Source organism: Numida meleagris, chromosome 6, assembly GCF_002078875.1.
Source record: "Numida meleagris isolate 19003 breed g44 Domestic line chromosome 6, NumMel1.0, whole genome shotgun sequence".
Classification (NCBI taxonomy): Eukaryota; Metazoa; Chordata; class Aves; order Galliformes; family Numididae; genus Numida; species Numida meleagris.
In genome coordinates this window covers 45,233,699-45,305,445 of record NC_034414.1, presented here as the reverse complement: position 1 = coordinate 45,305,445, position 71,747 = coordinate 45,233,699, and the positions used below count along the sequence as shown (strand labels likewise).

The following is a 71,747-nucleotide window of genomic DNA, read 5'->3' as shown; positions in this document are numbered from 1 at the left end:
TAGTGTGGGCCACAGGTGCTTTGCTTGGATCTCCCCAGGTCTTGGGGTGTGTGAAGAAGAGATGCCCATGTACAAATCATTCACTTCACCGTGCTCCCCTTACACAATCTCATTACTGAAATGAGAAGTATATAGAAATATTTGGTAATAAATGCATACAGTTATCTTGCAAAGATAAATAGTCAGTGCAATCTCATGGTCTTTGGCCAAAGTGTTTCTAAAGTGGATGGCTGAAGGTATTTTCAGGAGAATAATCTCAGCAGCGTTAAATCCAACAGTTTAGAATGTGGGTGCCTGATTTCAGTCTCCTAAGTTTTTTATGTACATGTAATACGTTCTTTCATTGATACAAAGCCTTCACTTGTTAAAAATTGAAGGGATTACATTATATCTGCTGAGGAGATTATGAGTAATTAAACTTTATGTAGATTCTTTCATCAAATATCAACCAACATTACAATGTTTGTACATATGTGAGGAAGCTTGGCAATGTGGAACAGCCTCTTGGTCACATTCAGTGGATGTTGCCAAGGATTAACAGGACCTCTGAGTAGAAGGATTGCTGTGTATTTGTTTCCTATTTCTTCTAACTTTTTTTGTGTGTGTGACTACTTCTGCTAACTCTTGATGGTTTACACTAACAATTCAATTTTAGTGAAAATGGAATTTTAAAATAAAATTACTTTTTGAGTAGCTTGGAATAGAGTCTCACTTCATTTAGGAAAAATTTCAGGATGATCAAATAAGATACTACAGATCACTTCTGCAGTAGTTTCTGCTAAATTGCATCATTCTGGATTTGAAAGTATTTCACAGCTAATGCTCCAAAATAACATTCTGACTAAGGGAAAAAATTTTTCCTCATTTGACATATGGCAATGATGAATGTAAACAAAACAGAATATTAATGTTTTGCTGCTTATTAAATGTAGAAAATCTCATCTAAACTGGCATCTGCCTGTAAGCTTGCTCAGTTGTAGAGTTTGATTGGTATTTGTTCACTTCGCACTGACATTCTGTTGTGGGCAGGCAAGAATGCTCTTGTCATTCCAATGACATACAATGTCAAATGATTTGCCAGGATCTTATACAGTGTCATTCAAAATCTCCTGGATCTCAGTGGGAGCTTGACTGGGCCATTGTTCCTAAACCCATCGAAGATGTCCATGCCATTGCTCCTGAGCTTTTCTGTGAACAGGGAACTGTGCAGTAGCTGTTAAGATGAATTTCTAACTGAGTATTTCTAGCTAGTTAAGATTTACTGTTCTAAATTAATTTACCATCATTTTTTTGTTGACTTGTGTTTGTTTAAGCTGTGATATTAACCAAAAATTAGTTTGCAAATTTATTAGGTCTGGTCAGACTTGCAACCATTCACCCTAGTGTTGTACCTGTAAAATTCATCTTACCATTATCGTAAGGTTACCGTGTTGGTCTCTGTTTCTGTACAGATTTATATGCCCATTCTCTGGGATTCACCTAAGATAGGAGAAAGAATTCTATTAGGAACTCAGAAAAATACTAAGCCTTCCACTCACGTGCAAGGTATGTTTTTCAACCTTGGTTTTGTTAATGTAAGTACTGAAGAAACTGAGTTCACACATATCAATTGTTTTCTCACACATACATAATTTAATAAAAATCAAAATTAAAACAGTTAACAGGCATCTGCCCGTGGAAAAAGGACGTGAGAACACAGAGGTTTGAGATACAGTGCACACCTGGGAGGCTGATATTATGATAAGAACTGGTATACAATAAGTTAGACATATGAGAACTCAAAATTATGTATTTAAGTGCATGCAACACCTGTGCATCTGAAACAAATTCATAATTAATCTTTATTGATATAATATTTCCAGTTATACGTTTCAGCTACCTAAACTGGGGTTGAATTTGTTGTGCTCCTTTTCAAGTCAATTGTATTCTGCTGGTATAACAGAAAAGAGTTTTTTACCCTCTCTATAAAATTCTGTTCGTATAGTCAACGTTTCTTTGGGAGACCATTTTCCACAAAATTAATGCTTCTAAATACCATTGGCAGCTGTGAAAAGCTGAGCCTGTATCCTTATACAAATGCTCTATAAGCTTCACTAAGATTGCACATAAGTGGGTGGAATTCCATTGAAATAAAAGCTAGAACAGAATTGAATTTGACCACATTTATACAAGATGTAAAAATAAAAGTTGCTTTAATCTTAACATCCAGGTTTCCAGGCCTAGTAGCTCTTAAATGGGAATACACATTCCTGTAGATTAGTATTTATTTTCTGAAAGAAGGGAGGGGGAAAAAGAAACTCTCTACATTTTGAATGTATGATAATCACATACAATTATGGATCTCCTCTGAGCATTAGGAGTTAAAAGGCCATCTGTGTAATTGTATAACAGTAGTTGTTCCTTATGTTTAGAGTCCATTGTCTTGTAAAGTTTTAGATGGTGATATAAAACTGTTTTAGCCAGTGGTTAGAACTAAATTATTTACACATTGTAATTAAATTAGTGAGTACTTTTCTACATAGCTATGTAAATTGGCACCCTTAAGGCCCAATAAAGTGAAGAGTTTCGTGTTCCAAAGGTAGGGCAGTTTAAGTTGGGAACCTTAAAGATCCTATCTTAAAAGGATTTCCACAGATGGGAATTATAAAGCTGCTCCAATACATATGCTCAACTAATGCATCTAGCAGATTAAACATTATAAGATAATTATTGTAAACCAAAGTACTTTTCCCTACTCCTACTATTTGAAATGTAAAGGGAATTAAGCAAAAGAACAAAACTTTTCTGCACAGTCTTAAAAAACATCCTTTCTTCATAGCCCTAAGAAGAGTTTGAGAGAAACATTAGAGTATGTGAAAACAGGATTTTCCTTCTCAGGTTTTGTAACTGCCATTTTCATAGTAAGGTAAACATTGGATGATTCATGACATAAACAGAAGTTACTCATTCCATTTGTTCTATTGTTTATGTTTTGTTATTGTTTGCGTTTTTGTGGGTAAACGCCAAATTATATTAGCTATTTTTTTAAGAACCAAATGCAGAAGACGGAATATTCATAAATGTAAGTTTGATGAGTATTTCGTATTTTTATGTAACACCATCAAACATAATATTTCCTAGGTCATGCTTCTTCTCTGCTGGTTACATTTATATGAACTAGATTCCCTGACAATGATCAGTGATTCCAGTTAATGTATCTGCCAAATATAAGGGATATATCTGTATATATAATAATATATATAATAATAACAAACATATTTAGAACTATCCTGCATGTATGGGAGCAGCCATTCTAATGACAGGAAAAGTTCAGTTTCTAATTTCAGTAGATACAGATTACTCAAAATTTTAAATGACAATAGAACAAACAGTAAAACAATTCTTAGTCAAATTCACCTTAATAGGAATGGCTTGAGTTTACATTTAATTTTTCAAGAATATGCTGGAAAACTGCATGGCCCAAAATCTGGTTTACCTTATAAATTCAAATTTCTGCTGTAACTAATAGATAAAAGCTGAGCAGTTGGTGCTCTTAGCTGCAGATTTTGAAGTGGCATGCGAAACGCCGAGAAACAAATATATTGCAGAACTTAAGTCCTGGAGAAAGTTTGAAAATTAGTTTAACTCCAGCACCTACCTTTCTCATTTCAGCTTGTTCTGTTTAACATATAAAAACAAAACAAAACAAAAACCTGTAACTTCAAAATTACTTGGGATTACTTTTTTACATAATGGAATTGACTAAGTGAGCTCTCTGTTTTGTTTTTTCGAGCTTTCCTTTGTCCATGAGCAATTCATTTACATCTGAATATTCCCATGGGGCAAACTGGAACATGAACTTTGCAATAAAAATCCTAGCTAAATTTCATGAGCAATTGTGCTCAAAAGTAGGATTATTTCAGAAAACTTCCATTTTGCATAGATATATGACTAAACAGTTACAGAATCAGGATCCAGTATTGTAAAGCAGTAAGCAAAAGTGTTCTATTGCATTTTGCTTGTTTGGAATACTTTGTAGGCAAACAAATACAAATATATATTGCACAGGTAGATGGATATGTAAAATCCAGATACTTCTGATGGTCATGTCTCCCTTCTTTAAACCCAAATAATAATGCTGTAGTAGCTCTACGTTAAAACTTTTTATTTGGGTGAGGTAGAAAGGCTGTCATAGGCCTTCATACTACAACTAGAGGTAAACAATTCAACAACTGCAAATACAGAGTTCAAGGGCTGTAGAATCATAGTTTCCACTACAGATTTCCAGCAAAAGTAAACATGCCCTGAAGTCGATAAATCCATCTTAATTTGCATGAGATACGAATTTCTTCTACCCTTCATTTCTCTGATGCATATGAAACACAGTTTAGCAAATTCCTCGTAATAAGCAGCTATGAGATCAAACTCACTCGACTGAAGGATGTAGAATTCTGCCATCCAACAGAGAACCAGATTCTCATCCACCACAGTATGGAGCGAGCCTCAGGTGAGAAATATTATACATATGTCTAAATTACAGATATCAGAAGCCAACATCCTTGACAGGTGATACTTTTCATTTGTTTAACTACTTATAGGAAGCTGTGGAATCATCACACTCCCTTGGACAGCTATTTTATGTTGTTTGTGCCCATATCACTAACAAACCCACCTGAAAATGAAATGACTTCTCCAACTGCCCAATCATCATTTTTAGGGGGAAGAAAAATTAAGTTTTACAACAATCTTGAAGAGAAATTTTATTTCTACAGCCAGTTCTGAGAAACTGTACAAATGAATTCCAATCTCTGCAACCTACTGCTGGAGTGCCAACAGACTGCCTCTCCTCTAGGAACGTGGCATAGCACTACCTAGGAAATCCTCTGCTGAAGGTTTCTATTTTTTTACAGTCTTTCAGAGAAGAGAATTTTTTAAATGATAGGAATATGTGATGCCTCCAGAATACAGCCTCTTTCTTCCATGATAAGGTTTTTCTTTGATCCCTCCCCTTAATTCAGTTCTTTGTATAGAACTTTGGGTTCTTGCATTTGGGGGCACTGGCACACATGAAGTCTGGACTCCTAAAATGTCTGATCCTCAGAGCATGTGCAAGCCTCCACACTGAAGGACCTCAGCTCATCGCTGAAATTCCAGAAACGGTACCGAAAAGAGAAAACCTGTTTTTCTTTGTAAGCCAGGAAAATCGAGCTGTGTCATGGGGCCTGCTATGCTTCCCAGTGTTTTTGTGAGGAAAATCACATCAGATACCCAGTTAAACCTCTGTTCTCCCTGCCTTATTCTGAGGCTGTCAGCTTCTGTGAAATAAGCCTAAAATCCGGGTCTGTCCCAGGCACCTTGTGCACACACCTTTCCTGGCAAGCAGCACTGGCCTCCCCCACTGGGTGGCTATTTGTTATTATCTGTGTTGTAGGAGAAGTATGCAGGATGCTAATGAAGCACTTATATTTAGTAAGCGCACTGTTATGTGCTGGCTGTGAGCTGGCAGCAGCGTTGTTACAAAGCACAAGCCAAACGCAAAGGTGCACCACACTGAGGATGGGAATTTATGCTATGTAGAAGGGAAGTACATGAAATGAGTTTATTTTGGTTAGCCCTCAGTTTGGTTCTGGGGCTGCCAATACTGACATCATTTTTCCAAGCAGGGAGCAGCACCTAAGACTTCGCATGGCTATCCGTGGGGTGGGCCTATGTGTGGGCTGCTGCAGCGCTCAGCACTCAGATCATTTCACTTTGGCATCCATTTGGCTTCTGCTGTCTCTATCTCCATATTCTATTTTAGGTGCTCGCACAGTACCAATCTCCTTAACTAATATGCAACCAAAACAAGGTATTCTGCATCAAACAAGAAGAAAAGCAGAAGACTCAAAATAGACTATTTTGTTATTATTATTATGGGGTTAAAATCATTTAAACATAGGTACCTTCCTACTCCTCCTCCCACTTTCCTCAGCACGTCTCACTGCGTTCTCTCCTTGGGGACATACCGCTGGCCAACAGGTTTCGGCAAAAATGAACTATCACATCTGTTTTGTGATGGTTCCACGGTGCCAAGCATTCATCCTGCTTTATTCCCACAAAACTTATCATTACAATGCTGGGAGGGCTAGTGTGGGGGGGAAAAGCACGCTAGCTGGCCCGGCGGCAGCACCCCACACCCTACCCGCTCCCACAGCGCCCGCCTGGCAGCTGGAGCGGCGCCGGAGCCGAGCAACCGCTCCCTACGCCCTCACTGGCGGCACGACCTATATCCCCTCGCGGAAGGTTACCATCCTCTAGCACGGCGGCTCCCGACGGAAGCGGTGCTGAGACATCTGAGGCAGCACTTTGTCAAGGCAGGCCTGATTGGCTAACGGGGCTCTGCAATGCTTAGCTGGTAAGAGTCAAGTCCTCTGATTGGTCGCGCTGTACCTGCAATGCGTCAAGTGAAGATGCTGGGGTGCGTGTACTAGAGGGCTTCAGGGGGAGCGGCGGCTGCGGCCCGGGGCTTGGAGCGGCCCCAGAAATGCCCCCGTCCGCAGAGCGCTGCGAACCCCGCAGTGTTCTCGGTCTTCCTGGCAGTGTGGTAGCACTCGTGCTAGGTTTCCCTCCTGTTCAGCAGTAGCGTTCGCTTGGCTCACATGAGCCAGAATTGGCAGGAAGAAGCTTTTCCTCAGTCAGTTATCTCTTCAGGGCTGGGTTTCTGTATCAAAACCAAGCAGAAAGACAAAGCCTCCTTTCTCACTGCTGCTCTGTCACGTGGGGTATGAGGGGCACAAACCAGGGCAGCACAAATGTGCTTGTTGTGCCCTTTCGCTGTTGGCATGAGCAGCGTTCCTTGGATGCTGCTGGGAGCGACAGTTTGAGGGATGGTTGGAGGAGGACGTGCACGATGAAGCGATGAGCGATCTCTGAAACATCTTGCTGAAATGCTGCAAATTTCTTCAACGCAAGGAGATGCTTCAGTGAAATAAGCCGCAAAATGCTGAGCTGTGCAAAGCTTGTGGCGCTGGCCTGCTGCCCCTCGCAGTGGGCACATGGCCTTGTCTGGGGCCCTTGGGCCCCTCGCAGCAGAGCTGCAGGCCAGGGGGCACACTGCCACTGCTTGGGTGGGTGTTCTGCCCGTGTCAGACTGAAAGAAGCATCCATACCCCAAAACAGAGCAAACAAACAGCAAAATTTTCTCTGCACAAACTGGAGGCTTATGCAACCACTTGGAAAATGATGGGTGTTCCAAACCAGCAAAAGATTCCTGGCACAGCTGCAGAGCTAGGTACAAAACCGTCGTACTGTAGAAGTGGGTTACAGATGCTCTCAATACTATCTACATTCTTCAGGTTTTGCTGCTGGATTGTTTTGTTGCTCTCTTTCAAAATCCCCTTCTTGAAGAGTGAGTCAGTGAGAAGGCTGTGAATATGTCAGGGGGCAGTGTTTTAGGTGAGGTTTCATTGCTAAGTACTTATTAAAGACCATGTTTACATAGGAAAATTGGCAAATTTGAATATGAACATAATGGCCTGATTTCTTGAGTCTACTGAAAGTTTTCTTCCTAACTACAGTTTTCAGAATAACATTCCCAGCATGATATGGGAAGACTTTGGGGTTAAAGTTCATGTTAATTTGTTGCCTTTATTCCATTTGCTCACTAGGAAGTAGAACACTTTTTATTTTAAAATTGTCATAATTTCCTTTTCACAGCCTTGCAGAGTGCAAACTGCTTTCCTGCTGGAATGAACACTTCTTGCCGACTTTTTTTCCAAAGGAATTCTTTCAAAGTATTAAAAACAATCGAGGCACTTTCACTTGTAGTCCTAGCCAAGTGGAACAAGTGGAATAAAACCTTTATGAGAAAATTATATGCCTATGTAATTATAATTATTACATTTATGTGCGAGGGCTTGCTAAAGTGAAACATAAAAGTGAGATTACTAGCTCATTCCATTTCTTACTTGGGCATTTAAAGTATGCTGGCATTTTTTAAAGATTCATTTTTGAAAATCTTATGTCTAAAACAGTTTGAGGTCATAACAAATGGAGGGGAAATGGGTATACTGCACTGGCAGTGTGGTGACATACCCTTTTCCAGAACAACCTCAAACATTTTTTATTAGTCAAAAACTAAGTATGTGGAATTAATTTATGATAATGACCATACACATTATAGAACTGCATTACTATCAGAGAATCTGAAAAATGTTTTTAAAAGTGACATAATCATTTAATGGGGAATAAATATACCTATTTCAGGGTTGATATTTGAGTTGTTGTTGCCTAGAATAGTCTCTTGTGAATGAGACAATTTAAAAGATAAACTCACGCTTTAATGTGTTCAGGACAGTAATTACACACTAAGAATTAGTTTACTTTGTGCGCAGACTGCTAGAATGAATCAACGGGAACAAGTAACAATTAGGTGTTTATTAGAAAGAGTTACACTGATCAAGTTCAGGTAATTTCGAATCAGCCAACTCTGGGTGATGGTGGCATATTTTTGGAATGTGTGGGCCATGTCCAAAGCCATTTCTAACTATGGGAAAGGCAATACACAGTAATAACCAAAATTCATTGTAGTTCTAAATATATCACGTTCAAAACAGTCTGAATACAAAACAAACACCATTCATTTAGAGCAACCATTTTAAAAGCATTGTATTTACAGCAATGTCATTACTCTAACATCTGTTAAATATATGCAGGTCTGCCATCTTATGGAGCCTGAATGGTACTACCAAATAACAGAATGTGAAATACATGTTCAAATTAGGAGATTAATTTGAATTTTCTCATTTTCAGGTAATGTGTTCTGTCTTCTAAAACTTGCACCATTCTGACTTATTTCTACGTGATATGCTTATTTATTGCTTTTGTGTATGTATGCAAGTGTACACATATGAACATACAGTGAAATAAAGTCTCTGCAGTCGTAAGTTTGGGCTTGGAAAAGCTGAGAGGTGCTAAAGCAGAAGCTGTTTGTTTACACTGTATGACAGCCTTGAATGATGTCTTCATACACTTATTTTATTTTCCCTCAGGACCATTGTCTCATTCAGCGTTCAGGTTAGAGGATACAGTTTAGTAAATAGCTACTAGAATTTTGCTCTAGCCTCATTGCTTGGAGTGTGACTGTGCAGCAATCTAGTCAAGCTCAATTCTGAAGTCAAAATTATTAGTTGCTTTATGGACTTTTCTGTAGCTGTTATAATTAGAGTATTAGTATGAATAGTTTTGAACTTCATACAGGCCAAGGCAGACAATCATCATGGAAATTTTCAGCTCAAGTGATTAAAATTTGGCAAAGCTATTAAAGTTGCTAAAATGATGCTTGTTTGTTTTTATTTTCTATTTCAATAAAAGAAGATGTCATAAACTTGGTAAGTGACTTTTAAGAAAGCCAAGAACAAATGATTCCTGTGTTATAATTAGTACATCAAGTATGTATTATTACACATCATTTTCTCTTTAACTGGTGCAAATTTAGTTTGAAAAGGATTCCTCAGGAAGATCTTATTTTGCTTTTGAAAAGTTTGAGGTGAGTTTGAAAAGTGATTGCTCGAAGTTAGTGTGATACCATCAGGTATCATAGTTGAGCACTTAAGATAAGCAAATTGCCCAGCACTCACTAAAGTTTTCCAGAGGTTTTCTGGTTGCTGGAAAAAAATGGTACAATTTGGAAACTAAAAACTTAGAAGACATCTGATTTTACTTTGAACCTGTTGTACCTGTACTAGGAAGTATTCTCCATTATTTTTCCTGCATTCAGTCTTATTTGCAAATGTTTACATTGATCCTGATACTTTTGCTAGGAACAGACACTGAGAACAAACTGCTATTTAGATTACTGTCAAATGAATTTGATGATGTGAAATACTCCCTACTACCACAACAGGAGTCTTGGCATAATTACGTGTAAGAACAAACGGAGTCTTCACCTTTTCAATACATAATTCGGGAATGTAATTCCAGTCTCTGCATGCTCCCTGTCACAATGCTGGGCATTCCCAGTCACCAGGAAGTAATATGTTGTTTGAAGCCATCTTATGCCCATTGTTTTCTCCAAATTTCATTTTACTTGTTGCTTAGTTTTCATATTCTGTGTTTGGCTGAGCCACATATGTGCTTCCCTTCTGCCTTGTTTGCTTGGCTAGCTCAGGAAGAAGTTTCTCTCTTACCTGAGTTATCTCAGGGAAGGGTGTTTGTACAACTTAATGACCCACTGGCTCTCTTGTATCTCTAAAACAAAGGTTTAAAGATATCTGTAAAGGGATCTTCAAAGGCCTTTAGAATGAATGAAGTTCTGTCAGACTAGTTTCAACTTTTGCTGATCATCAGTTCATCGTTATGATACACCATTTTTACTAGTCTTCATCTGAATGTGTTCCTGTTTTGGACAGACGTTGGATAACTGTTGTATTTTGTATGGGAAAGATGTGTGGTTGGTGGAAGTTGACTCAATGTTATTGATAAATAAAACAGTGCAACATAAGATTTTGTTCTGTCATGTGATTGGTTACTTGGTCAAAAACACGTCACATTACAGCAGCAAATGTTGCTAGGTCCAACATTTACATAATATTCCAAGTGAATGGCGTTGAAGGTGGATAAACTCAGACACTCAAAATCATCTCTGTATACTCTATCTTGTTACTGTAGATGCGCTGCGGGGTGCAGATACTAGAGGAGTGTTTCACATTGCATAACTGCAGCTCTAGGCACGTAGTAGGTCAGATCCATCCTCAGCTTAATAGCCAGTGGCTGTAATGTTTACTAATTTTGTAACTGGCATGAGTACTGCAATGCAAATAATCTACTCCTACTGCAGGTTGTCCACATATTTTCATTACAGACTAGAAATGACAACAAATTGGCACAAAGATATCATCTTTGTATGAGTGGCCCTAATCTGTCCACTTCCTAGGTAATGAGATATTAACTCCTCTGTAGCTGCATTATAATAAGAGTTCTCCATAGTTTTAAGACATCCTCCTTTGAATTTGTCACAACTCCTTCCAGGCAGTAAGGAGGGCAGGTGGGAGTATTACAGAGGCATCCCAATTTGCTCTATGCTCTCTGATAGTTTTATTTTCTTTATTTGTCCCATCACTTGTCACTCGGTGACATATATACAAAGCACATTACTGCAGAGCGGTTGCCTGTGCTATCACTAAGGCTTACCAATTAAAATTGGTTTTAAAATAGGAACAGATGCATATAACTTAATATCCTTTTTTTTTTTTTTTTTTTTTTGAGTTAATGGCTTGATAGTTACCAGTCCTTTGTATACAACTAACAGTACTTTCTCAAATGCATTTTAGCTGGGACCCTAGCCAGAATTTAGAGTAATATAGGTTATCTCTTTTACCTTGCACATCTTGTTCCCATAAGCCTGCTTATGCCATTTCTACGCCTATTTCTGTCACATATTGAAGCTCCAACCCTAAATTTTAACTTGCCTCTCTCATCTCCAAAGCAAGAGGCCAGCTCCTTTCCCTCATCTAATTCCACCCCATCCATGTCATATGTCCTGCCTTATCTTTCACCCAATGTCTTGGAAAAGCTGACTTTTGTGAGGCTGCTGTGACAGGGCAGTGATACTGAAGAGGCAAGAGGAGCTGGCCTGATCAGAAGCAAGTCACTTCCTATCTTGGCGAGTGTTCATCGCTAATATCACACTGCGCCAGGTGTCAAGTAGCTTATCCCTGGGTTAGACTTGTTGCGTCAGAATAATTGCTCTGTACCAGCAAATACGGGAGACACAGGAAGGCATTGCAGTAGCAGTGGTTAGTGACTGCTTGGAACTACTTTTGTGGAGGTGATTGCTCCACAGTTCCAGTGAGTATGTATCTGCCAATTGTATCACTCCTTGCAAGTTGAAGAGATTTAAAAAGTAAAACTAGTGTTTAACTGTGTTTAACGCAGTTAACAGAATTATTGATCGTGTCTGAATCTGCGAGCACTCAATGTTTAAACCCACACTATGTTCCCCTGCTTAAATTGATCAGAAGCCGGTCCCAAACAGGACTGACAGCAGAATGTGGATCAAGTTTGCATGCAAAGATGTATTTAAAAACAACAAGAACAACAACAAACCGAGTAATAACGCTTCTGGAATTATTAACAACTGCAGCTTTGGGTAGTTTGTTATTCACGTACATTTTTAGAATTTATTTGGTTCTTGACCTCAGTGGGTTTCTATAGCAGTATGCTTCACCATGTAATTACTCAATTAGACAAACAGTAATCAAGTACGTTACTTCTACAAAAATGTACAGGATTTTATGTACTGTTACAAAGGAGACAACGTTTCAGCTTTTTAATGTTTTGTCTGAAAACTCAACACAAAGTAAACAGCCTTCAGCTGACTGCATCTTTTAGCATAAGAAATCATATTGGAATTCCAATGTTAACTTGAAGCATCAATATGTCTTGAGCTGTTTGCTTAGTTAGTGTCTTACTCAAACATATTGTTTTGTGGATTTTCTAATAATCCAAAACAGCTTTTACTTGTTATTTTCAGCTTTCCTAATTCTGTGTATTTTTTTTACCTATATATTTTCACCTATATTTATATATTTTTACTTATATGTTCACCATGACTGAACATATAAATGAGTATTATTTAGTCCAGGATTTGTTTTACTCCTGCTTAACAGTAGAAGCCTGCACAGATGGCTGCAAAACAGAACCATCAAACATAGCCAGATTTGTACATTTGTGCTGATTTCTTGCTTAAGGGAACTCAGTTCAAAATGCTATACTGCCAAATCCATCCCTGCAGTAATTCTCTTGGCTTCAGTGGATGGCCACATGGGATTGCCTGGGATATCTAGCTAAGCCAAGAGATTCTGTGCAATTCAGAGAGGATTTGTTTGACAATACAAGAAAATGAAGTCTAAAGAACATGCTACCGTGTTGGGTGTTATATGGTTCAGCCATTTTGTTGAAAGCCACTGAGAGCCACTTTCTGTTCAGATGACACAAGGAGCAATTAAAATTTACCTTTAATATACCAGGCAAGAGAAAACTGGGTCTCATATAGATACAGACAATAGGAGAGTCAGACAGTTGAAATGGTTTTCTGAGGACATAGAAATAATTTCAGAACTGAGGAAGTGATCTGAAAGCAGCTGTAATTCTGTCTGTGTGGCATCAGAAATGCTGGAAGGAAGACTTTTTGAATACAGCTGCCTACAGAAAGTCTGGGAAGTAGAGGTAAACTAATTGCTCCTACTCATCGAAATTCCTTTGTGCTCCATAAAACAGGATGCTATGTCCATTCTTCCTAAGTAAAGGGGATTGTACCAAATTGCATCAATTTATTTTCCTAGTGGCACTAACCTTAAAGATGCGTATAACTGGCTGACTCAGGGCCAGAAACTGTTGATATTAGTAGAGAATATAATACCACACAAGATTGCACCAAAGAAACAGCAGTAGCTTATTTGGCTTTGTTGGTATTGCTTCTATAAGGCAGACAAAATGCATGTGAAAATCGAAGCTAACTGTGTTAATAGAATTATGCATCTCATCTGAGTTTTTGAAAGGAATTAAAATCATTAGTTTTGATTTTTTTATATGCTGTTAAAGGCAATGTGATAGCTATTACGTTACAGTGAAAATACTTCTTTTCACTTGGAAGTTGGGTTGCTTTTCTGTGGCAATTTGTCATGCTTTTAAAATGATCCCAAAAGGTAAACTCAATTATGGTGCAGTATAAATAATATGGAATAACCAGCTTCAAAGCTACTGTCTAACACTAAAAGATGCTTCCACACTGTGAACTGATTGTTTCATCATAGTTTGCAGGAAACTACTGTACTTACAAACTCTGAATAAGCACTATAACAGACAACAAGAGGAGTAACCTTGTAGCTTCAGCTGGACCCTCTGTGTCATTGAGCTCAGTGGGGTTGGAGCTGAGCCACAAAGGGAATGCTTCTGAACATCCTACTTGTAATTGCAGTGTTTCCTGTTTTCTTTTGCAAGTAATACTCTATAGTGTAAATGCCTCACTGGTGGTGTCACCTATGACATTTTGGCCTTTTCATTCTGCTCCCATACTTAACTCCAGAAACTGGCTGGGCTTCTTGTTGCTGATGTTTCAGTGCTATCTTCTTCCTTCCCTGCAGGAGAGCTTGTTGGGTCGGATATCCAAACTGGATCCCTGTGTGTGTATCATGTTCGTCTGACCTGCAAGGCCACCCACAGACCCATGTTCTGGGGATCATTTCAGCTGTTCCCACATGAAGTCAGCTGCAGCTGGCCCAAGGCCCGGCTGGATTTGATCTGTTTCTGAGGGAAGCAGTGAGGTGTGACTGTGGCACGCTGTCTGTCGCTCTTCAGTCTGGATAGCTGTGGAGAAGCCTCAGCTATTTGTTTGCAGAGGCAACTTTGCTTCAGCTGATTTTATTCTCTCCAGCTTTGTCCTGCATGGTGGTGACCGTAGTTTCCAGACCAGGAAGAGTCTTGCAAGCAACGTTTGTACAGTGCTGGGCCTTAGCTAATAACTGCTGGATGTGAGATGGTTTTACATTTGTGACATAGATCATCTGCAACGCAAATAATCTCATCATAGATAATTGAGAATTGGTTCCATGGATGTTACAAGCCTACTTTTGCTTCTGATCTTGCACAGGCTGTTATTTTACTGCTCTTCAAGGAGCAGTATCAGCTTGAGGTATTCCCGCATCCCTTTTTTGTTCTCTCTTCAGTCTGTGGCATGCCACCCATTCAGTTGTGCAAGTACACCTTGTCAAAACAGTGTTTTTTTTAGAATCAGCTCCCTGGCTTAGTGCTGACTTTTTAATGAGCCTTATTTAAGAAGCCCAACAAATAGCTTTGTTGGCACCAATGAAGAACAGAGGGGGTATTAGGAAGCCTTAAGCTACTGTTACCATTTTTTATTGTGAAACAGTAGCCACAGGGCAGCTATACTCCTCTAATTCCACTAATAGCTCTAATAGTGATACCACTGTAAATTAGGAGTAATCTCAATTAAAAGCAGTACTTCCAAGATCATTGACTGTGTTTGCTCTGAGAAGGTGAAATGTTGAAAAAAAGGTGGGAGGTTAAGTGGAGATTTGAGGGAAGGCTTTTTCTTCCCTGAAAAGAAAATAATTTAGGAATGGCATTAACGAATAGAACAATTTCATTTTAGCACATGAAAACTATAATCTCTTTGTTTTAGTTCTTAATCACCATTTAGAATACTGCAGGGCTGCAAAATTACAAACCACACAAAATACTCTGTACAAACTAAGTGGCTTCTCCAGCACACATAAGGCTGTATGCTTCATGGCTTGTTGGGCATGGAAAACAACAGAGCCTTGAACGAGGCATAGGGACCTTTGTCAGTGCCTTCTAAGAGGAAAAAATGAAATGACCTCAGAGGCCTCTTTGTCCCACAGTCACAGTGTCAGAAGGCTAGAAATTGCAGAGAAATCCCTGTTTGTCCTTGCTGTTGCCTCCTCTTGATCCACTGTGCTTGTGGGAGAAAAATTGGTATTTGGAGGGAAGATGGGGGAAAGAAGATCATTTCAGAAATCAGTTCTAGGAATGGCATGTAAAAGATTTAAATGTTATTTTTTTTAAGAAGATGAGATCCTTTTGTGCCAAAAATTTCATTGAAAAGTGAAAGAAATCCAGACAAAGGGAATAAATGTAGAGCAGGCACTTTGCCAAGGAGCAAAGAAATTCCCTTGACAAGCAGAGGAACCGATGGCTGTCGAGCTGTTTCCCAGACAGGGAAGAGAGATGTCAGAATCTGCCTCTGGAGTCATCTCCCACCCAATCTGGCTATCAAAACACAGCTGGCAACCCTGAGGAAAGAGATCCCCAAACAACAGAGATCACCTGTAAAGACAGTATTTCTCCTGACCTGAGTCGGACAAATTCAATTACTCTGCTGGGCTTCAGCTGTTAGTTTGCAAATGGCATTCAGCAGCTCTCATTTTCTAACTGTAGTCCTTCCTATCACTTTCCTCCTTCCCATTCCTCCTCATTGAGTTTCTCCCTACCCCCACAACTTGTCTGTGTTCCCAACAACTCACTGGATATGTTATGCTGATCACCAGGCTTGTCTGCAACTGCTAATCCTATTAATTTACCTTTTTCAAACAGTTATTTACTAAGTAGTAATACAAAGTAATTACTTCTAGGCACTGAAGAAAAACCTTGATGTTAGCATTTTAAGATAGAATGTTTTCTAGTCTATGTCTTAAACTCTTTAGGATTCATATTCAGTCTTACTAGTGTTACCCTAGTGCAATCTGGCCTCCTATAATGATTACGGCTATTCAAGCACTTCTGTAATGTAAAAACATTGGAGATTTTTTTCCTTTCCAGTATATTGCTACTGATTTCCTTGCTAACAAATTTGGGATACTGACTCACAAACCCAAGGTATAGTTTTTCTATAAACGTAGATGAACCTGACAGAGCCTGCTTTACAGCTCTTCCCAAACAAGCACTGCTTTGACAGTGTTTAGAGATTCCACGGTTCATACGAGGCTACATAGCTTGCCGTGCGTCTGCCAGCAGCCCTAACATAGTTTGAGGTGGAGTGCAGCTTCTCTGTTTCACTGTGCAGGTGCCAGAAAGTTTTAATTTAAGTGGACAGTGTGCTTTCTTTGTTAGAATGGCAATGTGCTTAGCTCTAAAGTACTTTAAACTAAAACTCACTAGTGCCCTTTTGGTAGCAAAGGTGGTATAGCATTGTTTCAGTGTTATTTGGATGCAAGGACTTTGAATAGTCCTAAATATCAGGAACCAAATGTTGTGATTCCTGGAAAAAACACTGTTTCCAGCACAAGGTTTGTCTGCCACGATTGTCTGTGCTTTAACGATTAATGAAGTCATTCTGGATATACTGGTAAGCAGTAATAATAATTTCTTAGTCATTAATAAATTGCTTAAATATAATCAGTGAAGCATCTCAGTGTTAGCTGCATTTCTATGTAGTTTTATATGGATTTTCTATTTGCCTTTAATACACAATTTCTATTTTGGAATAACCACCTAATGTAATTGCTAGGCTAAATTATACCAAGTAGTACAGGCAATAATGAAAAGAGCAGGTAGAAATAAATGGACTAAGGCTCTTTATCAAAGTAAAATATGTAGAATAACAGGCTATCACAAAAGCACTTTAAGGGCTTTCTGTATTTAAAAGATACTCTGCCAGTGGTGCAAGATATTTTGGACAAATAATACTAAATTATACAGTGCAAATAATGCAGTTGACTTTTACATTTTTCTAACTCTTTTTACCCTCTTCTGTGCTGTAATTATTTTTCACATGCTCTAATGTTGCTCTAAGAGAAAGACTTCATTGCCATTTTAACATGCCCCTCGCAACTCAATTCTTTCTCTGGTGATCTTTGATGAAGAAGAATAATATACTTTGGGTACTGAGAATTTACTGGGTAATTTTTCCTGTACTTCTCCCTTGGAAAAGCAAGGCTGTTCACTTGTTTGAAGAGGAAAAGAGACCTAGTCCTACAAGGGCATTTTGATTCGTTTTCTGGTCTAGTTGTCTAAATCACAAACAACCTGTCCTATATAATTCTAGGATCAATCTCATGGGTTTCCACAAGTGTTTAACCTTTATTAGGATAAATTTTAATCCTTTTGTATGCTGCAACATCTCAAATAGCAAAATGACTTATTTTTCTTCACATCTATAGTCAGGAGCAAAATAACCTATGAAAAAAAAAGATCAACAATGAAAACAATTGATGGGCGGTGTGATATGGATTGTGTACCTAAGTTTAAAGATCATCTAGATGAGAAATGGGTCTTTCTGCATATACTCTTTTCTCACCTACGTGAATAATAAATGCTGTAGATTTACCACTTTGTATCCTAAATTTATTAATAAATGAGACCAGCACAATAAGTTGAACAGGAAAGTTTGATAGTGTTTTAATCTATAATGGGAAAAGAAATGCTAGAACCACTCCAGTCACCTCAAAACGCAACTGAGACTGTGTTCCTAAAGATGGGTCAGCAGTACACTTGAAGTACTTAAAACATATTGACTTAGAAGAATTTGAGGCAGTGTGCCACATTATTTCAATCATAACTTAAAACCGTTTTTAACCAAACAACACTTTGTATAGACATCAATCTTCTGGCTTTTTCATTACAAGTGCTGGAACATTTTTTTGTTGGCTGTAGACTTTGATTTGTAAATGACTAAATAATTAGTCTGAGGGCCACTACATGCTTGCTGTTTTGCAGAAATGCACACGGTATTTGGAAAGCTGAGTAACCACAGACTGATGGACAGATACAAATGAGAAAGGAGAGCATACTCTTTCACATTACCTTACAAATCTGTACTACACATAATGCTTCTTTTGCAAGCTTTTGAGGTGTAGCCTGTACTGATGATGTAGTGATTGTTTCTTTGCCTTGGTTATCTCTCAGTTACATCCCAGTGATAAATCCAAGCTTTTATTTCCAGCAGTGGATTTCGTATACTACCAGAAATGAAGTCATAAAAATAGGTGAGAAGTCCTCTGGCCAAAAAGGACTTACTTCTGGCCAGATGGGTAAAGATTATTTTGCGTAACGGCTGGCTGCACTTGTGAAAATGGGCTCCAGGTTCATGGATGCTCAGCAGCATCAGCAAAACTGATGATCTGAGAGAATCTGATAGTGAATCTGAGGGGAAGAAAAAAGGAAAGTAAAATTTCTTGAGGGAAGGAGAGTATTTGGGATGGACAGTGAGGTAAATTATTATTGTACAATGCTGAGTGAGTGGAAAAAAAGAACAATATGTGACTGACCATTTGTAAGCAACTGGTCATGTGTAGTGATGATCATCCTCAATTTGTGTACGAAAAAGGAAACGTATATATGGGAAATAGATTTATGTTGCAAGCTATTTGACAGAAGATTATCCTCTGGTTTTGTACGTGTCCGGATTTGAAAAAGTGTGCAAGGGAGAATTCTGAAGAGAGGGAGAATACATACAGGATTGTAGCACAAGTCAGAGCAGAAGGAACTTCAGCAGCTCATCTAGTCCAGCCTCCTGCTTATGTGGGGAAGGAGATTGCTGAAAACATTAGGAATGTTCGTATGTATGAATATGTATATACATGTTTGTGGTACAGATTGTGTAGTAGATTTTTGACATAATTATTTTTCTTGCAAATTTACAAATTTCAAATGACTACACTAACTTATGTGTACATCAGAAAAATCTATCAAACACAAAACTGTACAGACAAATATATTTCTACTTGTACCCTGAGGAAGGTACATGGATATTCAAATTCTTCTGTCCGAGGTTATTTTATTGCACTAAGAACTAGATTTGAATTACCATCAGCTTTACTTCTCCCCTTAATACATTACATGCATGTACTGCTGTATTTTTTTTTCCAGCCTTCTGAGCTAAAAGAACTGTTTTTTTCTGTCATTTAATGGATGTAGAAAAACACTGAAAGTGAAAAAGAATTGTATGGAAGAAGCATCATCATACCTTTGAAGAAGAACCATAAAAATAAAATTAATGTCTTTTCTTCTCTACATGAAAATTAAATTTCCTAATGCTATAATAGTGCTTACCAACTGTACTTGCCTATGCATTCCCCTCTTCTCAAGGTTGTGCAGCATACTGCTGCTCTTCAGGTTGAAAATAATAGCACATCAGCAGAATAATTGCAGTTTGTATAAAAGGACTTTCACTGCTTATAAAACAAAGGTTTTCATTCTAATAAATATCTAGTTGATTAGTCCTAGCTAATATATTATCATAACTTAGTGATTATATCCATGCTTTAGGTATGTCAAACTGGTGTTTTTATAGGCATAATAATCCTCAGCATGCTGAAAGAGCACTGAAATTGTTCAGGACAGCAAGACTCTTGTTCTTTGTGTTGTAGGTTGTTTTCACTGTGTGTATATCAACTACTTTCAATTCTGGTCATATTGACTGTCTAGTGACAGCAGTCAACATTCTGCTAGAGTAATGACACTGAATACAACTCAAGCATTATACAAATTGCTTGCTAATACATTAACTTTCAATACCAATAATACATACCTATACGAATTTATTATATATTTAAGTTTTCTACAAAAGTCTGGAGGAAAGTTTTGCCATCTTGCTGGCAGCTAAATCAATGGCATTTTACAGCACAAATGGAGATTGGAGAAAGGAAAATCTCCTGCAAGCATGACAGCTCAATTGGTGGTGAAAGAAGGGGATGAGGGAGATTTCTGACGAGGTTAAAAAGAGACTTAAAAATATGTACAGTGGAAAACATGCACTCCTAATACGAGTACAGCCATGATATTTGGGCAAGTGATGATCAGAGTGTTTTTTTACTGGGCAGAAACTGATGCTATTTCAGACTAATGTTGGAAAGGTAGTGACGGTGGAGAGAGAGCTAGTTGCATTTAAAATAAGACCAGAGCAGTCTCCTCTCCATTCCTGCCTGGTTGAAAAGTCCAAATAAACAGGAAGAATGAACAAAGCTCTTTCAATTATTAAAGTTTTGGAGGGCATTTTTAACATCAGAACAACTACTTTTGGTAATTTGTAGAGTTATTTGAATGGAGTGAATAAATCAGCAGCTTAAACTTGACAGCAATCTGGAATTTATCTAAATCAGAAATGCAAAAAACGTCTGAAATTTACATTTCATTTGTGGAGGCTGTATGAGCAACCACCTCAGCAGTGAAAGTCAAAACAAGGAAAAAGTCCATTTGGAATGAAGAATGGAAATGAACGAACAAATGAATGAAAGCTATAATTTGGAGGCTTGGAGGTGCAGAAATAAAGGAAGATTTGTCAAACCTAACCCAGAGCTAGATCTTTCAAAAGTTGAAGCAAAAACCATAGGACTACTTAGCAATGCCTATAGCACACCCTAACTAACACAAAAAGGAGGATCCCCAAAGCACCGAGGTTAGATACAGTCTAGCCACATTCCCTGGCCTAAGGAGTACATTTTGTAATTTTCAGAAGGGACAAAGATGTAGAAAGGAATGTCAAAAATAAGTTTGCTGTTAGAAGAGGGTATGTACAGGTGAAAAGAACCATGACAAAGAAACTAAGCTAGGAGAGCTCATCTTACTCAACTGGGGAGTCATCGCTGACTAATGAAAGAACCAGTGCTTGAAGTTTTATTGTTTGTGGTAGAGATTTTAATCAATCTGTTGTATTGTGGTGATGCTATATAGCAAACTTTTTCTTTCAGTAAATATTTGGTATTTGCAGTTTTACTGTCAGGCTACAATTATATAGAAGACTTTAAAACAAATTTTGGGGGAAAAAAGAGAATAATATTGATATAAATAGAAGATGGGATAAAATGCAGTTCAAGTTTACTAAAGGCAGATCAGGAGTGTACTTCAAAGACAGAAAACCTGGAAGATCCAGTGGATTTTCTTCTCAGTAAAGCACTTGATAATGTACTTGTGAAGTTATTAGTTGAAATGGGAAATACCACAAAAAATGTAAGTTAGATGAAGACTTGACTAAAAGAAGAATGACAATAACTCTGTCCTGAAAATGGCACTGTGAGACCAGACAGGGTTTTCAAGTGGGGTTCTTTGTACCCACATTTGGTGCAATCATATTTAATAAAGGCTGTGGTATGAAAAATGAGAATGTGCTAATTAAACTTACTGATGACAAAAAGCTGAGTGGTCTTTCTCACAAAGAGCCATAACAAGACCATCATTCCTACAAAACAGGTGACGTAGCAGGCTAGAGTAATAGAAGAAAAATGAAATTTAATACAAAATACTAGGCTATATACTTAGGGATTAATAACAAGGTTTTCTTGTACAATAATTAATCCAGAGGAAGTGATTGGAAAAGCTCCTGTGTAGTAATCAGTCACAGTATGCAAAAAGTACAAAAAGTGAACTGAACAACCATTCTTATGAGGATAGACTTTAAAAATACTGGAAGAAAGACTGAGTGGCATATGATTACCGTCCATGCATAGATTACACCCAGGTTAGTTCCCTGGTGAAGGAAGAGTTATTTGAAGTCATAGCACAATGCTGGCCCAGAAGCAGATGAATATAAACAGAAATGCCTCTAAGTATCAGAAAATCAAGATCCTGGAACTGCCATGCAACAGGAGTTATGAGTAGAAAAAAAACCAAAAACATTTCAAAATATAATTCTTGAACAGAGTTGTATGGTAAGGGTTTCTGCAGGAGCTGAACTCAGTAAATTAGACTGAGGTATATCACACTTATGTTCACAAATGGTTTGAGACTAGGGATAAATGATTTGATTAATTTTGTTGGAGACTGGGGAGGGAGCCCGACTAGTGACAAGTTGGCAGGTGTTTTCCCTAAGAAGTCATGAAACACAGGGAAAATCTAGAAGAGCTGCTAACTGCTTCTAAAAGAATGGGTAGTAGAACCTGAAGAATTGCTTCATATAGATAGTGTAGCTTATTTATTTTTAAAATACTGATTATTTAAACATTCTAATTGTTTTATAGGCTGCATTTGAAAAGTTTGTCATGCGTATTACCTCTCCCTCAAATTAAAATACCTGATCCTATGATACTAGGACACCAAAATCAAAATCAAAACAAAACAACAAAACACAAAACTCTACAATAACTAGAAGCATCCTCTATGAAAGCCACAAAGCTACCTCAGAATTCTGCAGTAAGTTGAATGTTTTCTGTCAAAGTGCATGTGACACTTACTTGTTTTGATTTGAGGATAAAAGAAGAATCTGAAATTCATTTTTCTTACAGGAAGATCTATTCCTCTGTTGTTTTAAAAAAAATGGATAGTGGGCCTGTAGGGCACAAGGTAGATAAATAGGCCAAAAATAAGGTACTATTTATTTATTTACTTATTTATTTATAGGAATAAACCTCCTTTATTTCTTTACAAATGAAAGGGGATAAAATTGCATAGTTTTATGACTATAGGAAGTTCTGATCACTCAGAACTTCTTAAAATTTAACCTAGTCCTCCAGTCTTCACCCTGAGAAAGCCGATATAAAATGCTTATGGACATTTCCAGCAAATAGAATGTTCTGCTTATTCCAGGAAAATGCCTCCTTCTGGGCATAATTTTGTTCACAACAATATTCTCAGTAAATGTAGAGGGAGTGATATCAAGATCCTCATTCTTTGTAACCTATTTAGAAATACAGATTTATATTCATATATTGCACTTAGAACAGCAGTAAAAATATTTGATGTCTGACATTTATGCCTGCAAACCTAATAGGCACGTGTAGAATATTGCTCTGAAACTAAAGTTTTTCATATTAATTTGGTTGCTGTTTCTGTTTTATGTTATAGATTGTATTTCATGCATGCATACAGGGTCAGCTTGACCATGGCTTTAGTTGAGAGTTCAGGTCCAGCACTGCCACGCAGCTCAAATACTCAAGTGTAAAATTCTCCTTTAGGGTTTTAAAGTGTAGAATCAGAATGTATATTTGAACTGAACCAGTTATCACAGACATATCTGTAATGGCTGATCTATCTAGCAAGCATTTGATAAGATGCTAATCACAACATATCTTAAGAAAAGCAGAAAGAGAGCATTTCTTAAGAAAAGAAAAATAGCTTCAGGGACCTTATCAGGACATAGTTCAAGTCTCAAATGCATCATACTCCTGCAGGAGATGATCTCTTCCATGTTGTTCTCCTGGCAAGACCCTCCATGGGACAGTGCTGGGGTCACAGCCTGGTGGCAGTGCACAGCATCCAGTGGAGCTGGAATAGAGCTGTCACATGCCTGCCTGCTGAGTGGGTCTCAATAAAAAATTATCCCTTGGTAAATTTAAGCAGTAGGTCTCAATACTTCTGAACAGCACTGGAATTAACAAAAGGATTTCTTGCTAAAAGAAACCTGAGAAGAAAATGGGAAAATGTAGAGGAAGGTTGGAAATTTGGCACACCATCAGAAAAGGAAGTTGTGTTATTAGAAACCTCACTGTGTTCCATAGGTATCCCTGCCAGGAGATGCAATTATAACAGCCTACTTTTACATTTGCCCAGTTTCTCTCACTGTTGAAACGCTGTAGAAGTGTTGTATTAAAAACACATATTTTCTTCCTGGAGTAAGCTGCAAAAGCATCATTAAAATGATAGAAGTGCATGACCACACAGTGCTAGCAGAACTCAGTAATGTGTAAATAAAGTTTGGAAAGGCTGTAAGTGCGCAGAGCTGGAAGCTGCTAGCATATCCTGCAGGAGTTGCTCAGGGGAGGCAAAGAGAGTCTACCTACATACATCCAATTAACCATCTTGCTCTGTGGCTGGAATTCATTTTGTGTCCTCCCTAATGTGACCTGAAAACTTCAAATGGTTGCCTTTACTTCTAATGCTTTTATTCAAAATACCCACTGTATATGCTTTAAATTGTACTGTTTATAGTGCTGTACTGCAAGGCTTGTTCTTTAAGCTTTTGCATATGAGAACACACCCTTCTTTGTAAACTTGATGATCTCCTTGTATTGTGTAGAGAGATTAACCTAATCCTTATAGGGGCTTCTCAGTCATCAGAGAGTAAGAACTAACTATAGGGTTTACTATAGACAAGTAGAAAGTGTGGAGAAAGTCAGAGAAAACTGAATGGGCTTTGAACATTTTCCTTAAGAAAACCAGGAAATAATTAGTTTTCTCTAAATAAGTGGCAGTTTTCCTAGTATTGAGGTTTGCAGAATTCGTGTTTGCACAAATAACATTATAACAAATATTTCCATGAGCAGGAATGTTCTGAATGAACTTTCCCAGTAGTTTAGACTCCCAAGTAGAACTGCACACACATTAGAGCAGGATTTTCAGTGGGAGGAAAACTCCAAATTGCCACCTGTTTTCATGTAATTTGCAGTAATGTAATAACCTGTAACCTCCAGTTAAATTTGGTTGAAATTGGTCATGAGTTCTAAAAATACCTGGAGAAAATATACCAGGCAGACAGAAGGACAAGTGCTTGTTCAAGTACCATAATTACATAGAATTACATAGGCTTTCTCCCTGCCCCCCACTCCCCCCACCCCAGGAAAAAGGCTAGAAATTGCATGTGATAAGGTAATTCGTTCTTAAGTTACCTGTTCAGAATTTGGTCACAAATTGGCAACGTGATTATTTGAGATTATTCTTCCTAATTTCTGTATCAGTTTCAGGTAGATATATATTTATATATATTACATGCTACATTTTTCACATTCTAATGTTTTACTTCAAAATTTGGCAGATGTTCACATACTTGAACAAAAGCACTGCTAAACACCAGCATGTGAGGATAAATTTTAAAGTCTGTTCTTTCCAAGTTGGCAGTCAGGCCCTGCTCCTTTTAACCACACACATTTGATGACTTCCAGACTACCGGTTATGATGACTACTGTTTTGTTCTGAATCTTGTTCTCCCACTGTCTCACATTCTTCTCTGCTGCTGATAAAAAATGAATAATACTTTATAGAGTAACACTAAATGAAAGGTCAAAAACAAGGATTAAGGAATAGTTTTATAGTTTTCGAAAGGAGTAAGTCACCCACAGAATTCCCTGGGATCTGACCCTTCAGTATTTACAAAAGGCTGTGAAAGGCAGTGAACATAAAGCTGACAAAGTCTGCAGATTGTACGGAAGGATTCAGTGGAATCAACTGGAATACTGACTGAGAGAGGTTACTGAAGTATTTCACAAACCAAGTATAAAGTAACAGTAAAAGATTAAGTGGTAAGTGTTTAGGAGAGTATACAGAAAAGTAATTCTAATGACTGTACACAATAGATACTTAGTATCTTTTGTAACTCAGGAATAGGCTCTTAAGAGATATTGTAGCTCTGGGGAGGCAAAAAAGAGAAACAATCACCGAAAGGCTTTGGGAAAGCAGTGGAGATCAAACCAGCCATTATAATTTCCTGTTATACATGCATCTTTTGTATGCCTAGAGCTTAATTACTACATGAAATTCTGTCCGTGCAGCAGTACTAGAGTAGCAGTTAGAAAAACTAGAGAAATACCAGAAAAATCCAAGAACGACAACAGTACGGAGTGGCTTTGGTAACCAAAGAAAAAAAAAAAAAAAGCAGAGCTGTTTGTCCAGAAGATAAAAAACTGAAGTGAAGTATCTTAATGGTGTGTAAAATTGTGTGGAGAGAGTGAATACGGATGCTTGCATTTTTCCTGACAGTGCATATAGTAATTAAACATTCTGCCCAAGAAAAAAAAAAAAAAAAAAAAAAAAAAAAGAAAGAAAGAAATGTTTGTTGTTTTCCTAATTCCTTTATGGAGGGCTTGCTTACTGCTATCATCTATACGATGAATATCATCTCTGGTTAGAAACCGTATGAACTACTGAATGTGGGGATAGTTATTTTTCCCCTAAGCCACTGCTACCGCCATTTGGGATAGACTCTGGCCAGGCAGACATGCAATCAGCGTTCACTCCTAGCGTGCTGCATGAGGGAAAATGGGGTGGTGGGGAAGGAAAGACTGCCTCTGTCTGTAGAAACTTCATCCTCAACTTTTGCGTACGGGAAGAACAGCAGTCCCGCCAGGAGAAGCTCGGAAAATGCGGACACCCGCAACACCGAGCCTGCCTGCCTTCGGCAAACCCGTGTTCCCGCCGCCATTTTGGGATCTCGGGCGGGCGGACTACACCTCCCAGCATGCCCGGCGCCGCAGCGCCATCTTGCTCCGCCGCTCCGCGGGGCGCTTTGGGCAGGTACTACGGGCGACGAGCTGGGACATGGCCTTGTTCCCAGCTTTCGCCGATGCCCCAGAGCCCGGGGAGCTCCCAGCCGGCAGCAGCGAGGGCTCCAGGAAAGGTAAAGTCATGCGGAATTCTATTCCTCCCAGCAGCGCGCCGCGGCCCGGCCCGGCCCGGCCTTGCTGAGCCCTTCCGCTTTTACAGGGAGCTTCCTGCGCCATGCCGGCCGGTCCCGTGCGCCCCGCAGCAACAGCAGTTTGCTTGTAGGGTCCACGGAGAGCTGAAAGCGCAACCGAGGCCGAGAGCGCTCCGTGAGGGCTGCTTTATAGGGAGGAGCCTCCCTCGCCCTTGGCTCCTCCCTCGCCTGCCGCGTGCAGGTCGTGTGCGTGTGCTCCGTTGGCGGTGCTGGTACATAGCAGCTGTCCTCTGTGCTCTCCCAAGGAAAGCTCCGACAGAAAGCTTACTGTTTGCATCAGGTTGAATAAAGTCATCGTGCTTCTGAATAAAGTTACTTTTTGAGATGGAAATTTTGAGAGAATCCGAAATAGGGACGTCGCCGCCAAAATGGTGCTGGCCTCTCATTGGTAGTTCTCCAGTGTGCTGTGGGTGTGCTCGGTTTGATCCCAGCTGTTCCTGGTAGTGCTGCGGGCATGGCTGTAGAAATGCCCATCTTTGGAAGGTGTATGCACATCAGCTTTGTATGTGGTAGAGAAGGTGTGGTTTGTTTTATGCAGCAAATGAATGTTTTTTCCCCCTCTAGCCTGGATAGCTTAAAAAAAGAATACTTACAGTGTTATCTCAAATTCCTTAGTCACATTCTTAGCTGCAAAGGATCATTTTTGGAAGATTATTACTGAAATGATGATACAGTTTGTATTTCTGACTGCCATGGTTGCTGTCTAGTAAGTTATGCTTCTATAAAATGAGTAAAGAGCTCTATATGGTGAAGGGGAAGCTCAAAGACAATTGTCTGGGGTAGATTTCTTATACACTTGGTCCAGTCATCACGGTGAGTTTGTAATGCTTTTAGGAATACAGGCTGGGTTAGATTCTTGCCAGATCCTTACCACTTCCACGTTTCCCTGATGGTGTTGCAGCTGTTGGTACTGCAGTCTCTGCCAGTACAGAGATGCGTTAGCCGTGCTGGGGAGCCTTTCTGGTAATTACACTTAGCGTAGGGAACAGAGGACTGAACAAGATCCCAAATTATAGCTTCTAGGAACAGAGGAGCTGCTGTGCCAAGCAGAGGTGCAGTGAGATTTCTCTAATAGTGAGGTCTCTGCTTAAATTTTAAAACTCTGATAATAGAGCCCTTTAAGATTTGTCACTCAGAATGTGTCACCACAGACTGCCTGACCAGAAGATCAAGTTACACAGGAAAAGATGTTGAGACTTAGTTTCAGGTCTAGTTTTCATTTTTTTTTTTTCATTGTTTATGAGTTATATTTTGGTCTATCTGATGTTTTTCGTATAACTACTGACATAACTTTAAGGACCATCATTTGTTCATTTTATGTTTTAGCCACTTTTGTACTTGGTTTTCAAGTATCACATTTCAGTATAAGTTATAAAAATTAAGTATTAACTCAGAACCACATTTATGGTGGCATATATATCAAATTTCACACGTTCAGCTTGTGAGAACTTGAGAACTTGATGGGCAACTTCAGTATCTCTGATAGATGGCTCTGTTTCCTCAGAGCTGATATGAAGCCAAAGTCCATCATGATACAGAGATCACTGAGTACGTGGCTTTTAACGTGATACATTCAGGACTGCTTAGTCATTTTATCATAAAAGCTGAGATAGTAATGTAAACATTCTTGCCCTGTTTTGTTCTTCTGACCTCTGTCTGACATTGTTACAAACTTTCATAACCCATTTATATAAATCTAAGTGCTCTCTGAAACAGAAGTGTGGCTGTACATTCATCCTGTCCTGCTAGATGGCTGAATTGCAGCCACTTCTAGAGTTCAAAGTAATTTTGTATATGTTTTCTTACAATTATATTGTCAAGATTAATTAGTTTTCAGTAAAGGCTTGATTACAAATGTATCAGTAGCTGTACTGAACAGAGCAGTGGTAATAATTAACCCCACCAACAGTAGTAAGTATAATGCACAGCATTATTTACAATCCAAAATATTTTATGGTTAAGATGCCGCAGTGATTTTTGCCGAAAGCAGACTTTCAGCATTCTGAAAGGCAGCAAAAGGTCTTTGCACAACTCTGTAACTCTTAAAAATTGTCTCTGTAGACATGCACTGTAATTGTTACTATTTTTAATTATTTTTGGGAAGGTATGAAAAATGCCATTGGATTGCTTCTAGAGGAATAACAAGTGCATGCATATTATCACAAAGTATGTCTTTTGTTATGTTCTCTCAGGACATAGGTCTGTTTGTGAGAATACTAAGCTTTTTCAACAGCTGACAAGCAAAACCATTGAGATGGTAGGATTTAAAGTTTGGAATCCATTTTGATGCTTGAAATGTTTGTATCCAGCTAACTGATTCACTGGAGAGATTTACAAGGATGTTGGGGCTTGCATGTAGTGTAATGGAAAAAATGGTTCAGTTCTTTCCAGAGTATTAGGTCAGTTTGATTAAATTGTTCAGAAAACACTGTAGTTGGAGAATTCTAACCATTTTCCTGATGTGTCTGCAGAGACATTTTGACTGTGCTACAGGGGCTTATGCCTGCAGTGTGATTCTTCAGTTTTTAAAAAATGCAGCTTGATCTCATCTGTTCAGGTAGAATGAAGCTACAGGCAGTCAGGGAATTGATGCTTATGACCCCATTTCTCAAGGTGAGCTTTCTGTAAGGCACCGAAAGGCTCATTTGACCTATCAACATAAATGTTATTCTGCTTATGCTCACTGCTGTAAGCATATTGCACCGAGTTTAGGGAGTGACTTCACATCAGTAAGGGAGTAACAGATATTCACAGGTAATGCTAAGTCAAAATAACAGAAGTTTGTTAATAACACTTACTGATGATAGTAGATGTTATTTTGCTATATTTAATGCAGATTTCCTAGGGAAATGAATCTCACGTTTGCTGTCTGCTGGCTTGCTCCCTCAGTATCTCTCTTCTTCCCCTCAAGAGTTTTAACCCTTTCAGTAAAGTTCATTGTGAGTGGGAGTGAAAAGTGGCAAAACCAGAGATCGACAAAAATCTACACTTGCTTAGAAAAGAGAAATCTGTGTAAGTGCCACTGCTGCAAGAGAGGCTGTAACATGAATTAAGCTGCTTGGCAATGGTCATACACGCACTGGCCAACTAATAAACATCTGGTACAGTGCAGGCTGCCTGCTGCCCAGGCAATAGTGAAGCGATGTGGGGAAGTAGAAGGGTCTGGACAACCCAGGTAATTCCTGAAGCTGTGGCAGCAGTGAGCAGTGTAAAGGATGTAGGATACAGCTCAGAAATCCAGGGTTCATTCTTTTGCAAGCTGCAAGATTAATTTGCTGACTTTCGAGGGAGGAGGAAAAGTGGGAGTTTTGCCAACTCACTCTTCATGTAAGAATGTGGTTCCTGTCAGCCTTCTAAACAGAGAAGTGTAAAGATAGGATTCCACTCTTCTGACAGATCAGGTATAGGTGCTGCTGGGACGGGCTTGTAGCCTTCAAGAGTGTGTTGTGCCTCGGCAAACTTTATATGGTTGATCAGCCCCAGGTTTTATTGTTTCTTTTAAAGCAGCTGAAGCTTTACTACTTTCCTGATTAAACTGATAAAATGAACAGTGATTTAACAAATTATGCAACTGAAGAAAGATATATATCAGTGGGTTGTGGGTTTTTTGTTGTTGTTGTTGATGTGTTAGTTTTTAAGACCGACGCTCTTAGTGCTGCTAAGGACCTGTATCTCCATTTGAAAATTATTTGTAACCATAATGCCTTAACTCTCAATGTTATAAAAGTACACAGACATTTTTTTCCTTGTTTGGGCATTCTGCATCTAATATGTTCATATGGTCAAGTAATATTGAAAAATGCATTACCTGCATTAATTTTTGGAGGGCCAGATACTATGTTTTTGAAATTGATGAAAAACCTGTTTTGTGATGTAGAACATGTTTAAGATCTTGACGTCTTTTAACATGTCATAGACTTTTTTCCTAGTGATCCGGATACTGTGAGTCTTGAATTCTGGATCTCATCCCAACAGTTCTGTATGCTTAAAAGAAATTATTTAACTTCATTTTGCTTTGGCTTACCTTTTTTCCCTGACAAGCTTAAGCCAGTGTTTTATTAAGTGTCATGAGTATCGGTATTAATATACTTCAAGTGGTTTCGAACCATAATACTTCATTCAAATCCGTACAGAACTATATTACAATAAATTAATTCCTGCCAAAATAAATAACACTAGTAAATGACTTATTACATATTGGAAAGGGAAACAGCAGTTTATCAAATGCTGCAGAGAATATTTTCTTGCCTGGAGTACATTATTAAAGATCCAGCCAGTGACAAATTACATATGTTCTGAATGTCTTTGAAAGAGACATAATGATTTTGAGGAGATCAGTCTGGCTAATGAGTTACATTTTTGTAGTCATACGCCTTTACACCGGTGACTTCCAACCAGTCATTTTTCCTGTTTTGTTGGGTGGATCTGGGTGATACTATGCAAATCTAAACAGCGATGGATTCTTTTTAAAGGAATTGGACTTATCCTTTATTTCTGTAAGTAAATAAAAGGCCTTATGTACATATTAGTTATACTTAATTAAATCTGGAGTGCTCTGGGCTGATTTATCTTCTCTGAATTTGTCTGTGTAAGGAACACCAGAGTGTGACCAGTGGAAAAATATTGTAGGGCTGCAGTTTGTTCCCGCATTCCTTTACACTGCTTCTTCAGTACCAACATGAGCAGAAATAATTGAATGTATGGAAGATAGTAATTTTTAAAATCAACGTTATGTTTAATTAATATACTCGAGATATCTCATGTGCAAGGCAGCACTCTGCTGTGCGACAGTTACTGAATTATCTCAATTGGAGATGTAGTTTTCAGATGTTAGAATTTTAGTCCTGTGTGTTTCATGTATGGAACGGTTGTGGAATTTCCTTGGAGGGAAATAAAAAAAGAAAGCTTCTCGTTCTGATTTGCAACAAAGCATGGCAATATTTGCCTCAGGTGTGGTGATTCCAGTTGCCAGGTAGAAGGACGCAATCACATTAGACTGAGTTCTTGTCATTCAGTCCAACCTGTTAGGTTTCGGTGTGCTGAGAACAACGGTGCTGTGCAGGGGGTTGCATCGGACTGGGAAGTGCGGCTGTGTCCCGGCTCCCCAGCACGGAGGTTCAGCATGACCTGGGAGGCAGCGCTCCCCAGGGTGCTGCCGTGCGGCTGGGCCCAGCTCCTGGGCAATGAGGATGGAGCTCAGCTCGATTATAGGGACTTGAGAGTTCATCTTAGGTTAGCAAGCTGCTCTGTAGCCTGCTCCATTTTAAAGCCTTTTGTGGACAACAATTCAGAGACACGAGACAGGAGAAAGCATCTTGGTATGAAGAGATATTTCTGAAAGAAATACTTCTGAAGGAGGAGAGATGTATGGCTTGGCAGATAGTGAGTTAGTGCTATTTAAGGATTAGAGGTCAGTGTAGTCAAAAGCACAAAGACAAGAATGTGACAGGAAGAACACGGAGGCAAAAATGGCTGTAAAGAGCATGGAGATGAAATGCGTTTCTTTTGTTGTCCTCTCCCATGGAGCGGCACCATCGAGGCTGCTGTTAAACACTGTGCTTCTGCTAAATAGCATTCCTCATTTAATCTTAGCAAATTTCACGCGCTTAGAAATTTCCTTTATGAAAATGGTAATAGAATTTTTAATATCAGTAAAATTATGGCAAAAAACACACCTTCCACATCCTGTCAGCACCTTACCCGACGACTGAAATGGTTGAGGTCTAGATGCTGAATGCCAACTAAGGCATCCAAATAAACGTCAATTAGCCTTTTCTCACACAATTTCAAAGGGTAACGATATTACAGTGGTTAGAGAACTGAGAATCCACTGAAATGTTTTGATTTTGCATAAAACGTTTGAGTATTCTTATCAGTAATGGTTGTCCCTATCAGTACAATAGTGTTAAGTATATTTTCTGTACAGTGAGTGAAGTATATTTTGTAATTTTCTAAGTTTGTATATGTTGCATTACATTCATTAACAACACCTCTCAAGTAAAAATATCCTTTTCTATTTTTTTTCAAATTTACTCTCCAAGTTAGAATCTTTATCTGTTAAATGAGTATGGGAGAGATTTTTTTTTTTCCAAGTATATAGCGGTATATGAAATGTGCTATCTGCTTTCACTATGAACTTTTAAGTATTGTTACATGGCGTCTTTTTAAAAGTTTAGATTGATGTCACAAGAAGATTCCAGCTCCTAAACATTTTAGCTTGTTGAAACCTAGTGTTCTGCTAAATGGAAATCGGATGGGCTGCTTTCCAATGTGCTCAGCTATTCCTCATGACTTAGTGACATCTGCTGCAAATGTAGCTGTCTGTTGACTGGATTAACCCCCCGACTTTAAAAAAACACCACAAGTTAACTTGCACTGATCTCCTTTTTACCTGCAGAATTGGACTGGCTTAGTAACCCAAGCTTCTCTACAGAAGATGCCCTGTTATTGCATCAGCGCAGTACAGAAGCTGCAAATCTCACCCCTGAAAAATCACCACTAATAAGGTAGACTATACTTCAGTATCTCTTTAAATAGCCTCTTTCTTACGTCCTGCTTATCCTTTGTTATGTGAGACCAAAATCAGGAGCTTTTAGTGCCACTTTTCATTCCACTGTTCACTACTTTAAAAGTCCTGAGCTGACTCATATATAGAAGTATGAATAACTCTTCCATGTCCTTTAACTTAAAATAATGAGAAATTATACTTACATAATTACATTCCCATTTTCGTTTTCTCACAGCTACATTTAATTCTTTGTTATTTTGGCATGGAAAGGGGGCTGAGTGATGATTCTTCATTAGCTTCTGAATTTCCTGTGACCCTTGAAATAATGTAAAGATTAAGGATCATCATTGTGATTATTCTGTGAAAACCAGTTCAATCAACCATTTCACAGTCAAGTATAGGAATTATTTTACTTTTTAAGAACTAGTTAAAGATGTGAATTAATGAGATATGTAGTGTATCAGATTGTGCAGCTGTGTAGAGCGTGCTCATCGCTGAAGTGCCTGATTTTATTCTTTTACAAAAATGTGCTCTGCACACCATATTTGCTGAAGGACCGGTTGATTTCAGTACCTTTGCTAGAATAGTTGCTATACTTGACATATCTAGACTCTAACTAAAACCTAATAATTTACGGAATCCAGTTGCAGTTGCCAAGTATGAAAACTTAGTCATGTTTAATTTGATACGAGCTCTCGCATTTATGTTGACTGTTGGTGGGAATGAGACAGAATGTCTTTATTATAAGAATCGTAGTTGAATACATCTTTCCATATGCTTCTGCTTACATTTGCATGTGTTGTTTGAGGTAAATGCCATCACAGTTCTGTTTATCAGTCATGTATTCTATTTTTTTAATATATTTTCAGAATTCTAATGTCACAAAACTAAGGAATTTACAGATTACCCTTCAAATAGAATGATATAATAAACTCACCATGCTTAATTCACCTTTGCAAAATAATATGTCAAAAAAAATCCTGTTGCCTATTACTATCTGTTATTTACTGCAGATTTATTGTATTTCATTGTATGGCTTGCTGATAACTCTCTTCTCCAAAAGTACAGGCTGAATAAAGGTAAAGGGGAACATGATTATGAGCTTTCTTACAGTGATACCTCTTTACAGTTTTACTACTCAGATATCTAAGTATAGATAGATACATTTACTTGTTTCCACACAGGAGTCCTTCAAGATCAGATTTATCAGGGGAAAGTGATACAGATGAGAGTCTGAAAAAGTCAAGTAAGAAAAGGAAAAAGAAAAAGAAAAAGCATCACCACTATAAGACAAAAAAGAAATCCAAGGGGGGCTCCAGTAGCAGTGAATCAGACCTGGACACTAAGCGCATCAACGACAAAGCAGCAGCAAGGTACGTACTTACTAAAACTATACAAGATGGAAATTCATTGTATTTTTCACTTGTTTTTTTCTGCCTAATGAATGAGATTCTTGCCTCTGATGTTTGTTTTTTTTTCCCTGTGCTTTAAGTGATCAAACCTATGTTTGAAGCACCGGGAAAGGGCTGGGAACACTTGTTTAGTCATTTCTGAAATACTGTGACTAAAATATTCTGTGAAGTGCTGTTCTTTAAAACAAAACATGGTTGCAATGAAACATTTTGGAAGATGTTTGGAGACATATTTTGAGTATTTGTAAGCATCTTGAAAATTTTGAAAGCTTCTCAGGGCTTAAAACTCAGCCACTAAGTTACAAAGTTGTGTTGAATTCAGACTGGAAGTTCATAGTTTCCTGTAGTTCTCAGGCAGGTGGCAATTTCCACTTAAATTCTCTTATGTACGTAGGTTGCTCCAAAAGTAATGCCTCCTATTTATTAGTGGAAACTACAACAGATACAAAGAACATAAGAACGCTGTTTGATAGAGCAAACGGTCGGCTACAAAATGCTGTTTTTCAGCGTCTACTGCAATACCACCATTCTTTGATTCTATAATCCTCTTATAAGTTAACTCTTTTTCTTTATTGTAGCATCTTATTACGACAATTAAATTAGAAAAGTAATAAAGTATTGTTTTAAAATCATAATTTATCAAAAAATTGATTGGTGAAATCTGTTTATTACTTTTCAGTCCAGTTCTTGGAAATGCTAGAATTGTTTGTGTTCTGTTTTGATGGCCCTATTAGTGTATTTCTGCTTGTTTTTTTTCCCCTGCGTTTGACTGACTTTGCAATAAGGAATCAAGTACCATGATTTTGTGTACATTATGTTATTGTAAACTACAGAAATGCAATGCTTCTTGTTTTTGTAAATGCTGAATATGCACATGAATAATTTGAATATACTTCTTGTTTTTATCAGCCTAGATGATAAAACATCAAATCTTACCAGCAACCGCTTTGTTTGGCTTGATGATGTCCAGGCTTTCACAGCAGAAACTTTCAGAATAGACAAAAAATCAGACCCTGCAAACTGGGCCTACAAATCCCTGTATCGAGGGGATATTGCAAGGTACATAAGTCAGTTTGTATTGGTATTCAAACTGTCATGGAATCACCGCAAAGCTTGTTAAATTGAGACTGGTTGTGAAATGTTTGACAATTCAAATTTGTATGAAGATGAGAAAATACCTGAATAGCTTCTTTCAAAGTTTAACTTTGCGTTGGGTGGAAATATCTTAAAAGATGCCATGAAATAATGGTAATAAAGTACATTTTCATATTTTTATTAAGGATTCATTTTGTTGTAGACAATATTGTTCACCTATGTCCAAGATTGTCTACATGGATGGCTTAAAGTGATAGGAGGAAAAAATAGTTTTTCTTCTGCAAGCATGACAGATAGTGTTGAACTGAGAGGAAGCTTAGAATGATAATAAATGTCCTGATGGCACTGCAAAAATAATTAAATTGGAGCCTTAAATAAGAAAAAAGTTGCCAAGTTCTTACACTTTTGAAGCTCTATGCAAGCGTTGAGTCAATTTGAATTTATGTACTTTTTTCCTGTTTTCTTTCAAAAATGAGTTATTTTTTTCTAGTGAGTCTTTTAGAAGATGTTTAATTGTATTTTTCCTTCTAAGATACAAAAGGAGAGGAGAGTCCTGTCTTGGCATAGATGCAAAGAAACAGTGTATTGCTTGGGACAGTCCAACATCAGGAAGGAAGCAATTGCAGAGGCGACCTGAGCGCTACTTCTCGAAGAACAACGTGAAGACACTGAACACAGATGGGATTCCTGTTTGCAGTAAAAGTTCTCCATCTGACCCAACTGCCTTTATACCAGTTTTCCAAGTGGAAACCAGTGATCCTTCTGACACAACAGAGGTAAATCCTCTTGGGATTTATGACGCATCAACTACAGAGTGGCTACAAGGAAAAGGGTACAAAGGTGAAGAACATGAGCCTGTAAATACGCAGCAGACGTTTCAAGAGCCTGGGATAAATGTTAACCCCATTCTAATGACAAAAGTGGAAGAACATAATAAGAAAGTCAGAGAAAACCCAAGAGATATTCAGGCTTGGATGGAATTTGTTTCGTTTCAGGTATGTATGTTGATAGATTGCTTATTTCAGAGTAATAAGAACACAAACATTATATTTCATTTTCCTTTATTTAGGACTATGAATCTTCTACTTAGAATGAGTTGTTAATTCATTTTCACAAGTGTCAGCATGTGTCTTCTCATGATGATTCTTCCTAATTTTGTCGTGATCTTTGTTTTGTTTAAAGGATGAATTAATGAGAGGACCTAGCCCTTATGCCAGTATGGGAGAGCAGGAAGTAAGAAGAAAATCACTGAAGTTAATCCTAGAGAAGAAACTAGCTATTTTAGAGAGGGCAATTGAAAGCAATCCAAGTAACGTTGATCTGAAACTCTCCAGGCTGAACGTTTGCACAGAATTCTGGGAACCACCAGCTGTGATCAAGGAATGGCAGAAGCTAATTTTCATACATCCCAATAATCCAGAGCTGTGGAAGAAATATCTTCTGTTCTGTCAAAGTCAGTTCAGTACCTTTTCTGTTTCAAAAATCAATAGCCTCTATGGAAAATGTTTGACTACCTTGGCAGCTGTACAGGATGGCAGCATGGTATCACATCCTCCACTGCCTGGCACAGAAGAAGCTATGCTTGGTAAGGTTCCTTCTCTCTGTTTCCAGTTACGGTTGGAAAGGTCTTCATAGGAGTTAACTACATTCCCTAGATTAATAGATTTTCTTATCTATTTTGGTAATTTTTTTTCCTCTTCAAAATCTTGAGTTCTTAGCTGAGAATTAAAGCAGATATTCCACCCAAATATGGATGTAGCAGATGCTTCCTTTCCCTGAAGAATTTGCAATATAACATCCAGAAAAGTCTGATGCGCTGAGTGGTTTATAGTACAAATTTGAAAGGCTGAAGAAATGCAGTCAACAGGCAAGAGATGCGCTTTTATCTTTAAAACGTGTAAAAAAGAAAAAAAGAAAAAAGTAGAAGCTTGGCTTGTGAAAGAAACAGTTCCTTTTGTTCAAAAGGTTTTTCATTAATTACTTTAGTACAGAAAACAGAAGGCTAATAAGAATTTTTCTTGAGAGTCCCAATTAGTAGATTCAGAATCCTGAGCTGTAATACCATATGATCGTGCCTTTTGTATTTATTATACGTGTTTATCTACAAGTTGAAGTTTATTATATAATTATCCCAGGAAGGAAAGTTAGTCAGATTGTTAGGATGCTGGACTGGATCCAGGGAAGAAGCAGGTTCTGCTCAGTTCTGGCACAGCCTTTACATTTATTCGGAGCCAAATGAAAGTAACATATCCCATTTCAATTATGCTTCTCTACCTCAAAGGGTCATTGTGATCATTAATCTATGAATGCGCTGAGGGCGGGAAAGAATAGTGTCACCACGAATCTGGATTTATTTGTCTACTGTGACGTAGTCCATGCTTCTTCATCCATGGCATAGTTCAAGAAATCTCTATTTTTGTCCAAATCCTGTAACTGCTGTTTGAGAAATGATGCTGTTACACAGCATCCAGTCTGGGATTTTAAGACTGAGATGCTGGGTTACAAACTATTTTCAATTTCAGATCTCTTATGGTCTTCTTCTGATTCATCTTAGATCAAGCACTGGAAAATGTGCTGTAAAGGAAAAGTCCTGTGTTGGCAGGTGGTTGTTGTATGGCTGTTGTACTGCCAGTATTTTCTAGTTGGTCTGACTGTCTCTGATTTCTAACATTTCAGTCACTTTGTATGCCAATTGCAATGCCTGTTTCTCAGGACAAATGTTTTATTCAGCCTTCTGTATTTTTCAAACAGAATGGTTTTTCCTTCATTTTTTCCCTGTGCAGAACATATGTGACGTGATAATTGCTATGAGAAACTTTTTTTTGTATTGTCTCTCTAACTAATTGAATAATTTTATGTTGATTGACCTTTTTCGGAAAACTTGTTTATTGACGTGTCTACCTTTATAGTTAGTTTGAAAAGAAAATCAACTTGTGTTTCTGTTCATTCTTAATTCCTACTTACGTATTAACACCGTAGTGATTTCTTTACAAGCACTGTTGAGGACTTCTTTTTTCCCCTTTTTGTTTTTTTTCTGGTTTCCTTTGTCTTCCTGGATTTCTTACTTCCCTCTCCCCACTGCACCTTGGAATTCAAATAATAGGAGCGGAGAAACTTCCAGTGTGGAATTTTCTTGGTCTGACAGATGCTTTGGTTCTCTGTTTGCTTGTTTTAGTACCTCACCTATGCAATTCGTGAGCTGACAGTATACTTATTAGGAAAATCACAATTTTATTTATTTATAGTTAACATAAATGTACTAAGAATTTTGCAAATTAGTTATGAGAGGAAACAGCACTGTGGATGTACGGTAGGCCTCTATCTTCAACCTTTGACCTTTGATAATGATAAAATGTAGGAGCTGATTTTAAATAGTGTTGGACTGTGCCATCTAGTGTGCAGTTCAGTGCGGTGCATAGGACTATACTAGGAAATAATTTTTTAAAAACATTAAGAAAGTAGGTAAGCTTTATTTTAAAATTATAGGCCGGGTTTCAAAATATTTGATATAATTTGTTACATTTTAAATTTACTAGGATCTGTTAATGTAAAGCAAGTGAAAATAAGCATTCTCAGGTTTTGCTGTGGGAAGGTAGTCCTACTTTTAAAATTGTTTGTACGGGTTGGGCAGAAACATCTGCATCTTTCAGGTTCATCCGCAGAAGTGTCTTAACATCGTGGACTGAATTTAATACCTATTCATGACGTCTTCAGCATTTATCACCAAAAAAATGCTAATCTTTGTTTTTCTTCAAATATGTTTTTCTTTTTTTATGGAGCAGAAAATCTTAGGTTATCATTTATTTTTGGCTTCAGTTTGGCTGTAAGTCCTGATGAGATGATCTCTTCAATCAGAAAATTTTAATCAAAGTTCATTAGCTGGGAAACAACGATTTTTTTTTCAGTGGCAACCGGATACCAGAATTGATAGGAAAATTGTCTAAACTGGTTAAAATACTTTGGAGGATTTGTTAGGTGCAAACACACACTTCTTGTTGTTTAAATACCTTCAGGAATCTCTTTAAGTCTTTCTTCATTATCAGAAACTGATGGCTTTGCAGGAAAATGTATTTGAATGCCTGCTCTGTATGTTTTACTTGAATTCTAATTCTTATGTGCATGCATCTGATGTAAATCTGAATATAAGACAAAAGGGGTAAGACGTTTGCCACTTCTCAATATAAATAGCTAAAAGAATCAGAATCAGTTATATTAACCTACATTGTTACGTGTGTATCAAGACATGAAATGGAGAGGTGTTGAAACTGCTCAGGCCACAACAGTTTTGACGTGCGTTGATGCCAGTTATTCCCATCTTCTGGATTTTGATATCGTTCCAGAACAGCTATGCCGCACAGCACTTCATTTGTGTTTTTGTGTATTTGTGGGCTGTAATAAAATACTTCACAACAAAGTCTCTTTGAAATATTAACACTTCATCTCCTTTACTTCACAGCTATATTTATTCAGCAGTGCCACTTTCTGAGACAAGCTGGCCATTCTGAGAAGGCGGTGTCTTTGTTTCAGGCTCTGATTGACTTCACCTTCTTTAAACCTGACAGTGTAAAAGATCTGCCAACAAAGGGACAGGTAGCAATTTCCATTTAAATGAGTTTATGTCCTTGTGTGTTACAGAGAATGCTGTGGCAGAAAAATATTGATGAAATTTAAGGACGTAGGGAAAATATTTTGAATCACAACTTACTTTGTGGTTCTTCAAGGCGGCGCCTGCATTGGAAAAATGCTTGTGGGTCCTCAGGAACTGTGTGCTAAATTGATGCTTCCACTCTATGTAATGGAAGTGAAATAACCAGTCATTTCTTGTCCTCTTTCTTACTAATAAAGATGGAGAAAACTCAGCTGGCTGACCAGAGTCTGGGAAGTTTGTGTGTTTCCTGCTTTTCCCCAAAGTAGCTGTTGTTGTTTTGTTACTATTGTTGATGGAGAAAGCTGATAGGACCTATGAATTAGAGCCTTCTGCTCTAGACAGTTCTTGCAGCCTGTTCTTACGTTCTCCTTTATATGTTCTCAGTAATTCTTTGACATTTACGTTAGGAACATCTTCGTGCTTTAAAGTATCTTTTAGTTGTCCCATGTCCATTCAGCATATCCTATGTAAGTATTACATCACTTTTTCTCTTGATTTGCTCAGGAGACTGTCAGGCACAGGCCCCAGTAACAGTCAGCTAATATTCAGAGAGTGGGCCATTGCCAGCGTAGCGTCATCCTGCTGAATTGCTGGCAGCTACTTTCTTTTTAACAAGTGGTGGAAAGGGGCACCAGCTGGGCAGTTAGCCTGCTCTAAGTGACAAAAAATGGGTAAAAATAAAAGAAATCCTTTTACTACCCCACATTCTCCAGCATCTGCTACTTAGCCACCATTTTTTTGCTCTCTAAATTAACACCGTTGCCTGCCAGTGAAGCGATCTTGGAGTTTAGATAATACCAATGTCTTCTTCAAGTGCCAAAAGTTTAGACTTCTGTTATTGTGCAGGGTGGTAGATCTGGTATAGTTAAACAAAAAAAGTGAGTTGCACTTCCAATCTTAAAAAAATGGTACGATTATTTGTAGTGTGCAAAAAGTCATAAGAACGCAGGATGGAAATGAACCCAAATAGGCAGGACAGTGTCTAGCCTGGGAAGTGCAATTATTGTAAATAAAAAAATGCCAGCTTTACAGTTGGTGGAACATTAATTCTGCCCTCTTAGAAACATTATGACTCAGTCTTTAATTAGTTATCTCCGTACTGTTTCCGCAATTCACTTTCTCACTTGGTGCAAAGAATAAATCCATAAGGAGCAGAAATTAGATTTTTTGCAGTTGCTGTAAACCCTGCATTTTCTGATATGTTGATGCTTACTTTTTCTTAGAGTAAATTTTGTGGTTAATATTTGTAGTTGAGTCCCATGTCAATGTCTGTTCCAAGGTTTGGTACACAACAGAAGCAAGTAATAGAAGAGATGGTCGTTAGAGCTACGTATACAGAAATCAGGGTAGGAGTTGAATCTAAAGAAGATAGATTGCATACACACATTGACAAAATCAGGACTAGAACCATGGACTTCTGACTCACTGAAAAATGCCCTGAGATTGTTGATCATCTTGAAACCTGAGAGATGAGAGCTTAGCTGATCTTTTCCTCTTGACCTCAGTCTACTAATATTTATGTCTGACTGTAGCATTTTGATTTGACCGTAGCAGTATGGTTGTCTGAATCATCACTCCATTAACCAAACTCTTCACGGAGCCAAAGAAGATGGGAAGAGGGAAAATTTGGGTTCAGAAAGCCCCATCTTGGGGACTTCAGATCCTTATCCGCGAAGAATCTGTGTGGGGTATTTGTCAAAAAAAAGTCTTCTGCTTTCTGTAAAGCTTAATACATTTTCGCAATGATCGTTATGTTAATGAGACAGCTGATGATGGCTGTGCTGTACCACATGCGTAACCAAAGTATGTGAGTTGCTGCAGATTGTCAAGCAGCATCTAACAAAATCTTTAGATACAACTAAAGTCGATCCAGTCAGTGTCTGTACAATAGCAAAAATTATTTTTCTAAATATGTTCTGTTCTTGTTCCCCCTGCCCGAAAATAACAGGTGGAATTCTTTGAACCCTTTTGGGATAGTGGAGAACCACGAATTGGAGAAAAAGGAGCAAGAGGCTGGAGAGCATGGATGCACCAACAAGAAAAGGGTGGCTGGATTGCTGTCGACAATCCTGGTATGCCCATGTCAATATGTGTAGTTGTATGTCCACGTGTTCTTCTAAATAGTTCATTTAGAATGATGCAAACTATTTCTTCTCGTGTTTTTGTATAGAAGCATTAGCAAGCTCAAGGTGAACTATATCGCACTTCATGAGGCAAAACATGTGGTTGAGTGTTTCATGTCCCATATTGTTTATGGAATGCTGTTGCCCTTCCTAGGGCAGAGAACTGAGCGGGAGGGGATGGGATATCCTGCACTCTGTTCTGAAAGGCGTGACTACTTGGTGCAGACCTGTGCCCATTTAAAGTGGCAGGAAGCTACTTCCCCGAGGATTCTTTTATCACATTGATAGAGCAAGTAGGATTATACTATTTAGATGACAGTTGCCTATACGTTTCCTGGTTTAATTATCTTGTTTGTAGGAGCGTATGCCTGAAGAGTTCTGTTTCTTACAGTAAATAATACAGTAGCAATAAAAGGAAAACGCTGCCTTTCTCTGTGTGACACAGAGAATAAAGGAATTGCTTCTTCATCTGACTGGAGCACTTCTGGGACAGAGAACATGCAGAAGTGAAAGTTGCTGTCTCAACAAGGGATGCAAAAAACGCCTCCTTGCTGCTTCGTCCCACCCTGTCCTGTCACCTACAGTGCTTCCCTTAATGTCAAGGATTATTTCTTAAACAGATACATTTTTTTCTTAACGTACAAGTGCTTATCAGTTACAGCACAGAATTAATGTATTGCTGTCACAGAAAAAATAATAACATCTAATTGTCTAAGATCATCATAAAAGTAGGGTGTGGTTAAACACTTATTTTTGTATCTGTTTGACCGCATTGGTTGTTCCTATTGCATGTTGCTTAAAATTTTGAAAATACTAGATATTTTAAAGCAACATTGCCAATTGTAGTTTTTAATATTTGAGGTCAACATAATATTTTTTACTTACAGCATTTTTCTCAGAATGTTTTTTGCACGTGAATATTCATAAAACACATTTGAGATGGCACACTCAGGTATGAAGTGAAGAACCTAAATTGCATGAAAATATAGCTCTTGGCTCTTGCTTGTAAACTGCTGTTTGTCAAGCGTTCCACAGCCTGTTGGTATTTTACTTTATTCCCTATTAGAAAGTTTGAGTGCTGACATTGATTCACTGGGTCAAATAGTTTGGAAACTCTTACAGAATTGGCATCAAAACCCAGAACTATGATGTGAAAATGTTCAGCTCTGTCATATGCCTGGTTTATTAGCACTGTATTTGTTTACATTTTCAAAGTAGTTACACGGTACGTCAAGTCTGCTCTTTAGATTTGGTTAACATTTCTTTAATAATAGTGTGTTGTGGGGGGTGCCCTCAATTGTTTTCAGACGATGATGAAGAAGAAGACATAGATGAGGATGAAGAAATAAAAGATAAAACTCTCCCCAAGTGGCACATTTGGATGGATATTGAATATTCTCGTGAATCGAGACATTGGTTACCTTGGAGGCCAGACAAAACCAAAAATCAAGCGGAAGAAGACTGTGAAGATCCAGAAAGACAGGTCACTATAACAAAGCTAAACAAGGGGTGATTATAAAATTACCCTTGTATTTGGGTTCATTGCCAATGGATGTTTTTAAAGGAGTAATTCTTTTTTTCATTTGTTTGGAATTCAAAATTCACCTGAGGTTTGATGCTGACTCTGCTGATGTCCTTGCGGATGCTACAGTAAACTTTGGAAAGGGCTGTAGGCAAACAGTCTGTCTTTGCTGTTCTGTGATTTCTCTCATCTGTCACAGATAAGAAATGTCATGGATCTTGTGTTTAAAAAGATACCTGCACTAAATAAACAAAGGTTTTGTTGCCTGAAGTAAGCTTCAAGTCAGATAGTTGGAAATTTCTTCTTCTTGGGAGATGGGTCAAGTCAGACATCGATTTTCAAATAAAAATGTGTTAAACGGCCTAATCAATATCTTCTCTAGACTTCTATTGCATAAGGTTTCTGTAGAGATCTTTGATAATCCAGGACAAAGAAGTCTCTTGGTAGCACGTTTACCATCTGAGCGAAAGAATGCATTGCTTGTTTAACTCATCTGTTTTTAATTTGAATCAAATTCCTTACTATTTAATAGTAATTATAAATCTTTATTGGCTTCAAAAGCTTCTTTAGTTACTTAAGTTTAGGTTTGTTGATTTTTTCGATTGCAGAAGTTAGCTAAGTTTGTTTTGAATTTTTTTTTAGGTATTATTTGATGATCTTGGGCCATCTTTAATCCACCTTTCTAATCCAGACATTCAGCATCAATTAGTGTACTCATTTTTGCAATTCCTGGGAGTTCCATGTATAAGTAAACTCTTTCCTCCCAACCTCTATATCGCCATGGATGAAAATAGCGTCTTCGACAACGTGCTTTCTGATGAAAAGCCACTGACTTCTATTGATATGCCACTTTCTGGATTCAGCAGTATTGGTCACATGGACACGATGCTAAGGAGGAGACATCACATAGGCCACCGTAAAGATGGAGAGGAGTTCATACAGAATGTTTTTCATGTTCTATCCCCACTGTTTTCAGGAAAGGAAAAATCAAACCTTTCCATTTGTTGGTTACAGTATGAAATATCTAAGGTAAGGAGGAATCTGCATATAATTGCTTTTATGATGTGTAACTTTCTTGTGTGTTTATGTTCGAGTAAAATAAATACTGAGGAAAATTAAGTCTTACGGGACTGAGTATTCAAAGTAGTAAGTGCCAACTAAGAAAAGGAAAGGAAAGAAACAAACCCTGTTCTTCAGTCCGTGTTATATAGGTGCGTATTTTCATGGAATAAAATATTTTTTGCAGTCTAGACGTTAGTATATTGTTTTTTGCAGATAGACGTTAGTATATTGTCTCGTGCTATGTGATACTTCATGTGCTAGACAAGAATGGATGCAAGTTGTTTTTTACAAGGCAAGGCGTATGAGCCAGGTACTTTCATCAGTATTCTTCAAAGTGCATATTCCCCAGTACCATGGTATCATCACCTTATCAGGAAACCCACTACTTCCTGTACAAGTTACATTAGCAGCGTTATTGGAGGAAGTAACACGTTATCATTGAGCATGGATTTAGTTAAGTAAAACTGTTCAAATAGATGCCTACAGAAGTCAAGTTTGTCCTCCTATTGCTTGAGAAAGTTTAACATTGTGTTTAACTTACGGAGAAGTTCCCTATCTCTTACCCAAAGACTACCTAACCAGAAGGTCTCTAATGAAATATGCAGGCTTCTCCCCCAAACATATTTCTGCTGTGAAAGCTACTTGAAGGTTTACTTGTGCTGGTCATAAGCTGCATCTATCTGCATCTCTTATTTTGTTCTGAACTGCTGCAGGTTAGCAGCATCTTTTTTGACTATTTGGCCTTTTAAAGGAATGGCATTTGGTACTATTCAGTGTATGCAGTGCCAGGCATGAGAATGATAAGCCTGCATAATTTGGGTGAGTAGAAGGGAGCTGACGACACACAGCTCTGATAGCTTTACTCAGTAGCAACAGATCTGGCCAGTGGTGAAATGTGGAACAATATGAAATCAAAGACAGCAATGAAATAAAAAAAAATACTGTGAGGTTTGGCTGTTGTTTTTGTTTCCCTTCTCTCACCTCTCTCAAAACATGTTGCGTTTGTTCTCCCCTGCAGGTAGTTCAGTGTATCCAAACAAAAAAGAAGAAGAAGTTGAAAGCTCAAGGAAGGAAAAGTAAAAAATTGGCCAAGAATCTCCTTAAAGCACCTGACAACCGAAATGACCTTGCTCTGTGGAAACTCTACGCCTACCTGGAATGGCTGCTTGGTAACACTGACGATGCTAGGAAGGTGTTTGACACAGCCCTTTGCACAGCAGGGACGGGAGGACTGAAGAGCCCCCAGCTGTGCAGCCTTAGTCTGCTTTATGCTCAGCTGGAAGCAGAGCTACTGCAAAGTCTAGAAGGAGCTGTTACCTCACGCGCTGTTCATATACTGACCAAATTGGCTGAAAGCGGACCATACGTACCCTACAATGGACAAGTGTTATCCGTTAGCATCTTGAAAGCTCGTAAGACGTATGAGCATGCACTGCAAGATTATTTAAATAAAACACCCGTTGCTGATCAGGATCGGGCCAGTCATTCTAATCAACTGGTTAACTTAGTTGGCTGTTACACAGTGTTCCAGTATTTGACTGTTGGAATTGATGCTGCAGAATTAGTATGTGCGCAGGCTTTGGAAAAGCTTGAAGGTCTTCATCCACAGAACTGTGAAAATACTGCAGAGACTTCCAGCATTCAGCATTTTCCCACCGCTCTCGAGGCTGTCACGCTGCTGCGTGCAAACTTACTCAGATTCCACATGAAAATTAGCGTTTATCCTTTGAATCCTTTGCGAGAAGCACTAACAGAGGCTCTGAAACGGTTTCCTAGCAACCAGGCTCTATGGAGAGCATACATCCAGAGCCAGAGGAAGTCTCACAGTGCTAGCAAGGCACGAAGGTTTTTTGATGGTGTCACAAGGTCCACTAATTCTTTAGAGCCGTGGCTGTTTGCCATCCAAGCAGAGCAGATGAGAAAAAAACTTATGGAGAATGTCCAAAGGTAATATCTTGCAGCTCATTATGATGATGCTTTTCTTTTAACGCGCCTGATTGCTTTATAGAGGAGAGAAAATGCTATTATCATTCTCATTTTGCAGATGAGCAGCTGTGACTCGGGAGGGTTCTCTGTCCAAGGCTGGACGGTGAGACAGAATCCTGAACAGAGTTACAGGCCTAGATTACAGTCTCATGCCCTTTCTGCTGGATCAGATAGTGTATTGCTTGTGTTTGGTTGCTTGGCACTGACATCAAGATGGTGCACATCTTTAAGTAATTTTTAAATAACTCTCTCTGTTTAGATGGTCAAAGGAGACATAAGCTTAGAAATGGCTGCATTTCAGTACATCCAGCAAGAAGTACTGTAATACAGAGCTGCACCACAGCTTCTTGCTGATCTCACCACCCTACTTCACTTCTTTGTCACAGCACAGTTGTGGCAGATCTGTTTCCATAGTGAGTCCTTGAGAGTGCAGTTCTCATATGGGGCTGTTGCTAGGTAGAAGAGGCTGGAAATTTCCTGAATTTGCAGTGTGGCCTGGCTTCAGATGTTTTGCTCTTGGAAAAGGAAGAAAGGGTTGGAGTTGTGAGGAATAGAGGTGTGTGTTTATTCTTAAAGCTTGGTCTCCTTAACTTGCCTACCCATCGCTTGGAGGAACCTTTCTAGTGCTACCTATGTACCCCCAGTGTTGGCAGCTTGGTTCTTTGTTTCTGCCCATAGCAGCAGAGATTTCTAGGAAAATGTTATTTTGAAGCTTCACACAGCTGTAAGCTTCCAGTATTAGCACTTGATGAAACCACAGAATTGTCAGCATACTTTAAAACGACAGCGTGCTCACTTCATGCTTTGCCACAGTCTGGCAGCAGGCATGCACTCAGGATAGCGGCATTCCTGAGCTGTCAGTGATCCTAAATTTGTGATTAGAATTCTACAGCCACCCAATGTAAAAAGTAGGATTATAATTTGATTCACTGTTAATTACAGACTGACACTGTGGTGAGTTTTCATTATTGTTACTAGAAACTCATGTTAAGATCCCAGAATGATTATTTTCTCTGTGACATTTAGTTCTTTTCCAGATCATTCTCTGCTGGTATAGCTGTTCCCATAGATTACATTTCTATAGGGACGAGTTGGATGTTGCAAGAGTAGAGCTGACCTCCTCCAAAGAGACAGATGACCTCTGAGTCAAGGAAAATGCGCAGAGACAGAGGTGATACTGCCCTGAGTGCTGCAGGCTCCATCTTCCAATGCAAACATCAAAAATAAGGCAGTCTGTATGGGCTGTAGGTAGAAAGTAGTTCAGGGAAAAATATGCACCCTCTTTCGTTATGCCTGGAACACGTAGGATTTGAAACCGTAAAAAACAAAATGGTTTTCTATTTAGTCACTGTTGAGATTGAGAGCTGTAACCTAGGGCTTGATCCAAGACCTAAAATGGTCTCACAGAGGTGCCAGGGTCAACTTGAACAGGCATCAAAAGGCAGTTTGCTGACATGGGCTCAAATTTGGATTGCTGTGCCAAGTTTCAAATGATGCATCATCTTGAATGAGGACTAAGATAAGAGGTGTAAGATCAGATGATAGCAGATCATTGTTCTCAGAGACATTTTCTCCTCCATTTGAAGGAGTTTTTCTGTGAATACTGAAAAATTCTTTCATTTGCCTGCTTTTAATGAGTTTTCCTACTTAAGAAATCATTGATCAGATTAGCTGGTGCTACAAAAATGTTTTATAACATTCAGAGTTTGTAGCATAAAGTGAAAACTTCTGCCTACGGACAGCGTTAAGTGAGCAGAGGCAGTACCTTGATTTTTGCCCTCTTTCATCTGGATGTGGTCTTTAGCTTGTGTTTAAGTGACTGTGTTTTTCTTTTTTTTCCCTCTCTGTGTTCCAGGGCAGATGTTGGTGAAATATATTCCACTATTCCTGAAACTGGGTTAACAAATAGGATTATATCTCTATTTGAACATGCGATTCAGAGTGAAAACGGTACCCACTGTCCACTGCTGTGGAGAATGTATTTGAACTTCCTGGTAAGAAGGGAGTATCAGTTTTAATGTATTTACCATATCTGGAATTTCTCATGAGCACAGAATATATAATACTTTATGAAAAAAGGAATGCAAAGCAGGGCCTATATCATTTTCAAGGTGATACATTTTTGAATTGTAATGCTGCTTATTGTTTGCCTACATATTAAGGAAAATTTCATTCACATGGATTAAAAGGAGCGATAGCTTCTGACGGTGTGGTTTAATATAGGCACTAGCAATTTCTTGCCTTTCTGGGCAACCTGTGCCAGTGCTCAGGCACCTGCACGGTACAGAAGCGCTGCCTGGCATTCAGATGAAACCTCCTGTGTTCCAGTTTGTACCCACTGCCTCTTGTCCTGGCACTGGGCACCACTGAGAAGAACCTGCCTCAGTCCTCCTCGCACACTCCCTCCCGAGCCTGTTCTTTCCAAGCTGAACACTCCCAGCTCTCTCAGGCTCCCTCATGGGGAGGGATGTTCCAGTCTTTGTGGTCCTTCATTGGCCTCCCTTCAGCACGTCCACATCTCTTATGCTAGGAGCCCAGAGCTGGGCAAAGCACTCCAGCTGCGGCCTCGGCAGTGCCAAGCCAGCAGTTCAGCTGGGATTCAGCACAGCTGTAAGAGTAGGACTTCCAGTAAGTGAAATGCATTGCTATTCAGTAAAGGGAGAGCAGGACACCAGAACTAGTTTCTACAACCCGTATCAATAATATGAAAAAGAATTTCTGGATTTTAGGAACTGACAAGGAATCTGCTGTTTTTTAGCAGTAGTCAGAGCAAGAAAAAAAATGTGAGCTCATGACTAAAGAGCTCTTATTCTCCAAATGTCTCCACACATTTGCTGTATCTTTGGTATCTTGGAATTATTGCTTTTTTGCATTTGTCATAAAACCCCCCTTTGTAAGGTGTTTTTGAAAGCAGCCCAATTCAAAAGATTTCTTCAAGAGATTGTAAATACTTCTACCCGTAACTGGGATGACTGAAGTTAAGCAGACCGGGTCAGTATTCTGACCTCTGCTGCCTCTTTTTAAAGAAATAATAGGTGTGTTCTCCTTATAATGGTTGAGTGGATCAAGGGAGAAGTTTTAACTCCTTCCAGACACGTTAATTTAACTCACCTATTTTCATACGTAAGGGGATCCAACTGGAACAAGCTTATACCGAGTGAGAAGTGCACGTGTGTATCATCTCTTCGGTGCGCTAAAGGAAGGCATTATCAACTCTGTGGTACCAAAGATGCTCGTGTGATGGAGGCTTGGGGTGGTGATTTGCACTCTTGCCCACTGCAATATTGTTGTCAAGTTCAGCTGAAGTCAGCACTTGTGTCTGAAGTATTCAGCAGAGACTCTTCCTGCTGCTCTTTATTCTACCATTTGTCTCACAAGTAAAGCACTGAAACCCCCTTCAGATATCTCTGATTGCAGCGTGACCTATCCAGCTGTAGAGCTGTTACTGTGTGGAGCAGTAAGGGCTCCTCAGCAGAGGGACACTGAGCTTTACAGAAGCGGTTTCCTTGTCCAAAATACAGATGTTTTATTATTTCAGCTATTACTGCATTGAAATGTGAACATTTTTTTCCTCGTATAGGTTTCAGTCGGAAAAAAAGAAAAAAGTAAAGGACTGTTTTATAAAGCCATTCAGAACTGTCCTTGGGCAAAGGTAAGCACAGGAAAAAAAAAAGCCTATTACTACTCTAATTTTTGAAGTTGTATTTTCTTTTGAAGTATCAATTTAGTATTTATCATAATGAGCAGTATGCAAATGAAAGTAGACCTTTCTGAAGGAGAACTACTGTAAGATTTTCTGCAAAAAAGATACACATCTGGAGACAAACATAGTGGTCAGCACAGAAAGGTGCTGTATGAAATGAGGAGATAATTCCTGGCTGCGTGACCCAGAAGTTGCTGCGTCTTGCAAACCGTGTTTTATCATAAGCACAGAAGCATATAGGCAAGATAAAATGCATTTAACTAACAGTGAGAGAAGTTGCTCAGGAGCACCTGTAACTCCCCCAGTGGTGTCTGTATCTGCTGCAAACGATCCAGTACCTCCTGGTCAATACCTTCTGTTTAAACACAGTTACTCAGTAAGAGCTGAAAATGCTTGGTTAAACACCTACGTTGCTGTGAATGCAGAAGTATTGTTGTTTCTATTAATTTTAAGAAGCGTGTGATTCTTCTTCTGTCCTTGCTGCAGGGTTATTTGCATGTCTGCCTACTTCTCCTCTGCATGTTGCTCTGGCAGAAAGATGGCAGATGAAAGTTCTCATTCTCACATTGCCTTTCTAGGTACTCTATATGGACGCAGTGGAGTACTTCCCTGAGCAGCTGCAGGAGACGCTTGATCTCATGACTGAAAAAGAATTAAGAGTGCGGGTACCTATGGAAGAGCTGGATCTACTATTAGAGGTTTAAAAGAAGATAAGGATGAAGAAGATACAAAGCCAGTTCTAGAACTAACACTTAGAACTCTCTTTTCAAATAGGAACTCTGTTGGGACTTGAGTACTATGTACTTCCCCCCTCACCCAAGTTTTTATACCAATTGCTACTAAAATGGAGTTCTCCTAGCTGTGAGTATTCTGGGATCAAGTACCACACTTTGCCACAAAAACACATCCACTCACTGAAGCGTTGCTGATTTCCACGGGATACCCTCTTACAAACATAGGCTTGTTGAATGTTGCCCACATTTCTTGTTCTGTTGTTTGAAGTTACATTCCCTAGAGTTCAGCAGAGATTCAGTACATGCCGACTACGGCTTGGTGAGCAGCACGGGAACTAAACAACTGCTGTATGGGTACTCCACTCTCTTCCAGCTGGCAGACCTCAGTAATTTCCTTCAGCTTGGTATGCGCGTGTATATAAGTACCGAGTCACGCAGCAGTTACATCTGTTCATAAACAGCTGGTAAAAGCCAAGGCTTCTCTTCAACAGACACCTATTATGGACTTGTATTGGTATGTTTTGACAAATGACCACTTCAATATATTTATGAAATATATACCTTAATTTTTAAAATTGAAATGGAACTTGAGTTATTTTTTCTTAATTTGACTGTGAATGTAAAAATGAAATTACATCCACAGTGCATCTCAACGCAGCCCATTTTTAATCAAGATTGTGTAATTGATTACTCCTTATTGACCCAAATATAGGTAATCATCATGAGAGAAATAGAGGTCTGTTCTGTATTCAGTCCTCACCAAAGAAGGCAGAATAGTCAAAGCACGACCTTAACGACCAGCTTCTATTCCAAGAATCTTTAGGCAAGCTCATGGATAAGTAGTATGAAATATGGTAATGATTTAACAATATAACTATGCTATATTTTGTAAGACAGAATATATGAAAATATGTAAATGACTGCATTTAGCATCCCTTCTCTTGACATTCAAGTACTCAGAAGTTGGATATCATCTGAAACAGAGCACCTGCAGCTCCCGAGTGCCCCAAACTGCTTCAGAGCGTATTAGGACAAAAGCAACAACTGTCAGCGGGAGCCCTGAAACAGTCAGGGGCCGCTCAGTGGCTGAGATCCAGTAACATGGGAAACTGGCAAAGTCCTGCAGCCTCTACCTCGCTTTTGCCTGTAGCAGCATAGTGCGAGTGGCGTTAGCTGAGGCTGCAATTCATTTATGCATCTTTCTGAAAGTATTTTAAACATTGCAGGGAACATACAGAATTTTAAATGGTATCATAACACTTTGTAAGAGCCTTATAATATCCTGGTGATCGTAGATGATGTTGGTTTTGCTATAAATTAATCTTCATTAAAAAGTACGGGTTCTGCTTATGAAGAAGCAAAACTGCTTCTGAGAGGTTCTTTCTTAGCGATAGCAGGCACAGCATTCACAGACAGGGCAACAGTCACGTATGGAGAGCAGAAAGGAACTCACCCAGCTGCTGAAGAGGCTCTCTGGCCAGACAGCACTCTGCCACTGAAAGCAGCCAAAGTCCAAGAGATGTTCCCCCTTCCGTGGCTGGCCCTTGTCTGATTTCACCCTGGGTCCACCCCTTCTGGTCACATGGGGAGCACAGGTGCAAACAACTTGCCCGTGCTCCCTGAGCCAGCCACACCCCTTCACCAGGTGCTCAATCACCAGTTCAAGCCCTGACCTAACAGTGCCTGGAAAGTATGTTCTTTTTAAAATCCACGCTTCTTTCAGATGTGACGGAGCTCCCAAACTGGAGGTAGGAATTACTTTGTGCACCAGATCAAAAATTGTGGCTGTTTTGTTTGTTTCCGCTCTTCCATCAGAGCAGAATGCCACTGCCTCCGAAGGCCTGGGAAGGACACAAAGGCAGCGGTGAGAGGCAGCACGGGTGTGCTCCTGCATGCCTCTCCCTTCAGTCACCTTTTTCTTCCACGCATTCTCCCCCTCAGGGGTCCTTCCTCTCCTCAGCACAGCTTTTCCCAGTGCACTACTCATGCTGCTCACTCACTGAAGCCCCTGAAGTTAAGTTCTGCCTTCAATTCAGACCCTGCTATATTTTTTTATACGCAGAACATGCTGGCTTTATTACTTTAATCTTACTTTTTTCCTGCTTGAGTACAGAAATATTGGAGAAAGAGGCAGAAGTAAAATTCTGCTGCAAAAGTTAAGAATTGCACTGTTCAGACATATGCTTCTTCAGCTACTCTCGTGGCAGTCAGTGTACCAGAAAAGTTCTAGGTTTAGCACAGCACAGTGCAGCTTTCCTTCCCAGCTGCACCATCCTCTCCACAGTTATTGTTGCCAGCATTAACAACCACATCCCTCCCCACAAAAAAAAAAATAAAGCCTTGCTTACCACAAGTTATAAAGCCCCTGAGCTCCACAAGCAGTTATGAGGCCAGCTGTCACGATTAGAAAGTGCTTGCCTAAAAAATCTCTGGCTTTTTGTCTTATCCAGAGAGACAGACCTCATAAGGTTTACAAGAATGGGTAATAAAACTTTTCGCCTTCCTTTTTTTCCCCTTTCTCTCCAGCTGAAAACCAACTCTAATTCAGGGGTCGTGTCATCTGCATAAAGAAACACTCCAGTCATATGCAGGGTTAGTTTTTAGCAATTCATCACATAATTTTAACATGAAAAACCAACAAGAAGCTCTTGGCCCTGCTGCTCCCATTGTAGTTGCAGCAGTGGCAGCTATCAAAGGCAGTGCTTTATGTGTAACTTCCTCACTTCTGTTACTGGCCAGATTTTGCTCCCACAGAAAGTTTCCACAGCAAAGAGTGTGTGCTGTACACCGAACAACTGTGTCAGTAACTCCTCATTGCCTCCAAAGCACTTCAATTCAAATAAACATTTTATTGGGAAACAAGCCACCAGGCTCTGTAACCTCTTCAAGAATGAGCATTAGCTGGACAGTGTGGTTTTACATGAGACTGTCATCCCAACCAGAGTTCCTGACAGTCCCTGAACAGACAAGACCTAAAGATACAGCCCCTCTGGGGTTCCCTCCTGCTTCTTATAGAGAACGTTCTCTTTAGACTTTTTGAAGTCTTCATTTGTTACTTTCATTCGACGTTCCCTCAAAGCCATCAACCCAGCTTCTGTACAAATTGCCTGCAACAGAGAAAACCAAACAAGTTAGCGGCTCTGCAGCCCCTCCATATAACACCTTGGAAGACAGTTTGAGCTGTATGAAAATTCTGCTGAGTTCGTAGCATTGGAAGATTGTTAGCACAATTTAAATGCCTACATTTTGGGTACTGGTCAGTAGCACCGAAGCATGTAAAACAACCTGGATAAAGCTGCATGTCTTTCTGTGAAGTAATGCTTCCATGGCCAAAGAAAGGCAGCATTGTAGTAACACCATTTCCCTCCTCCCCAAGGAACAGCTCTCAGCAGCGGACTGTTCTATTTCGCAGGGAGGTGGCAGAGGGAAGTTAATGTCATGGGCTAACTAACAAGAGCTCAGTTTACTTTATATACATGAGCTGCTTGTCACAACCTTCCTAATCTACAATTGCATTTTTACCTGCTTGTAATGTTATCCTAAAAATGCTTCTTATCCTGTACTATCTTAATGTCTAACAGTATCTTGGATGCTTCTGCAAGATTCCACTTCTCATTTCCACTTTGCTACTTACAGAATTTCACATTCAGGTAACACAGGTACGTACTTCTGTCAACACAAGCTACCTTATAACGATGTATTTGCTAACAGCTTCCCATTCGTAAAGCTGAGCATGGGGCACTCAGAGGAGGTATTTTAGAGCGATCCAAATGACCCTCAGGGTTGTTACCACAGGAAATTGAAAGAGGAAAAAGAAGTTTCAACATACTGAGCTTTGGATACAGAGAAAACGGGATGTATGTTTTGAACCGTAACCAATGGTGATATACACACCTTAATATCTGCTCCACTGAGGTCATCTTTTGCCATAATCAGCTCATCCAAAGTCACATCATCTGCCAGTGTCATCCTGCTGGTGTGAATCTGAAAGATTCGTTTCTTGGTCTTTTCATCAGGCAGAGGGAACTCTATTTTCCTATCAATACGTCCTGCACAGAAGAAAGGTTCACACTTAGGGTTTTCTGCATGCAGCTACTGGAAATAGAGCTGGAAGAACATCTCAAATTTACACTGAGAGCAACTATGTTCACACCAGAATCAATCACGTTTTACAGTAGAAATCGTGATCAGAGTTACGTAGTACCCTTAAAGTGAACTGAAGAAAGAAGGTTTTGCATAACAAGTTCTACTGGAAGTTCCTACCAGATATTTCCTTTTTTTATCAGCTGGGACTTGAGATGCTGCAGCTCCCACGGTTCCAACTCAGTATGCAGCCTTGTGAAAGACGTTTTCCATCCCCACCCTGTGCCTGTTTTTCTCTACTTTTACGCTGTCTTTTCTGAAAGCAGCCGACAGTCCCAGATGCAGTACTCCAGACAGACCCACACAGCAGTTAATGAGTTTATCAAGGTGCTGGAAGTGCCATGGCTGCTCAAGCACCAGGAATAATTTAAATACACGGTAGAGCATGGAAATTCCCTTCCAGTGAATTTCAGATCACCCTACAGCTTACTTTAACATTAGTATAGCATTTTCTGCTCTGTACTCAGGCAACTGGTTTTGGCACGGAAGGTAGGACTGCAATGGTGACAAAAACTTTTTGAAAAAGCATAGAACAGCAGCAGAGCAGGCGGTTCTTACTGAACATCTTGGGTCCATGCAGAGCACTGACTGCTCAGAGGTGTTCTCTAACAAATTCATCTTGAATTACATTTATTCTCTATCTATGTCTGCCACCCAAGAAGAAAAGTATCAGTATCTCAGTAGTTGAGATTTAGCTGAGAATGCTACCAGGAGGCTTAGTTCATTCCTGCGTGTTGCTTTCTAACTTCTGATTTAACAGACCCAAATGCTCTCAATGCAGGTTGTGTTTCCGTACATTTTTACTGGCCATCTGAAAGTACTACATGAGCCTTTTTGAGCTCTTGGTGCAACATGTAATATGTATATCAAAATACGACATTATTTCTTTCTGCTCATCCCCCAAGATGGCAGAATACGCCAGGTCTGCAAGGAAGCAGACTGGTTTCCTTGCACTGAAATCCAGACTCATTGTCCTGGTTTAAAGTTCTCATCTATTAACCTCAGTTGGCACTGCCATACCTTCCCAGCTGCTGCAGATATAAACGAATGTATGTACGCTCCATTATGTACCCTGCTTAACAATTACTTTAAAAGTACCCGTGCCATCTTAACACGAAGGATATTTGAATCACTCATACATACACGAGGAGTTAACGCAATTCTTCTGCCTCCCTTGTTCTCCCATTTAGAACCTTGTGAGGGGTTCTGATTTTAACAGACCCATTCACAAGAGAAGGGCCTTAAACAGACCGTGAGAATCCCCCTACCTGGCCTAATTAAAGCTGGATCCAGCGTTTCTATTCTGTTTGTGGCCATGATGACTTTGACGTCTCCACGAGAGTCGAACCCATCCAGCTGGTTCAGCAGCTCCAGCATTGTACGCTGGATCTCCCTCTCGCCCCCGGAATTTGAGTCGTACCTTTAAGAGAACAAAAGAGTCAGAAAAAGCACTATGCCAACTCAAGAACATACTTCATTGAACTGCCACAAACTGACAAACAGAACGCCCTTTTTTAACAAAACATCTATGTTATAATGGGTTATATGTTAAAATAGTTTTTTTTTTTTTATAGTTAGCCCATAGAAAGCAAAAAGCAGGTTTTCAGATCTACTTATGACACAACAAATGAACAAAAACGTAACAGAAAAACCCCTAGTTCTTCAAAGGAAGTATACCCACTTGAAAGAAAATAAAGCCCACCACTTGTCTTCATTTCTAGATTTCAGAGGTTTTCCCCATGCACACAGCTCTAACTACCTGCTTGCCCTTCAGCTTCACTCACACGGATCCTGGTTTTACTCTGCCCTTACTGAAACACAGAAGCCAGGGGATGCAGTTTGGTGCCTTCTGCTTCAGTCACTGCACTTTGCAAATACCAGACCAGGTAATCCACATCCAAAAGAGCCTCACCCATGTTTATGAACAAGTTTCAAGCAACAACAAACATTCACGAAGAATTCTGAGTGTTCACCATCAGTCCCATCTGTTCTATCTATGCTGAAATACATGGGGCAGAAGCTCCCTTCTACTGGAGATTGAGGCTAGTAACTGCAGTAATACATATGAGAATCATTTCATTTACTTAAAGAAAAGCACCTGACTACTTTAAAGACTGTTTAGATTGGGCAGCTCCAAGGAGCCTAAGGAATTTTCAAAGTAATGCAACTTAGCTACAGGCTGCAGGATAGCTTAATGTGACACAAGCAATGCTGATCAAATTCCACATCCATGACATTACACCGGGTTACTTACCATATAATATTCTAAAATCTCAGTTGTAACTAAGTAGCTAGCTATCTGGAGATACGAACAATACATGGACACGCTCTGTGTTACGTGCGCTGCTTTGCAGGTGAATTGCTACAGCCAGGTGAACTTACACAGTGACTCTTCCAGTTTAAGACATCTGTGATGGTACCAGCTAGCAAAGGAACAGAGGTTAGATCTCTGCCCATATCTAGTTAATATGAAAAGGCTGTGGTGTATTTCAGTATCGAAGAAGTTACTTGAATTTTTACTTGTAAAACAAATAGCCTGTATCAAAAATATTACTACGGGAATGGTTACCAGAGTTCAGAAACTGAATTTTGATATGGCTACAGAAGAATTCTTTCTAGTAAGCCCTGTGCTGTCCTTGGCGAGGCTTCAGCGTGAGCCAGAAGCTGGGACGCTCACCTCTTTGTACCAATGGCATCGATCTCATCAATGAAGACAATGGACGGCGCGTGCTCTTCAGCCACACGGAACAGTTCGCGCACCAGCTTTGGGCCGTCGCCCAAGTACTTCTGGATGAGTTCTGAACCAACAACTCTCAGGAAGGTTGCTGATGTTTGGTTTGCTACTGCTTTGGCCAGTAAAGTTTTACCTATTTTTAATTGCAAAAAAACACCATAATTAGTCTGCAGGCAGAAAAAAAAATCATATGAACTCAGTGACAGACTTGGAAGTGGTTTAATACTAACCAGTACAATTTATTTAACTAGAGCTAGCTCAGCACAGCGCTATAGATACCTGTGCCAGGGGGGCCGTACAGAATGACTCCTTTGGGCGGCTTTATACCCATCTCCTCATAGTACTCAGGATGGGTGAGGGGAAGCTCCACAGACTCCTGCAGCGAGAGAAAAACAAACCTGTGTTTTTATGAACAGAGAGCACTCTACTGAAGATCTGAGGAGTTCTTAAGGACTGCATTAATGCAAGTAAGAAAGGCAAAAAGAACCAAAGTAACTGGAAGACGAGCCTTCAAAAACATGCATCTCAGCTGCCTGCAACTCTAAGAACTATTCTATCCTAGAGCAGCCTTTTCTATCACTTCTCTTGCATGTGACAGGCTGAAACAGTGAGTGTTCCCCTTCCTCCACCCTCAAGCATCACACTGATTCTGGAATTTGGCAGACTGGCTCCCAAACACTTGTGGAGGACTTGGAGGGCCCTTCATTAAAGGGCGCTTCCCAGTATGAGCTACCAGATACCACAGATGAATATTTTAAGAGCATTTGTGACACCAAGTGCCTATCCAAAGTGAAAGAACTGAGTTTTCACAGGGTTCAGCCTGAGCTCTGCTGGTAGGCAAACAAAAACCCACCAATCCCCACAAATAAACAATCAAACAAAAAAAATGAAGCCCCACCTTCCAAACCCTTAGATCGCATGGCATCTGCACTTTTCACAATTTAACCCGCATCTTGCAACAGTCAATAACTTTACAACACACACGCTGCAAAATAATAAATTACTGCAAAGATTATGAGCTCAGTGCTCTGTAGATTCCACAGCAACTGTGGACGGTTTCTGCCTACACAGTTTGTGAATGGGTGTACCACTAACTTAGAAGACCTTTTAGGTCCAAGCACCTGCCCAATGAAACTGAATCGAGAACTGCACGAGCAAGATGCAAAACAACACCAGGTGAACAGCAGCTGGTTCTGCTGCTACTCTTCCATACTCCTGTCGTAACAGCTAAGTTTAGAGCTTACTTAACAGCATAAGTTAGCACACACAATTACCTTGATTTCCTGAATCTGGTTGTCAAGACCACCAATGTCAGCATATGTTTCTTGAGGAGCTTTCTCAACTTTCATCACAGTAACCAAAGGATCAGTGTCATCCATCAGGACTCCGATCACAGCGTGAACCTAATTCAAGCATGAAGAGTTGTCAGAAAGCAAGCAGCACTATTAACACTTGAACAAGCCCAAACCCAATGCCCATACGTTTAGGCGCATGGAATAAATGGCATTAATCTCAGCTCGTGTGATCGTGTTTTTCTCAGAACAGATGCCAGTTAAAAAGAGCAGACCTTGTGCTTCGTTTTTTCATCTCACGTAACTTCACGTGACTCACCTTATGATTTAGCAAAACAGAGCAGCCTGGCTCTAGCAGATCTTTGTCCACAAAAGACAGAATACTGACATAGTGTTCTGATCCCACTGACGTGGACACGATGGCGTGGTTGTCATCAATGATCTCCTCCAAGGTACCCACGGACATTGGCGTCCCCCTCAGATCGTCCACCTTTGATCTTTCTTCCTGTTGAAAAGAAGAATTCAAGAAACAACTCAGGAACACAGGCAGGAACATTTCTATTGGGCTGGGCCAGAATCTGTGTGTTACCTTTAGATAAAGTACTGCACAGTCAAATGCTGGCAGCACATTCAAAAGATTCATTCTACTTCTCCATTTTACAAGCATTTAAAGACAAGTTACCTTAGTCTTAGTCAATACTGGCTCAACAGTGCACACTGAAGAGAACAGAAGCAGCTTTTGCCACTTTTGTTTTGCTGCCTCACAGAAGCGTGGGCCAGTAACAAAACGGACTATTAGTTTAGTCCCATGGACGCTACTATGCGGATGAATGGAACGAGAATATTCTTCCTTTCTCTGTTGCACTTGGACAGACTACTAAGAAGCCAAAAATCACTGCTGCTTCATCTGTAACAACCTATGCTTGGACTAAAAGCATTAAAATCTTGAAAAAAATCCCGCTTTCTACAACTAGTTATATTTAGGGAAGAGTTTTAATACACATAGTATGTTTCGATTGACTTACACACTCATGGCACTTCAATTCCATTGCATTTGTGTGAAGCAGTTTACATTACAGCAGTTGTTTTAGTATTAACAGTTCACTCAAAGCTCACCTCTTGTTTTTCTTCCAAAGGTTTCATTTGCTCTTGATTTCTGATAAATTCTTCCTCCATTAGCAGATAATCTTTAATCCTCTCTAATTTCAACAGTTTGAGTCTGCACTGTGTGTGAGGAGTCACTGTAATCAAAGCAGAACATTTCAGACTACGAAATGCTATCAACTATTCATTAATTCATTAGGAGAATTTCTGCTTTCGGTTCTGACGATACCTTCTACGCAAACAGCAATCACTAAGACGAAAATCACTACGTAAACCTTGTCCCACTAATTCTCGGTCAAAACCATCTTTTAGAATGATGTCTCCTCTCTTTTTCTGCTCATTTTGAAGTCTCTCTCTCTTACACAGAAATCCACAGAACTCATCTTCTATAACATAAATCTTATCCTCTCGTTTTAAGTTTATTAGAAATAGAGCGACGCGTGGCCCTGCGGTGTATGCATTTGTGCTTTGGGCCCCCCGCAGCCAGAGGGGCCCGGGGCTCTGCGTGCTGCAGCGCGGGCGGCCGCCGGGGCCCAGGCAGGCCGAGCACTTACCCAGGGGCAGCTTGCTGGCAGCATCTGGTCCCTTCGTCTTCTTCTTCTTCTTCCCCACTCTGGTTGGAACCGGAGGTTCATATTTCTTCTTCTTGTCCTTATGCGCAAAGGGAATTCCAAGAAAAAAATAATTAAAAACGTCAGGATATGAGCAATGAAAAGAAAACACAGAGATGTAAGGTAGGCGGGCTGACAATGCAGCTGAATGGCTATGAAACAAAACCGCTTCTTTCATGATACACACAGACAAGCCCAGAAATAATATCGCACTTATTTTAAGGAGGATTTTAAAATTTCTTCCCACGCTCAATGTAAGTTTCTGCCGTTTTTCAGTGAATACGAAACGCAGGAGACTGGAACCTGAACTCCATCGCACGAGAGAACGAGGGAAACAACGACGCCGAACACTTCGGCTGCATCCTCATCCCCGTGCGGCGCCGCTCGGCGTGCAGCTCCCAGCCAGCTGCGGTGTGCGGCTGCGCTTTTGTTCCATGAGGAAAGCGGCCTCCGAGGCCCGCAGCGCCAAGCGGCCCGCAGCCGGCGGCCCCAGGCACCTCCGGACCCGAGGCAGCTCCCGAAGCGGCAGCGAGAGGCTGCCCGGCCCCGCGCACCGCTCCGCGCACCTTGTCGTCCTTCTTGCCGCCGCCGGGCCCGTGGCCGCCGCTCTGACTTTGACCCTAAATGAGAAAAAGCACAACCACGGCGTAAATACGTCAGCACTGCGACCTCGAAACCTCACGACAGCTCCGTGCGGAGCCGCGCTCAGACCGCTCCCCCCTATACAGAACGCAGCCGTCGCAGCGCGCTGCCGGACGCCGGCGAACGCCGCGGGGCTACGGGTCGCGCCGCCGTCCCGGGCCCCGAGCTCCCGCCCCGCAGCCCGGACCCGCGGATGCCGCGGCCGCACCCCACGCCCCGCGCCGGGCGGTGACTCGGCGAAACGCGGCGCGGGAGCGGCGGGCTCCGGAGCGTCCCCGCGGCACCGAGCGGCACCGAGCGATCCCAAACGTCCCCGCGCGTCCCCGCACCCTGTCGCCCCCCGCCCGCAGCGCCCAGCCAGCCCCGGGCCACGCCGCCGCTCACCATCGCTTCCGCGCCGCACCGGAACCGCTGCGCCGGACGGGACGCGGCGGTGGCGTCACTACGGCGCGCGGCGAGGAACGAGGCCAGGGGCGGGCGGCTGCGCCCCCTGCCGGCCGCATGCTGCCGCCCGCCCCCTGCCCAACCCGTGCCCGCCGTCGGGTGGCGCGCCCCGCCGCTGCGTGCCGCAGCGTCACCGTCCATCAAAGTCGGAGCCGATCTTCACACTCGCGCTAAACCAAAACCATCTAGACCCTGCCTTGCCAGCTCCCGTTCCCCGCCCGAGCACCCGGCGGGCGCCCGGCGCTCCCGTCTTTGTTTCAGCCTGGCGGTGCATAGCTGACGGATCCTGTCCCTGAAAGACGATCTGCGTTTTTTTCCCTTCTTCGTGCTCTCTTTGACGCAGGCATACTTGTAGGTATTCAGAACGATACCTGCAGTTGGTAGGACAGGCTACGATCCAGATTTCCTGTCACTTTTTTCTTACAAAACCCCGAGTTTAGAGGCTTTGCGATCACGTGCAGGGGGACAGCGAGGCCAGCAGCGCGGCGCGGAGGGGCACGGGGTGGGATGAGCCCGCGAGCTCACAGGGCACGGCTGGGCGTGCGGCCTTTGTAATCAGGAGCTCAGATACAGGAGCGACACTACGAGGACGTTGTCAAGACGGCCGCCCAACTCATTCACTCAAGCACGGGCTGTGGAACGGCTGTGGCAGAAAACTGGGACAGCAGAAGGGAAATACTGCCCGTTTTTAACTGATTTCCTGCCGTGGGGTAACGGGGCCGTCGATACTGGGTGACTGTAAGCGCGGTAGGCACGCGCCCCTGTAACCTGGCTGCTTGTGGAGGCTGCCAGCAGCCCAATCTCTGCTTGAGACAGAGCACGGATAAATGTCAAACTAGGAGAGAAAAATATGAAGAATAAACGTGATCAAAGGGCCTCTGATTTTTGCATAGCCATCACCAGACAGCATAAAAGAGGGAGCAAGCGGGGGTGCCGGGAGAGAACACAGAGGTCCTTTGTTTGCTAGAAATGAACATAGCCTTGGGAGAGCAAAAAAGCTGCCTCCTCACATCCAGCAAATGGGCAGCACTGTTGCAGTAGCTCCAGCATTTTTGCCAAGGAAAGCATTCCAACTGCCTGTGAGCTGGCGCGGGACACACAGAAATCAAAACATCCAAAGTCTATGGATGCTCTTAAAAATAAAATCCTTAGGAAAAATTCAGTGCTGCAGGAAAGTGTCTTGCTTGAGCGACCACTCCTACATGTTTTTAGAATACAGCAGAACGGGTCGTTACGTTAAAGATAATGCTTGTAACAGACTGTGTCTTCATGTGGTCTCACTGGAAGTCTCAAAGCAGCACACCGTTGGTGCTGCCCGCAGGCAGGCAGGTGGGTGAGCAGCTGCCTTGGGCTCATCACCCACCAGCTGCAGAGATCACTTCTCTCCATCAGATTCACCTCACTGATCTTCCTGGCTAGAACATTCCCAAAAGTGATACCAAAGTTTGGTCCAAAAGGCTCCAGTGGAGTCCAAAAGGCTGCGTAAGAGCAATGCGGCATCCTAAGCCCAACTGGACGTGAGTGGAAGAAAATGTCTTTTCTCCTTTTTGAAGCACTGTTGGCAAAATGCTAGGTACCGTGTGTCTCACGGGTTGTCCTGTTTCTGTAAGAGATGATCCTGTCGTACTTGAGCAGCAAGCAAAGAACGGTGATACAGTGGCGACCTTTGGATGTGTGATGGGCAAATGCAATAACGAGACGGTTCGTTTGTAAGGGCTGACATACCTGTCTGTTTCTGTGGGGCTGCTGGTGGCTCCATGGAAGCTGATGTGACAGACTTCCTGATGAGGAAACCGCTACGTCTGTGGGAAGGAGTGGAAGGGGAGGGATGAGATACGGAGGTAAGTCATCTGAATGGGATACAGGATCCTTCACCTGGCCTGTGTAACTCACCGAGGTTGGAAGGAATCACCTGAGGTCCAGCCCACTGATGTACTGCCCGCCTAGGATGGTTTGAACAAGCTGAATTCTTCATCATTATCTACATCCACGTTCACATACATTGAGTTTGTTCCAGAGCCACTTTGTAGGACTCAGTGGGTGATGAACGGAAGAAGAGACACTGAAATAATTTCCACAGAAAGAGGAAAACATGAAACAACCCTTTCCCCTTATTTCCCAGGCAGTAATATTTCTAAGCACACATACGGATGCTTTCAAAAAACTGCAGTGACTACTTAGAGTGTGGGTATGAAATTCTTAGACAGCAGAAGCTGCCTGGCAAGGCTGTGCACAGTGAATGACTGAGAGCTCAGGGAAGCAGAAAGAAGGGAGAGCGGAGAGAGCTGTCGTTGGTGTAGGAGAACGGGAAGTCACTGAGAGACAAGAGAAACACGCAGAAAAATCCTAACGCCCCTAATAACCTTGGAGTCACCAGCTTCGCCATGCTGAATTAAGAAGAAGGTATGTTGGTTTTAATTGTTCCTCGCTGAAGTCCTTGCTCTGCGTTAATATATTGGCTGTGGGCTGCAGTGTAACCACCCCTCTGTTGTTTCCTGCAGCCCTGTAATCTAATGCTGCACAAGTGTCTCGCTGTGTTCACATCCTCTATTGAATAATTGTGGCTTCAGTTTTGTGATGCTCATTCTGCTCCATCAGCCTGTAATTGCAGCGATATCGGGAGGTAGAGCTGATATACCTGTCTAACTGTGTTTACTATTACTGCAAAGTGAATCTGCCGAGTTAGTCAAATCAGTCATCCTCACTTGCAAGTAGAAGTTCCCACCCATGATTTTTTTCAGCTGCTGAGACTGCTTTTTTGGGTTCTCCTTTGCTCACTCATGCAAAGGACACTCTTACTGTGAGATAACTTTAGAAACAAGAGCCAAAGCCCCAGTATGGGGCACAAGCTCTTACTGTAGAGGCTGTGCAGAACTCTTTTCTATCAAAAAAAAGCCCACAACGAGAGAAGGTCCTGAGTGCTGTAGAATGAATGCGGTTCTGGCATATGGCGTGAGAAATGAGAAATACATAGATCCTGTTTGCTTTGGATATTGCTTCATATGGGCCTGTCTGACAACGGATGAGGTGATGACTCCAGGATGACCTGGAGATGCCAGTCTCCTCTGGAAAAGCTTAGGAGAAACAGGAGCAGGCAGGGGGCTACCGTGGCTCTGCAACTGCATTTTATCTTCTGTGCAGTCTGTTGAAAAGCACGTGTCCCTCGCGGATACATTTTCTCTCCCATACCAATCCCATATAAAGCCAACCTCGGCAAAGATGCTCAGATCTAGGGTTACAGGTAATGACACCGTCCATATTCCCTGCTGTAAAAACAGCTTTCCTCTTCATTTCCCTTCTTTTTCATTCACAGCCGCTTCCTTTATACTGTACAATGCAGATGTTATGAGGGCTGCTCTGAAGGTAATGCCTCCTATGTTATGCTGGCTCACGACATCAGGAACAGATGTTGGTGGTACAGCAGTAGAGGCTGAACCTTCCCAACAATATTCCGTCACATTTTGTGGCTGTGCAACAGATGGCAGCAGAGGGGCACTCTGACAGAATGGTGTCTGAGATGGAAGTGCAGATGAAGCAAAGGTGTGTCCCGCTGACATCCACAGATGCTTGCTGTACATAGATGGAGACCAAGCAGTGGATGTGAGCGCAGTGAGGCTGTGGGTGGTGCGTTTCTGCCGTGGTGACAGCGACAGTGGGTCACCTCCGCTGGTGCAGACTGTTATGAACTTGGCATACAGGTTCTTCCTCATCGCTGGTGAAAGTGCATAGCTCATGGTGGCGACTGTGTTGAAAACTAGTGTATTGTAGCTGAGAATCTGCTCTACCAAATAGTGTTCTTGTGCTCTTTATATCTGTTGTAATTTCCATGGAATAGGAGGCATTACTTTCAGAGCAACCTCTATATGAGACGTGCGGTGGGATCATGGCACAGCCGTGGCTGCAGGCATCCTGCAAAAGTGCTGCTGCTAATTAAATATGAAAAGGGGACTGCAGTTGTAGCAATGTCAACATATTCTGCTGCCAGCTCTCAAAGTCATGTCAGCTCATGGCAAACCAAACCTCCCCAGCCTGAGCAAAAGAAGCAGATGCCTGCTCAGAGGAACAACATTCCTCTGTGAAACGAAAAGAATTCTACATAGAATGGAATGATATGTTAAACCCAAGGTGTTGCACTGTAGGCAGTATTACACAGGACTGCAGCTATCATTGGATCTGATTTAATAAGAATTTGAGAAAATAAATGTTTTCCTATCACCAATTCTATTTTTATTATCAATATCTGTCTTTGTCAGTGCATGCCCTTCACCCACCTGTGCCTCCCTGTTACCAGTTTCAGAGACAGCAAGGTGTTTGCCGTATATCACCAGCCTGCTGATGAAAGATTCAGGCAGAAAAACAAGAACAAATGATGCACGGTGAGACAGAGGGCCATGACAACACGACAGTGTTCCTCCGCAGACACATAAGTGAGGATTTATGGTTAGAAATAAAATTCATTAAGCGGTTTAACATTCTTAGATGCTTATTCTCCTTTCAGTGATTGTCGAACAGAGCTTGCCAGCAGAGGCTTTTGTCATCAGGAAGAGGTGCACTTTGCTCCAGGTTATCACGGCTTTTCTCATTGTTACTCATGTATTGTTTGCTGTTGCTGTTATTGATGGTGCACATCTATGCAGCAGTCATACAGTCTAAGTGCCTCCCTAAACAGAAAGGTCACAGCTGCAGAGGAAAATGAGTGAGACACTTATAAAATATCGGTCAATTTAGCTCTGCCCTAGCTATTGATAAAGTGAGAGAGCTAAACAGTGAAAGAAAGGGATGTGATAATGCAAATCACCCAGGAGGAAATATTTAACATTGCAAATCCAATAATAAACAGAAAAGAAAATACAGCTAAGCTATATCTAACTGCATACCAGGCATACATATGGCAGGGCTCACAAAGAACAGTATAACAGTTTGTGAACGCTTGAAGAATATAGCCACCAAGAAAGGAGAGGCAGTATGTAATTGGGAATACTGGGATAACAGAAAGAAACAGAACATAATCGTACTGCTCAGACAAAAACTAGATTGAGATGCGCCTATGGAACAGTCTTCTAGAAAGAGTATTGAAAATCCAGATCCTAAAGATATCTGAAGCCCCACGAGCCAAATGTTTGGGCACACACCGGGCCATGTCTGGCCCTGGCACTGAGTGGCTCTGGGCACAGGGCAGGGACTTTCTGTGTCCCAGCAGCATGCCACCTCATTTCCTCCTGCTGAAGCCTGCTTTGCTGGGACTCCCATGTTGAGAATTACTTTGTGGCCTTTGTAGCTCAGGATGCTCCTTTTGTAAATGCACAAAGCATGTTTAAGATTTGAAAATGGATCTCTGGAACACATTTAATTGAGAGCGAATGCAGCACTGCTCAGTGAAATACACATGTCGCTCTAAAAGTAATGCCTCCTGTTTATTTCCATGGAAACGACGTAGTTATGCTAGATACCAAACTGTTAATATGCTGCTGTTAAAATACTAGGGAATTTTAAAAGAACCTAATATGACTCATTGCCTTGTAAGGAGACAGTCTCTGTTTTTATTGACTAACTGCAAACTGTGTCTCCCCACTGTAATTGGAGCAGCTGAGCTGTCTTTCACCTTGTGACTGGGGTACCGGCTGTGTCACAGAAGGATAAATAGCACCAGAATAATGGTAGGCAAATGTTAATCTGTACAGTGAATGGCAGCACTGCCAATTATGGTGTTTGCGGACTTCACTGAATGTCTGCGAGTAATTTAGCATCATCTGCAAGACAAGGTAGAAGCAGGAATCTCTACAGAGGGTGGATTTACTGCCCCAACCAGCAGTATTTTCCAGTGATCCTACTGCCAGTTAAAAAGTGATTGGCTATGTAATTATGGAAATGGTTGTGAATATTAGATCAACAGGCTGACAAAAATCATGGTAGCCAGATTTTAGTCTCTGGCACAAATGAGATTAACAATTGAGAAGTCCACTCATGGAGACTAACTAGATTTCCTGTACGACATAAGCATCCTTTATTAAGCTTGTCAAAGGAAAAGGCCACAAGGTATCTTGAAATAGCAGTTCCAAGAAAACCATTTCATCTGTTTTTCTTTCTCTGAATAGGTCAGTGTGTGGTGTTGCCCTAGCAGTTTGTTCTGTAGGCTCCAGCAGTGTGCAATGACAGCCAGGTCTGAGCAACCCAGGCCTGGCAGGTAAGGAGGCAGGTCTGGATCGCTGCTAAAGAGGTGCCTGAATCTGGAGCGGTGCAACTCTCTGGGGTTCTGGGCCAGCAGCGGGCACTGGGTGCGGGCACAGTTCTGCACAGCAGCCAGGTCTGAACTGCAGTAGCCAGAAACCTTCAGTGTCCCAGGCCAAGTGGGCAAAGGTTCTGGCCAAAGACAGCACAGCCCCTGGGAGGGCAGCCAGCACTGTTCCCTTGAGACTTAGCGGGTTCGTAGCACTGAGTACCTTCCATTCCTGCCAGTCTGCAGAGTCCAAACACTCCCCCTCAGGGATGCTAAAAGAGATTCTTCTCAAAGCTCTCTGCTATTTCCTCCTGGTGATTTTTCTGTGAAGGCCACCAGTAAGCCTATGTTAGCCCCATGCTAACAGCTTCTGGCTGCGATGCCTGTGAGCACCTCGGGCAGCACTGCCAACCCCAAATCCCCAGACGTGCTCTAAACATCAAAATGAGAATCATGAATTTTTCTGTGATTTCTAAACTCACACTTTAACAGTTCCTCTGCCCTCAGCTTTATCACACTTACAGCGCGCACCAGAACCTTGTGTTCAGGCTTTCCCGCGTGACCATGAGAGTATAATTTCTTGTACATAAGGAGGTTGAGATGCTCCCAGATCACAGTAACGCCTGGGCTGGGACTTCCTAGGAAAGTGTTCAGTATCCTCAGTGCACCAATAAAAACCAGCAGTGCTGACAGTAACCCTGATTACTGCCATTGCTCCAGCAGCAAAGCGGAGACTTTGCAAGACGATGATAAAACAGTAGGAGCTGCCTGGGTGTACAGAGGGCAGCAGCAGTTGAAGCGATGAAGGGAGAGGCAGAGCCTTATGCTGGCATGCTGCCTGGCTGCTGACTGACATACCGATGGCTTTCAGCTGATTCCTGTCACCTGCAGGTAGAGAAGAGATTCCCTGACGGGGACAGTGAGAGTCTGAAGGAGACATGTAACAGTGAATAGAAAGAGATGGGACCATCATTTCTTTTTCAACGTTAGCTTGTGGTAGGAGCATTGGGAAGTCACAGTTTACGTACAGCCCAAAGAAAAAAATGAGTGTTGGACAGGCAGAAGTCTGACATGTCCTCAGTTAAAGTAGAACCAAAGCCAGCAGGAGTACAATGTCTCTGGCTGTGCTACCAGACTCCTGGAGAAGAGCTCAGGGGCAACCCTTAACCCATAAGTCACATTATAGTGCCTTGGAGTTGTAAAGAATTCTATTCCTCCCATAGTAAAAGAGAAGTAGGGGAGAAAAACAAGCCCCAGAGTTGCATTTCTGTGGTAAAACGTCCTGTTAATGCTACATGTCCTTTGAGCCCAGCCTGGGCAGGCTCCCCAGAGCCACGGGCTCACTGTAGGTCTCTCATGCTTGCTGCTGGTAGCTAAAGGACAAGCAGCCAAGCGGTCTGAACTTTTTTTCTTCTCTCTTCCATTTTCCATTCATCGTGGCTGGAGATACTCACTAACAACCTGCTGACTAAACGTTTCTATACATGCTAAGGACAGCCTAGATTTCATTTCTACCTGTGCAACCTCAGGAGAGGGATACTCTCCCAAACCTGCTGAACAGCTCAGTTTTGTTGACTCAATCTTTAGTATCTCCCTGTAGTTCATGTGGTGACCTGGCACCCCACTCCCAAAGCACCCTAAGGGAGGAGTACCAGCCCCAAAGGAGCTTGGAACAGACTGAAGATCCACTTCCCAGAATAGCTGCAGAGGAACAACCCACTGCTGGGAGCATCCAGAGCCTGCAGCCACCTAAAAGCTCATGGTGACCAGTCCAGAGAGAAAGTCACAGGCTTCCACACTGACAGTCCTAGCCCTCCATAAGATGTAAGCAGTAACCAGTACTGGAGGCTTCCTACCACAGAGGCCACTTCTGTGTTACACCTGGTACTGCACAGGATCTCTCAAGTGGTCCATTTGCACAGGCTAAATGGAAATGGACAGTAACTACCTCCACCTGAGCATGAATACACTGCTCAGGACCAGAACAGGTTTCAGCTGTTAAGTTAATAAGCTTGCTGAACGTAAATCTACAGCAGGTCAGACTGTATGGGCCTTGCGCACAGTGAGAGGTGGCCAGGGCTGAGAGCTCAGATGGAAGTCCAGGAGCAGCACTAACACAGATATCGAAGGATCCTCGCTTCAAAAAGTAGAATTCTGTTAAGGGCTGTGCACTCTTTTTGTTTGGCTTAGGCACATGAGACCAGAAGCATTTCATGCTGCTCGAGGATTGTGTTACTGAACAGCTATTGTGACAATTAGCCTTAATGGAAAAATCCTCTTTAAAGCATATTTCAGTTCCTTGTCTGATCTCTGCCTTTAGCTCAGTTATTCATTTCCTACCTAATTACCAAGCCATATTTCCTCTACTATTATATCCCTTATAAAGAGCTAGTCTGAAATGTCACTTCCTTGCTGCTATATACCTAATGTGTAAATTGCTTCAGGAATTCAGCTGGGACAGTTTGTTAAGCAAAGCTCATTAGTTTACTTGCCTAGATTGCCCGCCCAGTTCTCTGTAGTGGAGAGTGTGAGTGCAGAGAAACACTGCTGATCCCCTCTTACTAGGTGCCAGATATTGCCCTCCAGCACACAGCCTGCCTTCATTACAACCAACCTAGTTCTGCTTGGCAAACACCAGCACAGTGTGTGCCTTCATTAGCAGCCTCTCCAGAGAAGGAAAATACCACGCTGGCTTTGAGACTGGATGAATTTATCAGCAGTGTAAGTGTTTCTTCTAACTGCAAGGTGACATCATGTTTGGGAACTACGGGGGGGATTTGTAAGACTGAGGTTGATCTGCAAGCCAGTAGAAGCCGTTTGATGCTTGCCTTTCCACTGCTCTCCGCCCCTCTAAGTTACACTGTTGGGCTCTGTTTCTGTGTTCCTTTCCCAGACTACAGGGACATGGGGTGTCTCTGTGGTTTCAACACC

At 40.8% G+C, this 71,747-nt stretch overlaps 2 protein-coding genes across 4 annotated transcripts; one reads left to right on the top strand and one right to left on the bottom strand.

Annotated features, from left to right (window-relative positions):
- NRDE2 (NRDE-2, necessary for RNA interference, domain containing) lies at positions 26,371–52,210 on the top strand. Of its 2 annotated transcripts, XM_021402341.1 has the most exons (14): positions 26,381–26,758; positions 33,234–33,342; positions 34,529–34,717; positions 35,666–35,815; positions 36,384–36,846; positions 37,034–37,436; positions 40,308–40,441; positions 42,448–42,571; positions 43,930–44,105; positions 44,787–45,173; positions 46,225–47,153; positions 49,048–49,186; positions 50,773–50,844; positions 51,474–52,210. In XM_021402341.1, exons 1-14 carry the CDS (start codon positions 26,503–26,505, stop codon positions 51,597–51,599), a joined length of 3,657 nt encoding a protein of 1,218 aa, XP_021258016.1. In that variant the 5' UTR covers positions 26,381–26,502; the 3' UTR covers positions 51,600–52,210. The 2 variants fall into 2 exon arrangements, 1 of the variants encoding a protein (XP_021258016.1); XR_002440346.1 differs by lacking the exon at positions 51,474–52,210 and having other exon boundaries at positions 26,371–26,758; positions 49,053–49,186; positions 50,773–50,785.
- On the bottom strand, positions 54,459–62,644 carry PSMC1 (proteasome 26S subunit, ATPase 1). 2 transcript variants are annotated; one of them, XM_021402351.1, is made up of 11 exons: positions 62,540–62,644; positions 62,080–62,133; positions 61,457–61,553; positions 60,915–61,039; positions 60,118–60,303; positions 59,781–59,909; positions 58,786–58,882; positions 58,450–58,639; positions 57,041–57,192; positions 55,524–55,678; positions 54,459–54,736 (listed from the first exon to the last, which is right to left on the bottom strand). In XM_021402351.1, the coding sequence occupies exons 1-11, from the start codon at positions 62,540–62,542 to the stop codon at positions 54,602–54,604; spliced, it is 1,323 nt and encodes a 440-aa protein (XP_021258026.1). In that variant the 5' UTR covers positions 62,543–62,644; the 3' UTR covers positions 54,459–54,601. The 2 variants fall into 2 exon arrangements, with proteins under 2 accessions (XP_021258026.1, XP_021258027.1); XM_021402352.1 differs by lacking the exons at positions 62,080–62,133; positions 62,540–62,644 and adding an exon at positions 61,817–62,060.

What these genes read in the sequence shown, in the direction of transcription:
- NRDE2 (XM_021402341.1), top strand. Translation starts at nt 26,503, where the DNA reads ATGCGGACACCCGCAACACCGAGCCTGCCTGCCTTCGGCAAACCCGTG. An exon ending in GAAAAATCACCACTAATAAG is followed by an intron (nt 33,343 to 34,528) that starts GTAGACTATACT and finishes GTTTCCACACAG; the next exon opens with GAGTCCTTCAAGATCAGATT. An exon ending in GTGAAGATCCAGAAAGACAG is followed by an intron (nt 44,106 to 44,786) that starts GTCACTATAACA and finishes ATTTTTTTTTAG; the next exon opens with GTATTATTTGATGATCTTGG.
- PSMC1 (XM_021402351.1), bottom strand. An exon ending in GCGGCAAGAAGGACGACAAG is followed by an intron (nt 61,554 to 62,079) that starts GTGCGCGGAGCG and finishes TTTGCGCATAAG; the next exon opens with GACAAGAAGAAGAAATATGA. An exon ending in GATGCCATTGGTACAAAGAG is followed by an intron (nt 57,193 to 58,449) that starts GTGAGCGTCCCA and finishes GTTCTCTTAAAG; the next exon opens with GTACGACTCAAATTCCGGGG.